This window comes from Nycticebus coucang, chromosome 23, assembly GCF_027406575.1.
Source record: "Nycticebus coucang isolate mNycCou1 chromosome 23, mNycCou1.pri, whole genome shotgun sequence".
NCBI lineage: Eukaryota > Metazoa > Chordata > Mammalia > Primates > Lorisidae > Nycticebus > Nycticebus coucang.
In genome coordinates, this window is record NC_069802.1 from 35,874,940 (window position 1) to 35,946,471 (window position 71,532).

A 71,532-nucleotide genomic window follows, 5' to 3' on the forward strand; every position below is an offset into this window, starting at 1 on the left:
TCCCTCAGGGATTTTTTTTCTTTATGGCTTTTCAAGGAACACCGGGGCTGCCTTGTCTGAGATGGAGTCTGGACGCTGTCATCAACTAATGGTATAAATTTACTCCAGGCATTCATTTAACCTTTCTGAGTTTCCATTTTTTGTCTGGGAAATTAAGGCTTTGTATTAGAGGCTAGTTCTGTCCTGTTTCTGACTTGTGCATTATCTGAGGGCCATCCCTGGGCAGGACTCATGTAGCTCACTGCCCATGTCATGCTTCAATGACAATGCTCACTGCACCTCCCCCTGCTGTGTCTCAGTGATGATGCTCACTGCACCTCCCCCTGCCGTGCCTCAGTGATGATGCTCACTGCACCTCCCCCTGCCGTGTCTCAGTTATGATGGTCACTGCACCTCCCCCTGCTGTGTCTCAGTGATGATGCTCACCGCACCTCCCCCTGCTGTGTCTCAGTGATGATGCTCACCGCACCTCCCCCTGCTGTGTCTCAGTGATGATGCTCACCGCACCTCCCCCTGCTGTGTCTCAGTGATGATGCTCACTGCACCTCCCCCTGCCGTGCCTCAGTGATGATGCTCACTGCACCTCCCCCTGCCGTGTCTCAGTGATGATGCTCACTGCACCTCCCCCTGCCGTGTCTCAGTGATGATGCTCACTGCACCTCCCCCTGCCGTGTCTCAGTGATGATGCTCACTGCACCTGCTGTTCCTCAGTGATGATGCCTTAAGGAAAGCCACCTGGGCCTGAAAGGTCACACCTGAGATGAGGGCTCACATCTCTAAGCTCAAAGAGCCTTTTGCTTTTAAAAGACAAACCCAGGTGAGCAGGAACTGAGCCTCTGGGTCTCCATCTCTCCCTGCATAGTGTCCACAGTGCATTAGGATTACACGATGCAGGAGACCTTTCCCTCCCTGGCAAGCTCAGCTGCAGCAGAAACAGCATTCTCAGACCAAGACAAAGGCTGAGTCATCGGCTTTGCTGTCAGACCCCATGTCCAGTCTCTGAGCCAGCAGAGATGACAGGATTTAAAGGAGATTCATGATATCTTCGGCGCTTTTCCAGAATCTAAAACCCTCACCCTGGGGCCGTCAGCACATGTTTGGGGGTGACTGTTAGCCAACTGTGGTAGTCGCAAGTTCCTTTTTATATATAATGTGTGCACAGAATTGTAATATGACAATGACAATAAAGGTCATACGCAAAGAGGAAAAGAACTAGAATGGAAATAACAAAATGGCTTGAGGCAACCTGCTGACATCACCAGTGTCTATTCTTGGGCTCAAGTTCATGGTGTTGGCTGGAGGCTCTTCCCTGTTACAGGGCAGAGAGCTTCAAATGCTCCTCCTGTAACAGCAGTCTGGGAGACAAGCTCTGATGATACAGATATCACAGAAGCAAGATGAAAACCATCCCAGTGAGAGGACAGGAGGGATCAGAACTGGGAGACCCTCCCACACTGAAGTGAGGAGGCCGGGGGGGAGGGGGCAGACATTTCCACCTGGTACAGAACTGGGTACGAGAGGGAGGGAAAGGTGAGAGCTGGGACCCTGGGAGAAGATGGGTGAGAAGATTGCTGGTCTCGGGAAATCTGGAAAACTTCTCTAATAATAGTAATTTAATAAATGGCTTTTGAACATCCTGGTAGGGCAGGGCTTGGGAATCAGCAAAGGCCCTAGAAGTTAGTCAGACCCTCCAGGAGGAAATGGTGAGCATGTTTTTCTGGGCTTCCAAAGGAATTTGGTTTCCACCACCCGAGTGCACAGGCATGTTGGTTACACATTGCTGAGTAACCATTCCCAACACGGTCCGTGGTTTTAAACACCACACATTGATTATTTGCCAGATCCTGCGGGTCTCCAGTCCAGGTCAGGCTTTCTCAGATCCTCTGCTTCAGAGTCTCATCCTGGAAGCTGCAATCCCCATGTCAGCCAGGGCTGCCGCCTCGCCTCAGGTTTGAGAAGGAAAGCATCTTCTTCCGGGCCCATAGGGTTGCTGGCGGCCTGAGGGTCTCAGTGTCTTGCTGGTTGTCAGCTAGAACTTGCCCCAGCTCCTTGCCACGTGGCCTCCTCCATAGGACAGCTTATGTCATAGCAGCTTCCTTCCTCCTGGCCAGCATGGGAGACCCTCTGAGGACAGGTGCAACCCATGTAATAAGTCATGCGTGTGCAATGGCACATCCCAGCTGCTCTGCCATGTCCTGCTGGTTAGAGGAGGTTGCAAGGCAGCCCACACTCAGGCAGAGGGGATAACATGAGGGCGTGATTATCAGAGTATGGTCGGTCACACATATTATAGCTGCCTGCTGGTGGCCAATACGGATGCTGCTTGCTCTTCTGTTCTTGAGAAATCAAGCAGACAGCACGGCCTCGGCAGCGAGCTCCATCACAGAGTCGCAGGTCCCTGGGCTGCTAATGTGCCGCCCCAGACAACTCTTCCAATGGAAGGCACAGAAGAAAAGAGATTGGACATGAGGGTAGCGACCTAACAGGGAAGATTCAGGGATTGACGCCCAGGCCGCCCAGAGCTACCGCCCCAGGTGTGGCAGAGCCTGGTGATAAGGGGCCTCAGGATGAGTCGGCAGCACAAGGTAGCTGTGCAGAGCAGAGGAGGCGCTGGCCGGCTGGTAGACCAGCGGGCCTGGGCAGAGGGGTCCTCCCATCAAGCTGCTCTGACCACGTGTGGACGAGGCTGTGAATTGATGATCCCGCATCCTAAGAGGACCCGGTCAGTCAGAGCACTGCCCTCCCAGAAACTGAGGAAGTCAAAACTATGCAGATAACAAAAGGGATAGGAACTGAGCCTGTTCACTCAATCCATCGGCAAAGACGGAATCCTGACGTGGAGAGTGGGACTGGTGTCAAGCTAGGGGCTGCCGTGTGGGTGTGGAAGTAGGTGGTTTTACAGGAACCCAAGGGATAGAACCAAAACCCACCAGTGGAAGTATCATTGTACTCAATTTCTGCTCAGGACCGGAAACACCTTCCCGTACCCATGGCCTCCACAGCGGAGAAAAGGAGCTTCCCGTTGGAGGCCTTCACCAGGTCACCCACGTCTCCTACAAACATTCATTAGTTCCCACTGACTTCCAAGTACCAGATTATGTGGCCTCCCAACAGAGAAGATGCACTCCCAGCTTCAAGGAATGCAGCTGTGCAAGACAAGTGAATGATCAGCTTCAGTGGAAGACGGGGAGTGCTAAGTGCTGGAGAGACCCGCCACCCCAAACGCTTGCCCGTGTCACACGTAAGAGGCCACAGCTCAGCTCCTGTGGTCCCAGGCGCCTGATCACTCGGGAAACCAGGCTGGAGGAACTTGGGACACAAGAACAAAAAACCTGGTGGAAACTTGTGATGCCTTGAAAGGTGCTCCTGAGACTGGGCTGATCTGCTCACCTTCCAAAAGTCAGGGGGCTAACCCTGGTGCCAGTCACAGAGACCCCCAGGGAGGAACAAGTCACACAGGGGTGGACAGTATGTCCAGTCCCCTGCTGGAGGCAGGCAGCAAGTGACTGGAGGAACACCATGGCCACCACAGCACCCTCAGAGGCACATGGTAGAAGTTGAGGCGACCCCAGAAGAAGTCAGAGCTTTTACCAAAAGAGGTGAGTCTTCAGAATGACCTCCAAAGATGGAGATCGTTCTCAGCAGTCTGGGACTGGTCACCTGCACTCTCAAAAGCCCACGCCCACCCCTGTATTTATTGCAGGGAATAACACATCTCAGTGGGAATGTCTATAAACCCGTGGGCTCTAGTCTGAGTGGAATAGTTTTTTTGACTTGGGAGAGATTGAAGAAAGCAAACAAACTTTCCACTCAGGGAGAGAGATCTACAGGAATTTAAATGAGGTAAATGAAATTTAACAGTTGAGAAATTATAACTATGAAAAACTAGGTTAATCTAGGAAGGAAAGGGAGTGAGTCAAGAGAAACATATAAGAAGCTGAATTTAATTAAGGAATCTGGAAGGCAGATATTAGGAGCGGTTCTCTGTGAGGAATAATCAATGAATAATTGTCTGTCATTTTTTTTTGTTTGTTTTGAAGGCCTAAATTATGTGCCCCTCATGCTTCCTTCCTCAAAAAAGAATTTATTTCATCTATGTGTGAAAATTTTACCAATGGAGGGAGAACAATCAGGCTGACTAAAGTCTGTACTTTCCTTGTTGTTGTTGTTTAAAAGAAATTTTTATTGTCTCACCACCAGCAACAAAGGGATAGGATAAAAGAGAAAAATCATCCTTTTCTTTACGTGTGGCCAGTGAACCAAGGGAATGTGGCTGGGGCAAGAATGGACCCTTAGCCTAAAACATGTCACTGCTCACATTTCGCTCCCTTTAATTTTCAAGACATTTTACTTCTGTGTTTCAGGAGTCATTTTGCTTTGTTTTTTTTCTTTCTTTATCCTGGTGCAAAATCACTCTTTTAACACTTTGCTACACACCAGCTGCGCCGTGCTGTGCCTGTGAGAATGAGAGCTCCTCTGTAATTTTCAGTTTGAAAACCATCTTATTCTTAAAACAGTACTTTAATGTTTTAAAAATAGCTTTGTGATCACAAGAAAATGACAACAGTATTTCCCTCTAAGACTAGTATTGGGGCGCAGGGTGAGCATGGTTCAGGGTCAATGTGCCGAGTTTCAGTTCTCCTGAATGGGCAAAGTTATCATTGGAAAAGGCAAAATCTGGTGAGTGGAAGTTAGAAGGTCTGGGTGGAGTTCTGCTTCCACAAGGGTGATCTTGGCTAATCATGATAATATTGAGCACGTGAATATGTGCCGTGTATACTCGTATGATTCTACATGTGTTAACTTGTAATCCTTACAGCACTATCATAGGAGGCAAGTATCATTATTCCCGTTTTACGGATTAAAAACCTGAGGCTCAGTAACTTGTTCCAAATGTGTAAAGATTTCCTAGAAATCAATGACAAAAAAGGCAAACAACCCAATAGAAACATGGACAAAAGATACACTAGGCACTTCATAAAAGAGGATATTAAAATAGCCAGTAAGCAGAGGAAAAAGTGTTCAACACAAAAATCCAAGTTACAACCCAAAGGGCACACACCTCACACTCAACGGAGTGGCTAACGCTGCAAAGACAACATTGCCAGGTTCTGGAAAAGGAGAAGAATCCTTGGAAAACGGTCCAGCGTTAACCACTCGAGTGGGGCATCCCAAGTTCTGTGATATAGCAAAGTCGCTCCCCAGTGTGCACCAGACGTGAATATTAGTAGTTGTGCACCAAAAGACAGACAGGTGTGTTCACAGAAGATGATGTGTGTGAGTCGTAAACTGGACACCACCAAAGTGCCATCAGCATGTTCATAAAGTATAATTCCGCAATGAAAGTACAATTCAGCCACATGTACCAACAGGGATGAATTTCATAATAATAATGTTGACGAAGGGGAGTGAGCAGCACAAGGGTCCGTGTGATGGTGTTTAGAACAGATTTCAAAGTTCTCAAAATTAAAGGCTAATTTTAAAACTAGGGGTAGCGGTGAATTGGGGGGAGAATGAAGGGCTGTCGATGAGGCAGAGGAAAACACTGGGGCGACCTGATCAGTGCTCCCCGCCTGCCCTGGAGGGTGGAGAAAGGCCTGTCTGCCCATCTCTGACCCACTTCTTCAATGCTGGTTCAAGAACTGGGTTAAAGCCAGGGCTGTTCTGCTGCATACCCTCCCCGCACAGGTGCACCTCTCAGTCTTGGTTACTGGGGCGACATGGCAGGCTGCTTGTTTTTCTGTGGAGACATGCTCTGTTTAATGCCACTACTTGAAATTAGTGGCAGGAGGAGCATTCCCAGTATTCAGTCTGCCCCTGTGAGGAATAATCAATGAATAATTGATTATTATTCATTGATTCATCCAAAATACACTGACCTACTGTGTGCCATGCACCATGCGGGGCTTTCAGCTGTCCCATCTTACTTTACATAAATCTCAAATATTCCATTATGAGTGAACATTATTGTATCTTTTTAAAGGAAGGAATGAGATTCAGAGAGGATTATGTGAGCAGATGTGAAGGACAGAGATACAAATTTAACTTTATCTGACCCCAAAGTCTTGCTCTTTGAGAGCATTCCTTTTGTACTAACGTTTTTAAGCAGCAGTGACTTTGGGAGCAGGCGCTGTCTGTTCATGAGAAGGACTGCTCCTCACAGGGTCAGCAGCACACGGGTCAGCAGCAGGGCTTGAGAGAGGCGAGGGGGCTTTTGTACTTCTCCCTCTCTAAGGAAGATGCAGCCATCTGATTGAGCACCTCTTTATAATAACGGCGCACATGCATTCGGGGCGTCCAATGTGCCTGGTACTTTGTGTGTAATCGTATGAGAAAAGTGCATTGTCGGTTGCCTTATTTTATAGAGGAAGAAACAGGTGAAGTAACGTAGGGGAAGTCCCACAGGTAAGAATGAAGAACCAGGACGTGAACCCAGCCAGCTCGCTCTGGAGCCTGCTGGCTTGGGGTCTACGGCATCTACCAGAGTTCACGCCCTGTTCTCTTTCTACTTAGCAAGGCCAAAAAGACCCAGAGCATGGATATAACAGACCTATCATAACCCAAGGAAAACTCTGTAGCCATGATGACAATGAAAAAGCAGGGCAGTGCAAATAAATGATGACTGAGGGAAAGGAAGAAGTGGATTAGGAGCCAGGAGAGAGGGGGACCCAGGAAGCTGGTCAGCTTTGTGGTTTCAAATTAGCCTCAATGATCAGCGCCCTCCCCACCATGCAACAAAGCCTGAGACAGATGAATACTGAGTGTTGTCTGATTTGCAGTCAACAGAGGCCAGACTGCAGGGGATGCACACCGCAGAGCTGAGGGGCCTGCTCCCCGAACCCCGTACTGGGCACATGTACCCAGGGAAAGGCAGCCACACAACAGGACGGACCCCTCTCCTCTGCCTGGAGGGGCAGCAGAGCAGCTTCAAGGGCTAGATGCTCCTTATGGGCAGCTCGCTCCCAAGAGGAGGAAAACCAGAGCTTATGGGAGCATTTGAAATTATTCTGCCCGAGTTTACCAATAAATAAATCCCTTCATTTCCTGAGGCTGGCAGGGAGTTCCTGCCAACTCTAGGCGGCTTCCAAGAAAAGCTGAACCCACAACGGCAGGCAGACTCCAGATAAGGAACAAGAGCCGGGCGGGCGCTAAATCCTCCCAGAATCCCTCGGCACCCCTGTCAGCTTCAGAGGTGCTCACGGACCTCCAGGGTCTACCCAGTGCTGGGCAGAGATTAGGACCTAAGGAATGAAGTGCTGCTGGAACAAGTCAGGGGCCGTGACACAGAAGCTGAACCCTAAAGCACCGCATGCCGTCAAGGGCCTCCGTGAGAGATGAGGTTTCCAGGAACTTTGTCTCCATAACAGCTTTTCTATCTACGTTGATAGATCATACGTGGGGAGAGAGAAACCATTACATCAAGAACTGAGATTTTAAGACTAGCACTTTCTTTGGTGATTAGCTTCCTCGATGCCATTATAATAATATCATGAATATTAGATTTTAACCCCATATGGAATGGATAGTTAAATTCCTGGAATGTAAAAACATCTTGAATTCATGCATAAGTGACATCTCATCACTGTTTGAACAAATAACCCAGGATGAGCTGGAGTCCTCCTTCTAGGGTTAGATGGTGAGAAGGTCAGGGTGGAGGGAGAGAATTATGTCAGGAGACAGGAAGAACACGAGGCAACTTGACGTTGACCTTTAAATCCATCACCGCAGGTGCCGGGCAGCCTCCAAGAACTTCCTTACCTTCTAAGTGTGTGCGTAAAACTGAGAATATACGCAGATCCTCCAGCATACAGCTACTCAGTAAATGCCACCAGCTTTATCCACTTCCACACACAGCTCCCATGATTCCCCACACCATCTCATGGATTTGTCTAACTCTGTAGAAGGTAACTATTTTTCTTGTTTACAGAACTTAGTTTACAATAAATATCATTGCATACGTATTGAGATATCTTAACTTGATCATTTTAAATATAAAATGCTATATTTTTTCCTTTGAGGAGCTAATTGCCTCCGGTTTGAGGCATTCTGTGTAATACTTAGCACCACCACTAGGAAGAATGGCACCCATTCTGGATTGCTCAGAAGCAACATCCAAAACACGTTCCAAGGAAAAGTCTGACATCTTTTAAGGGACTTCTCATGGATTTGGCTTTGACATTCGGAATTGAAACAAAGTGTAAGAATCAGCCAATACTGTCAGTTTTCAGGGCCAGCAGGTCACACTCTCCAGGACTCCACACCAGGAGGGAGTTCTCAGAATCACCACACAGGCTGAAGCTGAGAATTCAGGATGAGACGGAAAGCTCTGAGAGTCTCAGTCTCAACCCCCCTGCAAGGTTCAGGTGGAACCATAATTTTTCTGCCCTGGCACAGCTGTGAGTTCCCTTAAGTAAGGGACTGAATTTCATGCTTCTCCATAAATCTCCAGCACGGACACAGCAGAAAGTACCCAATAAATACTGGTTCAGGTGGCACCTGTGGCTCAAAGGAGCAGGGTGCCGGCCCCATATACCGGAGGTGGCGGGTTCAAAGCCAGCCCAGGGCCAAATCCTAGAAAAATAAATAAATAAATACTGGTTCAATGGAACTGATGGGGCTGTGGGGAGAGGGAAAGTCTTTTGAGCGTCTTGTTTTGTTTTGTTTTCATTTTTCCTGAGGGGTGTGAGCCTCCCAGGATCCTTAAACAAGGCCCATAAGAGAAAATCATCAAGACCGGCTCATCAAAGTATCAGTAAGCTTATGTCCCCGCAAACATAACATCAAAGAAAGTGACACAATTTTCCATTGCCCTAAAAGCATTCCAGCACTCAGCAGGCTCTAAGAACTTGAACAAGGGGACCACTTCAAGCCTGCAATATTGCAATTTTTGTAGCACTGATGTGTGTAATTTGGGCCAAAGTTTGACACAGGATCAGAAATAAAAGAAACATATTGTCCATCATTGTTTGTCCAACACAACAAATGGGCTATAAGATACTTTTATGGGATTGCATCCGCATACACACTTTACCTGACTCAACCAGGCAAGCGTCTTCTGGAATATCCCCATCCAGACAGGGCCAGATCTGCATTAGAAGTCATAGACGCAATGCCTGGAGCCTAAGGTGCTTGAGGCTCTCAGAATCAGAAGTAAATAAATTTTAGGTTAAGAAAGATATTTAAATAAGGAAGAAAATACATACATCTTTATACTAATGCAGCCATGGCATATAATTTTACTATATGTATGTGTGAAGAAAATGGACTGTAAAGGCAAAAATCGCAAATGTAACTCCACTGACACAGTTTGGATATTTGTTCCATCCAAATGTGGTGTTGCAATCTGACCCCAGGGTTGCAGGTAGGGGCTAATGGGGGGTGTTTGGATCATGGGGGCAGATCCCTCACGAATGTCTTGGTGACAGGCTCGTGGTGATGAGTGAGTTTTTGCTCTATTTGTTCCTAAGAAACTGATTATTAAGAAGAGCCTGGCACACCCTCCCTTGCTTCCTTCTGGCACTATGTGATTCTGGCACCCTCTTGCTTTCCTCCATGAGTAGAAGCTCCCTGAGGCTGTCCCCAGCAGCAGGTGCGGAGTCATGCTTCCATACAGCCTGCAGAACCAGGAGCCAAATACAGCTCTTTTCCTCATAAACTGCCCAGGTGTTCCCAAATAGGCTAAGATGTCTACCCTGTTACCACACCTCCCAAGAGTAAATCTGTTGTCGTAAAGGAGACAAAAATCCTGTTTTCAGAAAAATAAAATCAAATACTCCATTCATCATAGATGGGTGGATTGTTTTTGCACCCAGAGTCGGGGGTTGGGACCAGCTGGAAGGGGAGGCAGGTGGTGAGTGAGTTGAGTTGGAATCCATCAGGCTTCTTGGTGTTTTCTGCTCCTGACCCTGAATTCCCCTCTTGCTAACAGACTGCTCTGGCTAATTAGCAAATCAAAAGGAAGAGAACTGACTCTAGACCTCACACAATCAAATTAGAGGAGTTATTTGAGGATATTATTTTCACACAGTGCAATCAAGTTCTCTTTGTTTTGGTCAAAAGAGTGAAAATTATCTTTCAAACTCAACGCCCTTCCTTCCTTCTACCCAACTGGCTCTAAGGATACCACTGTTTCCTATCCGCGCTCATCAGCTTGGTACATGATCTTTTTCTAGAAGACGGGAACGCACAATTAAACAATACCCATCAAGCTTCCCATACAACAGGGACCTTTTCAAAATGCACTTGACTTTCCAGGTGATTCAGCAGAAAGAGCCATTAGTGAACTATCTAAATCAAGACTTGGAAGGTTTATTAAAATTGGATTTTTAACCTGATCCCAATTTCCTGTGCTTGTAAAGAATCCCGCTGGACTCCTTAATATTCATGCCATTAACCTGAAAGATTCAAATGGCCATTAAGGGAGGGGAGGCTGTATAGGGCGGCCCAACAGACAGGAGTTCAGATAAAAGCCCAGTGAGTCAGGCAGGTGAGATAGTGTGGACCCTGGGCATCTTCGGAAGCAACTCTCTTTCTTTCTCTTTCCTCCTCTTGCTTCTCCTTATTTCCCCTTTCCTATCACATATTTGATAGAAAAGAGAACAATAATATTAAAAAAAAAAAAAAACATCAAATGTAAGCCAACCATTCAGTCCCATAGCTCTGGACTAGGAGTCTGGTTTTTACTGGAAGGGCAGCTCCCCTGCACAGACCACTCCCGCCTCTGGTGCTCTAATGAATTCCTACACTTACCATCTCCCAGACTGGGTAAGAGCTTGGGAGTCATGATGGGAGACCTCATCCTCCCACTTACTAGAATGTCGCCCTGAGCTAGTTGCTTAGCTTCTCTAAACCTCAGTTAAAAACGAACAGAAGGTGAGGCTCGCGTACATCATTCTGCACAGAACCTGCCGTGTACGCCTTGGTTCTACCTTCCTTAGTTTTATTGCCTCATATCTGAATGTGGACCAGACTCACAGGTCAGTGGCTTTTGCCCACTCCTTGAGCCATTAACTTCTACAGAAAACAGTTACAATTTAACTGATGCCAGTGAGTTTCTGGACAGGTGAGCTACAGGTGGGAATCTCCTTTCTGCTTGAGCTAAGACTTAGTGCTCTCTTAGGGGACTGAAGATGTCTGAACTCTCCATCCCTCCCTCAGTAACTGGCACATTCTAGTTACTCCACAGAGACTCTGATCTCTCACAATATTAGCAGCACCGAGATCATCAACTAAAACTCTCTCATTTTCCAATGGTTGACACAGAGGAGGAGAGTCCTGGGCCACACACCTAGGAGTGACATCCGTGTTCCACTGTGTCTCCAGAGAGCCTCCATGTGTCTGCCTAGAGCAGCATTCCTTAACCTTTTTTATCTCACAGCACACTTGAATCTATAGTTAAACTTCCTTGGCACACTTAAATTATGTTGATTTAAAAAAAAGAGCAAAAGAATATGCTTACTGTGCTTTGAACTTCGTTAGAAAATAATTTAATTAATGATCTTCAAATTTTTTCTGGGAACACCTAAGACCATCTCATGGCACACAGGTTGAAAATCACTGGCCCATAGCTTAGAAAGGGCTGCATGTCTGGCCTAAACCCTGACTCCTTGAGTGAAGCTCAATTTACAAAGGTTTTTGTTTGTTTGTTTTTGAGAGCATAGTATGTTTCAGATACCGTGAAAAGTTCTGTGGAAAGGTAATTCAATGGCAGTACCCATGCTCAAGGCATTACTAACATAGCAGGGAGGCCCCTCCGTAGATATTTTCAAGGCAATGTTTGTGTCTGATAGACAAGCCGAGGGCTGGTGCTGCCAACGCATGTGAGCATCTGGGTAGGAAGGTTAACTCTCGATCAAGAGACTTCAGGAAGAGCCATTTAGAAAAGGTGGCGAATATCTAGGCAAACAAAATTTCCAGTTGATACTTTTATTTATCTGAGCATGGGAACATCAATTACTGATCAATGAATGATTCCTGGTATTTAAAAAGACACAAGAAAAACTAAAATGCCTGTTCTGGAATTCTTGTGTAGGCCTGTAGTCATCGCCTGCAAATGGAAGCTTCTAAGGGAGACTGAGGCTGGCGCCTGGGGCTCCAGTTTCTTTAGGGTCCCGTGCTGGGGGACTGAGCAGGTCAGGAACCTGAGTTAGCAGGCAGGCTGCAATAGAATGTTGCTAAGCCCCTGAGCTGTGAAATTCATACCATGGACACCAAACACTTTGAACTCTCTAGGAAAAGTAAGATACCAACTCAGAGCCTCCACATCTACTCCCTGTTCTGAAGGACTCGCGCTGGGCGCTACGCGAGATTGCTGGCAGAAGCTTAAAAACATCCCCAGTTGGCGGGGCTTTATCTGAGACTTCCATTAGACCCACAGCCTCATACAAGATCACACACAGCTTCATAAAATAAGAGGGAAAAGCACTTACATTAAGTGTAAAGTAAGTTTAAATGCTAAGGCTTTTCAAAGCAGGACTGTAAGAGACTCTTAAAAATTCATATTTTTCACCTAAAATAGGCATGCCAACTGTGGTCTGACTCAAAGAAGCTGAGGTCATTCAGCTCCTAAAATCTTATTTTCCATAAGCACATTGGGTTAGGTCTCAGCTTCCAAGATGCTTCTGACTTTAAAGCCAGAAAATACTGGACATTGCTTTCCTTTCTAAAAGGGTTGCGGGGAATCTTTGCGTTAAGGGCCCAACTTCTTACAGAAGCTTTCCCTTCGAATACTTTTAAATTTTAAAAAGTTAATGAAATTTTTTTTTTTTTTTTTTGTGGTTTTTGGCCGGGGCTGGGTTTGAACCCGCCACCTCCGGCATATGGGACCGGCGCCCTACTCCTTGAGCCACAGGTGCCACCCAATGAAATGTTTTTTAAACATAAATCACAAATTCCTGTAGGAGATGGTATTCTAATAGACCTTCCGTATCTTAAATAGAGAAGAGACTCCCATGGAAGAATTCGAATGAAATGTTTTTTGAACATAAATCACAAATTCGAATTCTTCATGTGAGTCTCTTCTCTATTTAAGATACGGAAGGTCTATTAGAATACCATCTCCTACAGGAAGTTAATTCCATGCGCTTTTGGCCTTTTTATTTTGGTGTGGTGTTTGTTGACCCGCCTTTGAGGGCAATTTGCTTCAGCGCAGGTAAGGAGAGAAACGCTTGCTCCTCGAAATCTGCAGTCTCCGGAGGGGGTCGGGGGGCGCACAAACCTCCCGGCTCCCGGCCGGGGCGCGCAGGGGGATGCCGCTGTGCTTCCGAGTTGACGTTTGCCGCCCGCGCACCCCGCGCAAGCAGAGCCGAGTCCCCGCGCACTCCAGCGACCCGCGTCCGCTCCCAGACGCGAAACCCAAGCAGAGGGCGTGTTCATGGCCACAGCGCTCTCTCGGCAGCCGGCTCCCGGCGCGGATCCCAGGCCAGGCCGCCGCTCGCATCCCAGCCCGGCTGCAGAGCGGGTTCCAGAGATGGCTCGGTCCGCTTCCCGGGCGGCACCGGGAGCGCGGGCTTCTAAGGTGGGCTTCTAAGCTGCCGGGAAGGGACGCACCTGGGAGGAGCGCAGGTCCCCCGGGCTGTGCGCAGATGAGGAGTGGAGCGGGGGGAGCGCAGGCTCCCCCCGAGCAGGGCTGGAAGAGCAGACGGTGCGGCCCTGATTTGCAGCGACGGCGGATTCAGCGACCCAACCGCCTGCCCTCCTGGCAGCTCTGGTTCCGCCCCTTGTACTGAAACCCGAGGAGCCGCCTCACCGGGTGGGCGGGACCGACTTCTCCAGCACCCGCCGCCGAAGCCTGGGCCAGGCCCGGCCGGCCTGCGCCAGGTGGTGGAGCGCAGGGAGGAGCGCGGGGAGGAGCGCAGGGAGGAGCGCGGGGAGGAGCGGCCAGCACCTGGCCGGCCGGACTCGGGCAGCACCGGGGCCACGCGGGCAGCAGTGGGCGCTCGCGATCCTCCTCTGCCTCGCGCGCTCTCCCTCAGGGCTCGGCCTCCCTGGTCCCCTCCTCCGGCTCCAGCTCCTCCCCCTGCTCCTCCCCTCCCCCGGACTGAGCACCCAGACGCCTGCCTGCAAGGTCCTCGGCGCGCTGGCATTCGCGAGCCGCCGCCGCCGCCGGGTCTAAGTGGGCTCGCGCCCCTTGCCGGCCTGTCCACCCCAAGGCGTCCTGAAACTCGTCCCACCCCCCGCGGGTGCTCGGCAGTGCTGCCCATGGCCCAGGCCGAGAACCTATTTAGGGCGCCCGACTGGCTGGACGGTGGCGAGGCTCAGGTGAGTTCGGCGTGTGCGGGGCCGGGGCGCAGGCTGGGGAGTGGCGGGGCGCCGCGCGGCTGCGGCGACTTCACCTGCTTCCCGGACCCGGAGCAAGTGCAGAGCCGAGGGTGAGTCGGGCTGGAGCAGGTGGCGCGGCTGCGAGGGAACCAGGAAGGAGAGACCGGGGTTTTCCCATCCTCCTCCCCTCCTGCTCTAGCACCTCGGATGTGGAAGTCTCCAGGGACTGCTTGGTCTCTGAGGACAGGGCCCTGGATTTCTGGCTCTTGATGGGTGACATTTCCCCCTCTAGCGGAGTCTGGAGGTTGGCAGCTCCTGCAGCGCCCGCAGCTTGGAGCCGGGACGGAGCGGGCAGCCGGAGCGCAGCGCGCTCTGCTCGGCGGAGCCCGGGTACCACCCGACCGGAACTGGGTCGGGGATGCAGCCCGCAAAAATTAACTTGGCCGAGGGAGTGTCCGGGCTGGAAAGCCTTGGTCCTGTTTGACTTTGCATTTGGTTGGAAGAGGGAGGAGATCGGACATTTCCCGAGGGGCGAGGGTGCTCTCAGGGAGAGATGGAGATGACAGCCCAGACACTAAGTAGCCTTCTTTCCAAATGCAGCGCCTGATTTTTCATATTACTTTTTACTTCATTATTTTTTCTTCTCGGTTTCTATTTCGGGCACCCTGGAGAGTGACACCCAATGGGGGTGAAGGGAGACGCGGGGCGCGAACCCGCGGCGGGAGCGCGTATCCCCCAGCTCTCAAAGAGGAGCTTCCTCGCTGGGCCCGCCCGCTCCAGGTGCGCTGTCCCGGCCCGGCGGCAGCCGGCGCGCTGCTGCCCTTCTGGCCGCATGCTGTCCCGGGAACCGCAGGGCCGGCTTTGAGAGCTGAACCTGGGGTGCGGCGGATGAGGAGGTGGAGACCCGGGAGCGAAAGCCGGGGAGCCGGCGCAGGGTGTGGGCTGTGCTGGGATGGGCAGTCATTCGCCCGCGCGGTGGGTCTGCCGTCTCGCCCCTCCACGGGGACGGCGTCCGCGCTTCCTCGTGCCCCTGAGGGGCGGGGGACCTCTTGGGGCCAGGGCTGCCCCTGCCTCTCTGCCCCCCACTTTGCAGAGCCAGTCGTATCCCCGCCTTGCCTTGCGCGAGTCTCGCCCCTCCCCTTCTCCCAGCGTTATCTCGGGCTATTTTTATCCATGACATGTGCCAAGACGCTTTTGGGGGGATTCTGGGGAGACGTCTTTGGGCTGAGCTCCCAGAAGCCGTCTCTTGCTAGCAGGCAGCAGCCCCCAGGAGAACAGAGTGGGCCAGAAATCAAGGCACCGCTCCTTCTCCCGCAGCCGAGCTCTGGGGGTAACCCTGCCACCACCGCCGGGCTGAGCCCCCCGGCACTCGCCCCCGGAACCGGTCCCCAGACGAAAGCCCACGCGCCCGGGGCTGGGCGCTCCGCGGATGCTTCTGTTTCATCCGCGCTTTCTCGCTTTGCAGCCAAATCTCACCTTGTTTTGTCGAAATGCAATTACCGGCTTCCACCCAAGGGTTAATCCCAGGAATTACATTTTAGGAAAAAAAAAAAAAAAGAGGAAGAGATAACCCAACTTCTGCCTCCTAGCATTTTTAAAGCTCATCCTTTGGCGTCCAGCATTTTTTTTTTCTTTCTGCTTTCCGGGTAAGGTGGGTTAAGATTGGGTGCAATTAGAATACGCCTCACCTACCGAAATTTCAGAAGATGAACGCTGCAGCTGCAAATCCCGCCTGCCCTTCCCTTTGCATTTCCAGGGCTTAGATTCTCCCCACAGAATTGCAGGAATAACATATTGAAATGGGCCATTGTGTTACATAAGGTTTCTCCAGGGCTAGGCAGAGAAAGATCAGCTTCTAAAGGAGCCTGCCCGCTTGGGTTCGTGCATCTCCCTGTCGGCCGAGTTTGACTGGGACGGACAACTTCATGACTAAGCACTCCTAAATGGAAGCGTTCATTACGACCCACCGTGCAGGGTGAAGCTCCCTTCGCAGGCTTGCTGGCTCTGTGGCTCCAGGCGCTGGTTCTGCCAGAAAGCTGCAGGGTTTGCACACTGTAGCTTTAAGATGGGAGATTTTTGTTCTGGGAAGCTAGTGGCAAAGTGGAACTCTGAACTCGCACATGGAAGCCTGGAAAAGCCAGGGCCTTTTGACTGTCCTGTTGGAATACCTAGTCTGAGGCCTCAAGTATCTGCCCCCACACGCGCTGAGCTGGGGCTTGTGTATTCACTGTCAAAAGAACACATTGTTTTATTCGAAAAGTCCGAGAGCTCTCTAAAGGGCAAAGCGTCACCGAAGTTTTTCTTGCCTTAAATTAACATTTGATGTTGACCGGGGAAGGGGCTAGAAAGATGGGCTAGCAGGTAATTGCTTAACGGGTGCACACTGGGACATGGCCCACTGTGAACAGTCCTCGCCTGGAGTCCTGAGTCAGGTGCCTTCTCCATAGGCTGGATTTGGAGCCAGGGGCCATCAGGGCTGGACGTTCTCATGCACCTGGCCTTGCACCTGAAGTGCTGAAATACCAGGTCCTGGATAGCTACACGGGGGTGGTCTATGCCAGGGTCACTGGGTGAGACACAGCTGGGGCAGAGAGTGGAAACTTCCTCCCCACTCCATGGGAAGTGGAGCAACTCCCTGCTATTGCTGAAGGCGGTAATGTGCTGGCTTTTTCCTTTCAGTGGGTTGTTACCTTCCTCCCTCAGCCCGGCTACTTGACCCGGCACTTTTGGTGGAGGCTTTTTCTTCCGGGGACGGCTGGAGAACGCTAGGTGGACGTGAAGCCAACTTCTTGCCTCACGACCTTAGGCAAACTGTTTATCCTTCCTGAGCCTCAGATTCTTCCTCGATAAACTCGTGATGGGAGGATTTTTATGAGAAAGTGATAAAAGCATATGAAAAGCATCCTGATGATTATAAAAAACACTTGTGGAATTGTGCAGAGTTATTTAATTTGCCCTTCTTGCATTTGTATGTCCATTTTGATGTTCTTTTTAAGAGTGGTTTCAGTATGTCAGAGTAAATTATATATACGGATGTTAAATGGGGGAGTGGATTCCACAAATTGTCCAGTCTCCTTACCACCACCCACCTGATTTCTAAGTACCAGGGCTCACTGCTTCTCAGAATGATTAATCAGAGCCTTAGGGATCAGAGTTAATTTTGGAGCATTTTTTTTTCTTTTTAACTTAATGCATGTTATATGTCTAAAGAAGATCTGTTTGGAGGTAGGGCCCTGATGTTGATTAATTTACAAAGGGAAAAAAGTCATAGATGGGTAAATCAGTTTGGGAAAAATAAACACAAGACCAATTTCACAAAATGACCTGACTCTCCCTCATCTAAATCCATCATTAGCACAAAGCACTGGGTCCTTGTTGCCTTTCAGGTGTTGTTTAGAATTTGTCCCCAGAACCTAGCTCAGTGTCTGGCACTAACAGACGGTCAACACTCGGTACCTCGGTACACTCAACAAGTGAGTGAAGAATAGGACTGATTCACAGCCTCCCTGGAGAGCAGACGGCATCATTTCTGTCTTAGAGATGTGGAATCTGCAGTTCAGAACACTTAACTACTTAGGTTTCTAAAAGCACAAAGGACGCGGGTTGGGGTTCAGGGGGCCTGTTCTCATTCCACTCTGCTGTCCTGTTTGTGGTACCCTCTTTCTCCACCTCCACTTAATTTCTCATTAAGTGGCTGGGAAGTATCCAGCAAGAAAATACCCTCTAATATAGAAAGCACCACCCTCCCCTGAGAGGGGGTGTGTATGTGTGTGTATGTCCTTAAACGTATCTCCCAATCTGCCAGCCCTGAACTAGGGCTTAGTGGAATGATCCCACCCAGACCTAGAGTCCTGTGGGGCTGGCTGCAGGGCCCAGGGTCAGTTGCATGTTTATTCACCATCTTGAGGCATGAATCAAACATCGACGTCCCAGGGTGTGGTCCCAGCACTGCCAAGATGTTCCCTGGCACCTAGTTTCCCTTCATTTCTTCTTTTTCAATACTGGTTTTTAAGCTTCTCACTGGTTCCTAGGGGCTACCCATCCTCTTCAAGCAAATCCCTTTTCTCCCTGAGTTAACCAGAACTGTAACCAGGGGCTCCCTGCCTCTCACAGGCCCAAGCATGAGGCCTTCTCAGCTTCCTGTGCCCAGGAGGAGTTAAGTCTGTAGCTTTTATGGGTTGTTAGAGTATTATCTTCTGGGCTGTAGTTTGTCAATAGTTATGTGCTACTACGGATGTCTAGAGAAATGAATGCACTATTCCTCCAAGGAGCAGTCTGAACGTAACAGAACGAGGATAGTGGGCACTTTTTTTTTTTTTCTGTATTATGTGCTTTTTGGTAGTTTTCCAGCAGGGGTCGCAAACTCAAAGGTCTTCAGCAGCTGAGAGAGTAACCGGCTGAGTGAAGCAAGCCTTGGGCCTGGGGCCTGAGTAAGGAAGGAGGTGGTTACAGGCCAGGCCCCCCGCAGGGCTACAGGTGGGACCTGAGCCCGGATCTTGCCAGGTCTCGTTTCTCATTTCAAGATAGACTGCATTCACAGTTTAACGTGGAATCTACTCTCTTACAGGCCAGCAGCGTTTGCAGTATTTCTGAACAGCCCCATGTGGGCCAAAGCGAACTCGTCTGTAGGCAGGCCTCACATGGGCGGTGCAGACCTCCCATTTATAGCCTTTGGTTTCCAGGGACAGAAGGGAGATTCGATTGGAGTATGAGGTTCAGGAAAATCAGTTACCCAGAACATCGAGGTGAGAGTGTGGCCGGCGTGTAGTATAGATGGTGCTCTAGTGACATACCCTTCCCACTTACAGCGAGCTGGGGATTTCCTTCTCCCTGTCTCTGTGGAAAGTGACAAGGGTCACATTTACTTCTTTAACACATGTTTACTGAGTTCCAACCTTGTACCAAGTATTGTTCTGCTCCCTGCTGACACTGAGGGGAGTAAAGCAGACGGAAAGAATGGTCCTTGAGCTTATCTTCCAGTGGAGGAGACAGACGATTTCAAGATAGATAATCAGAGTCTCTCTCAGTTAGATAGAAAGGACAAGCTGACACATCAGGGCCGGCGATAGGAAGTGTCGGGGACTGGGCTGGAGAGACTTAGGCCAGTAGCCAGAGGCCTGCACTTCTGCACTTTCGTCTCTGGCTCAACAAAACCAAAGTCAAGCATCTGTGTTTGACATTCAAGACTTTTCCACGTGGAAGTCTGGACCCTTGATTATATTCTGGGAATTGCATTCATCAGTGAATCTCTGATATCAGGCTATCCTCTCATTTTTAATGCAAATGACTCTTGACCACATCCCAGGACTTGCATTAGGGTTGGGATACATTGGTGAGCAAGACCATTCAAGAGCCAGTCCTCAAGGGAATTTCGCCAGCACAGAGGACACTGGTCCGAGACCACCAATGACTAGCTAGCAGCAGTGACAGGCAGTGTGTGGAGGCCTGTGACGCTCTGATGGTCAGAATGCCGACCTTCAGCACCTGTTAGCTGAGTATCGATTACAAGTAAAGACACAACTTTACTCCATGCCTTTCAATTCACATTAAATCTGACTCCTGTCATCAGTGGAGATTTTGGGGGGGTGAGAGGAGGGTGAGCTTTTAATATTTTTAAATCTGGCAATGGCTTTTCTTATTACAAAATTTCACTATGAAAATAAAATATAAACACTTTTTAAAAGTGTCTAGGATGGAATGTGCTGTGACCTTGGAGGCTAGGGTACGTCCTCTCCCAAATCTGACCCAGCCTTTGATGTTGCCTGCTGGGCTGGGCGGGCAGAAGATGAAGAAATAGTTCTTGTTCCTGGTGAACTTACAGGTTAGCGTGGGAGCCAGACAAGTTCGCAAGCCTCTGTCTCGTTAGGCAGACCATCCCGAGAATATTCCCCTCTCGGCATCCTATTCAAATGTCTTTCTTTCATTGCAGTAATTTTGTCAGTTACGTAATCGTGTAGAAAATACGAATCTCTGGAGTCATCTAGTTACTTCATTGGCTGACTCTCTCCCTCCCTCCACCTCCCACACCAGGATATTCGCTCCCCGAGCGCAGGGGCCTGGAGGTTTATGTTGCTCCAGTTTCCAGAACGGTGTGTCTAGTTCCAGAGAAGAACAGTCAGCATTTCTGTCTGAGGGAATTAGGGAAGGCTTCATAGAGAGAGAGAGAGAAATATTTCAGAGAAGAGAGAGACATGGAGAGAAAAGGCAGAGAATTGCAGGATGAAGTCTGCATGTGTGTCGCCCTCACACCCCCGCTGAGAACGCGTCTGTCAATTTGAGGGCTTCGCAGTGTGGCCAGTCTGGCCTGCGTGCCCGGCACCTTGACACAGCCCCTTTGCTGAGTGGGTCCTGGGCTGCTCCTGCAAAGGCTCTGTGGCATGAAGAGAGCAGTGGCCCTCGCTCCTTACTTCCACAAATGCAATACTATCCACCGTCTTCTTTATCTCCTGGCCCTGCTTCTGCAAGGGTAGGCAGGGTGGGGGGTGGGGGAGAGGCTCTCACTGCCCTCATTCTACATTTAAGAAACTGAGGTACAGAAGTGAAACAAACTTTTCTTAGACCCCGAGAGCAAAAGGGACAAACTCTGGTCATGATTCTCTCCCCGCAGCGAACAAATCATTCAAGGTGGAGATTTGTTAAATCCCTGGAGGACAGAGTTACCACATTTTCTATAAGTAAGGAAATACATGCAGATTTCAAACGCTCACATCTCTTTTTATCCCTCAAGAACTTCCATTTCAGCATTTTACCTCTTGTCAAATTTCCCCTGGAATCCCTGCAGATGAGGCACAGGCACCCTGTAATAGGTTGTTTTATGTAAATGTCTTCACTCTTTAGTTCAGAAGAGTAAATCAAAGTTCTCTATCAGCAGTTAAAATACAGCGGGAAAAAGGTGATTGCAGACGCAGCTGAAATGAAAGGCTTGCCTAGCTGTGCTCAGAAAAATAAATACTCGTGCGGCAGAGAGGGCCAGTGGGCTGAGAGCCTCCTCTAGAGATCGGCTTGCCTTTGCCTTAAATTACTTCTCCAGCCAGCTTTTTCCCAGTGTCCAGGTTGGGAAAGGGTGTGGGAGGGGGGGAGAACATCAGTTATAGATTTCTGGGATTAGATTTTGCAGTTATTCTTGTGCAGAAAGAACACAACTTAGGAATCACGTCTGTTGGAATTTCTGGCCTACTCCTTACTGATGGTGTCACCCAAAGAAAGAGACAATTTTTCTGGGCCTCTGTTTTCTCAATTCTAAATGAGGATTAAAGAAAATTGCCCATATAAAGTACCTGGCATGATATCAGTGAAAGTTATGGAGAGTTGCCAGATTGAGCAATAAAAACCCAGGGCACCCAGTTCAATTGAATTTCAGACAAGTGACAAGTAACGTCTTGGTATAGGTGTGTCCCAGACACTAAACACTGGGAAATTGGTTGTTGTTTATCTGACATTTAAAATTACCTGGGTATCCCTTATATTATTAAACATATATATTCTCCTGGTAATAGTTCTGAAAGGTTATTTTTCTCAAAATTCTAGACCTTAGGAAGTGAGAGAGAACAGAGTAACCTTGAAAGTGAAATGACTTATGACAGATTGTGGGGGGGAGGAGGGTGTGGCCCCAAGTGAAAGGGAAGGGGGTTGTTTTCCTTGGTGAGCTTAGCAAAAGGAGAGCTTATTTGTTGGCTCTAAGGAGCAAAAGAAACAGAAACCAAAACAGAAGTCTGTGCATTTAAGAAGTGAGCCTTATCCTCTCCCTGGTGAAGGCAGAGCCGTGTTATTCTCAACACCCTTCAGAAAGAAGGCGTTTCACCCATGTGGGCCACCAGGGCAGTGCCTGGCCACCAAGACAGTAAGTGCCTTATGAACACAAATATTGCTCCGAGCTTGGGCCTGCAGAGCTGGAACTAGAAAGGCCAGACTCACACAGAGCCACCCTGAGGGTGCTGAAGGGACACTTTGTGCCTTGAAAACTTACACCTGAAATGACTCCTGCGTCAGATGAATCCAAAGCTAATAAAACCTTTAGCCTTTCAGGCTCACCCCACCAAAGAGAGGATCTCGGGTTATACATTGAATCCTAGATCTGCCCTGAGACTGTGGGGGCACATGGTGCTCAGGAAGGCCGTGGACACATTGTGTTTCCATTTCAGGTAACAATCTGATGGGGAATTAAATTAACTAGAATTTTGTGGCATGTAAACCTTCCAAAGGAGAGTTTTACGCTTTCTTCAATAGTGAGGAATTGCTCATGCAGGAAGAACCACTTTCTGTTGGATATAATATTAATAACTCCTTATTAGCCTGAGCCACCACTGGCAGTGTGTTTGTGTGGATTATGGACCAGAAAAGAGGCTTGAGTGCATCACAGTTAGCTTGAACACTTAAGGATCCAGAGAGATCGGGCTAGAGTCCACCTGGCTACTTCTCCGCCAAGCCATAGGTGGTGAGTTACCCCATGTCTCTAAGCCTCAGTCTCCACATTTGCAAAATGGGCATAATTAAAATGATAGCAGAGGATTACTTCATGTGCCTTAAGTTAACATGTGATGTCAAGCATTATATGGTGCTGTGTACACATTATAAAACATGGTTCTCACAGCACAAGTCCATAAGGGTGAGGAATTCCACTTCACAGACAAGGTGACCAAAGTTCAATGAAGCAAAATCACTTCCCCACTATCCAATACTCACTTCTAAATCAGTGGACATTCTCTTGTGCCCACATCCTGTACCTGCCTCATAGTTAGCATTAAAAAAGTCTCTAACCTCTTAACAAGGGAACAGAAAGCCGGACGGCCTCTGACATGCCCGGTCAGCGTCATCTCGGAGACCAGGCCCAATCCCATGCATTGCACTCCTGGGGGTGTTTCTCAGTCTTTTGCCCCTTGTTTCTTTAGTCATAGTTTATATAATTTAAGCAAACTTTATTCAGGTTCTGGCCAACAGATGGGAAGCAGCAAAGTAGAAAAGATAAGGAGGGAGTGGTTAGAGGGAGACAGAAAGCGGAGGGTGAGGAGGGAGGAGAGCGAGGCCAGCCGGCCCGGCCCAGGGGGACAGCCCCGGAAACCAAGCATGGGTTGAGAACATGGACATGGCCATGGTCAGGGCAGGACAGTCTCCAGCAGCAATCCCAGGGCGGTCATTTTCATGAAGGCCACTCCCTCCCCCTCCCCTAAGGCTTCTTGGGACCCCAGCATCCCACCCCATGACCCGGAAAGGCGCAGAAATTGTAATGGTCAAACCAAAAGAATTTGGAGTGATAGAGAAGGCTGCACCTTGACAAAGTCAAGTCACAGATAAAAGTAGAAGACAAGGTGGCCTAGGGCCACCAATGGAGGGATCAGCCATGCTGCCTCTGGTGGTCCTCATATTGTGGGGGGTTTTGTGTGGTCTGGTTCCAGATTCCCATTAACTGGACTTCAGGCTGGTATCTCCTAGGCCCCCATTCCTCCTTGATAAAGGGTTTGGGGGCATCCTGGCCTCCCCCCTTCTCTAAGCCCTGTCTGTGTGCTCTGTGGGAACTGATCCTTTCTGGGGTGCCAGCTCCATCCTCAGCAGTCACGCCGCCCTTTAAGCTCCCCAGGCACTTTGGAGTTCATGTCACGGTGACTCTGGGCACCAGGAAATGTCTCCTGATTTAGTAGGACATGTACTATTTGGCATCCTGGACATTGGGGAAATGATCTTGCTCATTGAAGCTGGGCCGCCTTGTTGTGAAGTGGAGCTATACATCTCACAGTCTGCTGCTGTGGGAGGCACGTCCCATGATGCCTGCAAAGTGCCGTTAGGGAGCCCAGCACAGAGGTAAGCGTCTACACTGTGCACCTAAAATACACAGTAACAGTTTTTCTCGCTGGTGAGCCTGGTTTGGGTTGAAAAGCAGCCTAAAGATGTCACCAGGGATCTGGCTGCTTATTCCCTTCCTCCCCTCTTCCTCTGGCCTCAGGTGGGGAAAGGGTCACAGTGTCCCCAAGCAGCTGATCTCAGAACCCTGAGCAGGAAGACAGCCAGGTGGGAGGACTTTCCTTCTTTTAATCGGAGAGGGAAATCTTTCTCAGAAGCCTCCGGGAGATTTTTCCCTCGAGGTCCCATGAGCCCAAAACAAGGTTTCGTGCCCACAGGTAAAGAGCAGGAAACTGAGGCACAAAGACTTCTGAAGCAATGGAAGAGGCGAATTAATCGCAGGCGGAAACTCCCGACCGATCCTTCTCGCCTTAGAGCAATAGAGCAACGATTACACTACGCCTGTATTTTGCGAGTGGTGATTGAGCCTGCCCAGGTTTATGACTTTTATTGCTGAGTTCAGGCAAAATGCAAATCTGGTACCTTCCTGGTCTCCCTCTGTTTTTTCCCTCCCCAGCTCTGAAACTTTTAAAACCGTTTGCAATCTGCAGTATTTCTCTGTGCTAATCTCTCCCACTGACCAGCGATCTTTGTAAAACACACACAGTCCGGTCCCTGCCCCGCCCTGGTGCAGACCATCCCTGGATTCCCGTTGTTTACGGCATTAGTGCTCCTGTGCAGGCCTCAGAGCCGAGAAAACATCAAGTCTCAGCCAGGTGGCTTCCCTGCAGTGTCACCCTGGGACGGTGAACAACCTCTCTCAATCTCAAGTATTCTTTCATGATTTTTAATTATGTATTTTTCATTTCATTTATTTAACATGTAATTTGTTGCAATCGATTACATTGTAGGAGAACAGGACTTCATCTAGATCCCCCAAATCTGTATTCAGCCTGAGCCACTCCCCAGCAGACAGTTAGCAGCCCAGAAATAATTGCTGAGTGAAAAACCATGAGCCCTAATACCCTCCGATTCATAACGTCCCCAGGATTAAATATGATCATGCATTTCATTAACTTGCAGTGTTTAACTTCCTCTTTTACTATTGTTATTTATGATAAAATTACAGCCGAAATGCAGGTCCCTCGGGTGGCACCCCCTTCTAATTTCTCAGGCCACAGCCCCTGCCACTCTCCATCCTATACACACAGCCTCCTGATCTCAGGGCACCACTGCCCACTGTTGCGGGATGAACCAGGAATGTAGACATCCGCAGCCTTTGCTCGTGCTGTTCCCTCTGTCTGGACCCTTCCAGCCACTCCCTTTCTCACTGGGCTCATCTCATCTGCATGCTGCCGTGACCGTCTCACATCAGCCACTGCTCACAAGCTGGTCACGGGAATCTCTCTCCTTCGGGCACTTGGTAGGCCTGGGCTCTGCCTCCTGGGTGAAGTTCCGTGTGGCCCTGTGAAGGCAGGGGCTGCCGCATGGTCACGAGGCCTGAGCTTTCTGAGCCAGCCCTTTCTTTGTGCACCTTCTCCCCACCCCAGCCCGGGGACCTGCGGGACTCCAGGCAACAGCTGCTCTGTCTTTCTGGGTCTCTGCAAGACCTGAGTGAGCAGGGTCCTGCCACTAACCCTGGTGGAATAAGCCACTGATGCCAGGGAGTGCTGGGATGTGGGGTTTACCCAAACCCGACCTAGTGAGTCCTAAGTAAGGCTCCACCTCTCCAGGCCTCCCAGAGCTGTCCTTACCATGCAAGTGACATTGTTATAATCACATGCGTCTCCCAGGACACAGCTCCCGGAGGGCAGGGCAAACCCCTTCCCCATCGTGCCTGGTCCAGTATGGGCACTGGGTCCCTACCCAAAATGAGGATTGGTGTGGAGGGAACAGGTGGAGGGAGGGACCTTCAGTCCTACTGAAAGCAAAAGTCTGAGAGGAAGTGGGTCTTTAGATCAGATTTCCTGAGTGTAGACTGGCAGCTGTCCCGCGGCACCTCATGAAGGATATAAGGACCCACGAAGATGCTCCCTGGTGAGGCCGGTGTCCCCACGTCCTGCCCTTTCCTGATCTCCAGTTAGAGCCCAGGTGATGTCATCCCAGCTTTGCAGGTGCCTGGTCCGGGGACATCCTTACATTTACAGTCTTAGAAGTGGAGTCTGCTCCACCTACTCGGGCCTCTAGCCACATTTCTTTGGCCACAAAAATTCCAAAGAAAGCAGAAGGGAGCCAGGTTGTTATCGGGGCCATTTGGTGGAATTCTGGATATTCTGGGTGCAGAAGCCACCAGGCCCTGCTGACCTAAGGAAAACTTGAGTTTAAGATTGTCAACACCTGCTACTTTTCCTACTAGAATAATCATTAAGATTGTCCACTAAAGCCAGTACCAAGGCTGATTGCCCTAGAGTAGGTGACCTTTGCCAACCCCAGACTGGCCGTGCTGTCCCTCTGCGCCTGTCTCCACAGAGACACCAGCACACAGCATCCTGCACTCTCACCCAAGAAGGTTTTCTTCTCGTCAGTTTTTAGAACGTTGCAGTTTATTCTGCTACTCGTGACATTTAAGCAGACAAGACTAGTACAAAACCTAAATTAGTATTGACGTTCTTCCATTTTCCTGTTCAAGCTAATATCATCAAGCTATTATTTACTGGGTGGCTACCACTGAGCAACTATGTACTGGGAGTCTACCACGAGTCATGTGGGCTAGGAGAGTTTTTCTATATATTTGATTTAATTCTTATGGCCATGAAAAGGGTAGGCAATGTTCCCTTTCTTCAGCTGGAGAAAGGAGGCTCAGAGAGGAAAATAGGGCACCTAAGTAACCCAGGGTGATTTAGATCCAGTTGCTTTGGTCTCCCCACACACTCCACTGGTGTCTCTGTTTTCTTATTTGTACACTTCAGCCTGGACTTCAGTTACCTTTGTTTTGTCTGTACTCAAGTGTCTTCTCCAGGAACCACATCCCCCATTTCTTCCTCCCAGCCTCCTTCAAGCGGCGGAATCACGTCCGTTTCACGGTCCGCCTGATCTCGCTGGACTGGCGGTGCTTCTGCTACACGCCTTTCCCCTGTCCAGGGCGCTCTCGGGACGGGTCCCCTTCCTCATTTCACTTCCTACAGGCCTGGTTACCTGTGTCTTAAGAAAATGGCATGTCCGCTGGGCAGTGTCTGATTTCGCTAATTTTATATTGTGGAAGTGAGAAAGGAGAATGGCGATTGTAGGAAAAAGTCACTTCTTAATAGTAGTGACACATAGTATAAAAGTCCATCTCCCTATAAATTTAAGCATTAGAAGAAGAGTGACAGAAGCCCCCCCCCCACTCCAGACACCTCAGCATACTGTCCACAGCCTCCTTTCACTGAAACCTCCATTCTTTGGCCAAACCTACTTATGTTCCGTGGCATGTGGGAAACTGACCGTGCTGGTTAGTTTTGGTAACCAGGTGGAATACCAAGACAGGCAGAAGGCTCCTCGCAGCTTGGTGGGGAAGTAAATGGGTGGTTGGTAAAGTAGAAAAGCCACGTGACTCATGGCCTCAGGCAACCTCGCTAGTTCCATTGTTCAGACACTGCCGAGAACCATCCTCAGGGAAGCATCCTAGGGTCTGGAAAACTGCAGGGCCTCCAAGAGGCCTGTGCCAGCTTCCTTTCCACACTGATGGCCTTTCAGGAGGTGTGTTAGTAGCTGGAGGTCTTGAAAACTTAACTCACTATTGGAGCAATCACGCAGGCACACAGGCGTGTGCTCACGTGGGCACACATAGGTGTATACACACAGGCACCATTTACACAGACACACACACATGCAAGCATGCAAACATTTTATGGAGCAATTTCCTCTGGGAAGGAGCTAAAATCGAAACCTTTATGAGTGAACCCTACTAAGGTCCTGTCGAATCCAGGGGAGGCTGAAAGAAGCAGCAACAGAAAACAGCTCCCCACCTGCCGTCATCCCTCCCTGAACACACCGACCTCAGCTCAGCAGGGTTAGGCATGGCTAACCTGAGGATCCCGGTGCTGTAGGTGTTAAGAAAGAAAAAGGAGCAAAAAAGTCTCATGCAGCCTCCTACTTGCCCCCCATTTATTTTCTAAGAGTTACAGAAAGAAATAGAGTTACTAAGAAGTAACTCCTGTCTCTTTGATTTTGAAACGCAACACAAACCATTTCCAAATACAGCTTTCTTAGAGGTCTACTTAACTCATAACACATATTAATAAGGTCAACATGGGCTGGCATGGTGGCTCACATCTATAATCCTGGCTCTCTGGGAGGCAGAGCCAGGTGGATTCCTAAGCTCAGGAGTTCGAGACCAGCCTGACCAAGAGTGAGACTCCCGTCTCTAAAAAAATAGCCGAGCATTGTGTGGGGGGGTACCTGTAGCCCAGCTATTTGGGAGGCTGAGGCAAGAGGATCACTTAAGGTCAAGAGTTTGAGGTTACGGTAAGCTATGCCTTGGCACTCTACTGAGGGTGACAAAGTGACATTTGTCTCACAATAAATAAATAAATAAGGCCAACATGGTTCCTCGTGTGTAGCGTGCATACCCATTGTTACATTATCTACCAATCTCTCCTCCCACATCATGGGAAGCCTGACCCTGTCCTGTCGCAGCCCTAACTCAAACATGATCACAACTGAGTTTTTACCTACCCTGTCCATTGTCACCTCTCGACACCTTACACCCAGCACAGTCCCCAGGGACGGGATGGATGGCAACTCCAAGTGCTGGACACACCGCATGTCTGTTCTCCTCTGGCTCTGAATTGTGTGTTCTCTGGGGGAGCTGATAATTTGCTTCCTCTGCATATGGATACTCTTCAAAGGCTGTGTCTCCATGTCCTTCGCGAGAGGTTAACCGTTATCTGCACCAAAACTGGGAAGCTAGACTCCTGTGACAGCTCCAGCCATCCTCTGTTGTCCTGAATGATTCCTCTCACTCCAGAGTTACTCACATTACTCAAGCAGCACATAGCCTCCAGTGAAATGCTCCATGCAGCCTAGAAAGGGCCTTATGCAGCCCCCTTGGAGTGGGAATAAGAGAAGTTGCAGGAAGAAAGTGAGCCAGCTCCCTGGCCTCTTCCTAGAATGGCACAAATCTCATTCAAAAGGTCCTTACCCTTACGACCTAATGGCCTTCCAAGGGCCTCACATTTAATAGCATCATGCGAATTTTGGGGTGAACATAGTCCATAACACTGCAATCCTTTTTCCCTCTGTAGATTGTTCTCTAGTCTATCTGATCCACCTCTTAGTAAGGTCCGGGGTTCAGTTAATATTCACTGAATGAGTGCTAAATACGACCAGGACGGAATCACGGCCGCAAATGCAGGCCGAGAGACTCTGCCCAAGCAAACAGTTGTTCCTCTGAAGATTGTATTATTCTCCCCTCTACTTCCCTTACCAAGAAGATCTTAGCCATTTAGAAATTGATATATGTCACTGTCTTTAACCTCTGAAAGATTAAGCTGATTCTAACACAGGTGAAACACTTTGTGGTTAACTTCTAACAGTGACCGTTTGACTTGGAATTTTGCATAATAGTGTCTTGCTGTGACAAATATGTTTCTTAATTCTCTGAAACCTTCATATTTCACAGGGATATTAAAAGATCTTAGAATTTGGGCAGCGTCTGTGGCTCAAAGGAGTAGGGCACTGGCCCCATATGCCAGAGGTGGCGAGTTCAAACCCAGCCCTGGCCAAAAACTGCAAAAAAAAAAACAACAAAGATCTTAGAATTTATGATCCAATCATTTCCCTTTGTAAATGAGGCTTAGAGTATTTCTGTGACTTGTTCAAGGTCACACATAGGTCAGAACTGGATCCTCCCCCCACCCTCCCCCACCGCCGCAATCTGTCTCCCAGCTTGGCACCTGTTCAGCCTAGTGCCTTGACCCTTTCAAGCAAAGGAAATTTTGTGGAGGTACAATTGAGGTGCTAGAAAATATCTGTGCTAGCAGTGTTGATTATGGAATAGGGCCTTCAACACTTCCGAGGATGAAAGACAGAAACTGGACAGGGACATAAGTGACATTTGGTGAGGGCTTTCTGTGTGCCAAGTCCGGCCCCGAGCATTTCCTTCACACAGCCAAACCTCCTTTAATCCTCCGGACAGTCCTAGGAGGTCAGTACTGTCTTCAGGCCCACATTTCAGAAGGGAAAATGAGGCACACAGCAGTCACCTGAGCCAGGTCTGGAGGCAAAGCCAGGCTCTTAACTGTCAGCCTTCCCACACTCTGAGCTTCTTTAATTCATCTGGATAATTCCTGAATTTCTCCCAGAATGCCAGGTTTCACAGAATAACAGGTAACATTTTAAAAGTATAACTTGCAAATCATTTCACATCAACATTCAGAAAGAGTAAATGACCAAGAGTAAATGTTCCTGTCTTGTTTAACTAAACAGACAGCACTGATTTTAATGTAAAGACAAGCGAAATTCTCGACATAACGAGAGGTCACAGAGTGGGTGCAGAAGCGGGTGTTCCTCTGCATTGGTTATACGGCACTTAAATGTTTCAGGATTAGTGAGATAGTGAGACAGGCCTTACTGTTTACAGTGCATTCGTGATGGGCAAGTTTAGAGCTTGGATCTGAGGCAAATGAGGAACTGACTCATTCTGCAGAACCCAAAGCATCAGAATGAAGGATTCGACTTGAATAGTAGATATCAAAGCCTTTCAGGTAAGGGACAAGTGGAGGTCACAGTGGCGTGTGGATTCAAGGCAGAGAAAGAACCACGCTATCCCTCCGTTCTGTGCTCACCCATGAACAGCAATAATTCTGCTCAGAAAAAAGACAGAGATGTGACCAGCATCAAACCAAACCTGCCGTGGTGCTGTGCTGCCTGGTTTCCCTGCCAGTGTCCCCGAGCTCACACAGGCAGGGTGTGCAGAGTCCCGGCCCCAAGCCCACTGCGACTCACAGTGCCTGGCAATGCTGGTGTTCTCCTAGATATTTGTTTTTCCATGGTCGTGATAAATCATGAACATGTATATCCAAAAAGAAAGATAAAAACAAGATCCTAGACCAAACCCAAACAGAAGTTTCCAAGATTTTCCACTGACTTTGCTCAAGGCCAAGCCAGTACTTGGTGAACAGCGTTGCTGGGAGCCGAGCTCAGGGCCTTCTGCTGTGTCCCATTGCCAGGGCTCTTTTTCATCTACGCTGGCTCTAAATTCCTAGGCCGGGCACTGAGGCCTCCAGAGTCAGGTACTCTGCATCCCCATCACCCGCACCCCCATAGCAAACCCCAGCACGGACTGAGGACTCCCTTCCACCCCCCACCCCCACCCCACAACCTGCCCAGGACAAACGTCCCAGGGGAATTGCTGATGCCCGGCACTGCCCTTCCCATGGTCCACACCTGGCCCTCCCGTTCCTCTGCCGCCCCGTCTCTCTCCTCTGGGCCCTGGAGTTGCCATGGCCAGTCTGGGACGACGCTGGAGCCCAGCGATTAGCCCTTTCATGTGCATCTTCCGTGTTACCGGGGTGCTCCTCGAGGACAGGGACTGGGTTATTTCAGCATCCCCAGGAACAGCATACAATCTCAGAAACATCATATGCCTTGTAAAAGTTCAAAGGTTCAGCGACGGCACAGCCCCGACCTGGGCCCCATCTCTGCAGAGCTGGCATCCAATGGACTCACTTGCTCCTTCCTTCACTTTACTTGGGGCCAACTTTTCACACAAATATCTTTAGCTGCCTCCTGGAAATCTGAAGATCAGACCATCCTGGTCCCTAGTCTCTGATTGTATCTGCAGAGCTGACAGCAGCAGACCTGTGTGACTGTGAGCCGTGGTCCCCAACGGCTGGCGCTTTCTAAGTGTCTCTGACCTGCATCCAGAGTCACCCAAAGGCCACTCCTGGAAATACTTAAATGGGAAAGGGTCCTGGCAAACTCCTGTGGTCACTATCTTTTCTAAGGTCTGTGTGTCAGTCGGTTTGGGCAGCTACAACCAGATACCATGGACACTCACTTCTCACAGTTCCAGAGGCGCTAAGTCCAAGATGAAGGTGTCGGCAGAGCCGGCTCCTAAGGAGGCCACTCCAGCTTCCTTCCAGCCATGTCCTTACACCCGGGAGAAGGACAGAGTGCAGGCACATGGCACGTCCTGGTCTTGCTTCCTCTTCCGACAGGGTCACTGACCAGATCAGGTTAGGGCCCCACACTATCGACCTCATCTAAACCAAATTACCTCCCAAAGCCTAAAGACCCCACCTCCAAAACCCATCATTTTGGGGGTTAGGGCCTCCACATATGAATCCCGGGAAGACACATTCAGTCCATAACAGACTGACTCAAGAAATGAGACCAAGCTTCTCTGCACCTCTGCCCGTCCAGAAAAGGAATTTATTTTGATTTGCACAGATTTGTTTTCAGCTATGAGCTCTTCTACTTGGCCCAACACACAATGTGGGATCCCATGGATGAGAATCAGGAGATCACCAGGCGCACTTGACCTTGGGGTATACCTACCTCCGTTTTCTTTTCTGAAAAATGATAAAATGTAACAAGATGATGGCACATCTGATGCCTCCTGCCTCCTTCCTGGCCATTTCCGGGAAAACCCAGGGGACCCGTAGGTGCTCACCATCTGTGGCATGATGGGTGACTGTCCACCCAGGCCGGGAGGCTCCTGCAGTGGCTGAGTCACACCTGGAGCAGGGACAGAAGCCACGCACTGCCGAGTGGGCCGCGGCAGCCCAGCTCCTTCCTCCCGGCCACCAGGGCTCTCTTTTCCACTCAGCTGCCTTGAGCAGCGAGAGATGCCCGGCTGCCTCCTGTCACAGAGCTGGCCATTCCTGCATCTAATGAAGGATTTATTTAGGTCACTGCTGCCTTCTGTGCACAGCGTCATAGATCAGAGACAGTGAGGAGGACCCTCCCCTCTGCTGCACGGCAGCCTTCCCGCGCACACCGGCTCGGCTGTTCATCGCTCGTTCAGAAGGTGCTGGTGAAGCACCTACTGTGTGCCTTCCACAGAGAGCCGGACGTTTCTGTGGCACCCTGTCCTTCCTTCTGTGAGCCCCTGTCTAGCTGAGTCACTGCAGTACTTTGCATCTTGAACAAATGCATCTGACTAATTACTGTCCCAAAACCCCGTTTACATCACGCATTTTTTTTTTTAGGGACAAATATAGCTGCCGTGATTTGAGGGCTTGCCACAGGCCAGGCAGCCTGACAACATTCTAAGCACCCCACGTGTGCTGTTTCATTTTGTCCTCACAATAAACACAGAGGGTCAGTGTGGTCCTTCTCCAGCCCTGAGTTTCCGGGCTGTCTTGTAGATTTGGGGTTGCAGAGCCAACATGGGAGGCCAGGGTTGCGGCTCTGACTCCTCTGTTATTTCAGCAACTCCCCTCTCCCTCCTCCCGCGGAGCAGCCTCTGCAGGCTGACCCTTCTCTGCTTTGTCTACCGCACTTGTTTTCAGTCCTGGAGTTAAACTGGACTAACCCAACAGCCTTAGGAAACAAATAGAACAAAGGATACTGCCTGCCCCTGCCCTGGCCAAGATGGCCAGTATCTGACTGGGCAGCACCAGCTGCCAGGGCCTATCATCAGTTCCCAGGACTGTGGTGAGCAGACCAGCTCCCCCGGGAGCTTGCTGGGAATGCAGAGCCTCAGGCCTCCCAGGCCTCCTGCATTAAGGCTGCATCTGTGACTAGATCTCCTGATGACCCCGGGGCATGCTCATGTTTGGGAAGCACCTGCCTGGTGATTTTAACCTGCAGCTAGAAACCTGGGGAGGAAAGTTGCCTCTCATCTGAATTTCCTATCCAGACCCTGAGGCCCTAGTTTTTTTTTGTTGTTGTTGTTTGTTTATTTGTTTTTTTTATTGTTGGGGATTCATTGAAGGTACAAAAAACCAGGTTACATTGATTGCTTGTATCAGATAAAGACCCTCCCATAATACTGTTCCCCCCCCAAAAGGTGCACCACCACCCTGAGCCCCCACCCCCACCCCTTCCCATTCTCTGCTCTCCCCATCGCCCACCCCTACAGTGTGCTAGGTCATTAATTGTTTTCATATCAGAACTGAGTATACAGGATTCTGGTTTCTCCATCCTTGTGATGCTTTGCTAAGAATAATGTGTTCCATTTCCATCCAGGTTAGTATAAACTTAACCTGGGGAATGATGTGTAGGGCAACGTCAGACCACCTTATAGGACAGGTGACTGTGTCATCCTCACTGTGTCACAGAGCACTCGGAGGCTCAGAAATGACACTAAGATTAAAATCCCGTCTCCTGGTACTGCACCAGGCTGCTGTCTGTGGTCCTCCAAGGGGCCTCCTTCTTTCAGTCCTAAGAGTTATGTTCATTACCCACTTAAACTTTCGCAAATATGGAAACTCCAAGGTTTACCCAGGATTCAGGGGAATGTAGAAGGCTGAAGGGGGAAATGTTCAGAGCACTCCTCTTTTTCAAGAGAAAAGGGCTAATTGCACCCTCCCTAGACCGTGGATGAAGTCCAAGGAAACTGCTAATGTTATCTGCACTTGGACTTTTCCACCCCGAACTCTTCCCACGGCATCCCACCTCACAGCCGCGGCCATCAGTAAATCCAAATACAAGTGAATGTCAACGTTTGTTGAAGAGTTTCATGTATAGGCAGTTTCAAGAAAATAAATATTTATGCATGTCTTAAAATATCGCTGTCCTTTCACAGACTGACAGGCATAAACTAAACCTGTTTCCCGCGTCTGGGTCTCCAGGTGCTTCTGTGCCGTGGTGTGAAGATGAGAGTGACACGTTGGGGGGCTTCTCATGATGCCCAAATAATCTTACGCTTCTGATTGCCCAGAAGTTTGGGTGGATTTAAAACAAGGGACACTTTTGTTGTTCAAATTTCCCTTCTCAGGTCAGGCTTCAGAACATGCCAGAAAGTTAAAGTACTTGACTCTACAGGATGCTTGGGAAAGGGCAGATTTTACATAACAGTGTGATAGCTCTCAGCCTTCCAGCTAGCTTATCATGTGTTTGAGAAGTCCCTCCTCTGCCTGGTGAGGCACTCGGAAGGCTGGCAGAGCACGCCAGGGCTTCAGGGATGGGCCTTGGAATTGAAGTCTTGATAATTTCTGGTTCTGGGACCTTGAAGGGGTCATTGTACATTAACAGTATGTTTCCACACCTTGGGGAGAAGGGCAGCCGTTAACATTTGTTAAATGCCTACTGTATGCCAGAGACCTTGCATGTAGCAAGGGCAGCCTTACTTAATCACAGGGGCACCCTTATGAAGCTGGTTTAAGCTCGTTTTTCACAGAGCAGCATACTGAGCCCCAGAGAGTTGAGAAACTTCCCTGGGGCTGGTTAATGGATCTCTCGGACTGCAAAACCTTCTGTGCTCACCCACTGCTGCTCACCACCTTTTCATCGCTTAAAAGGTATAAAATTAAATGAGAACCAACACCTCTCTGTATTGTCACAGGTATTAAAAGAGATAATTTACACCCAAGCACTTACTGCTGGCCCCACAGTGGGTGCTCACAGGACACCTCTTCCTCTCCGACCGCATGCTGAATGCATTAACCTGCTGTGGTCCAGTGTTTTAATGTCCCGGTTGCCCTAGAAGGGATTCTTGCCTCGGACAGGTGTGTCAGCATCTCCTGTTGAGGGTTGGGCAAGTGTCCTGCAGACAGCATAATGGCAGCATCACTGTGTCTGATGCAACAAGTTTATCTTTGGTGAAATATTCTGGTTATTTCATTTCATCCATGAATGCATTCTAGCAGTAAGACCAAGACAAGATATCATGATAAATTACATTTGAAATCTAGGCCATGATGCAAATTACATAATAAGGAGACTTCTGGAGAAATTAAAATATTTTTGAAGGGTTATTTCATACCTTCCCCTTCATTTTTTAATTAAAATACGTTCTAGACTTTTGGGTGATCTTTTCCAGTCACCCTGAGAAATGTTTCTGCATGACTCCCCAGGGTCGGATTCACCACCTGAAAGTTTCTCTTTTTCCTAAGTTAAAAATCCTTTTCCCAGGAACTTCCAGCCATTTATCCCTCTGAGCACTGCCTCGGACAAGTTCATTCAGCAGACAAGTTCATTCGGTCTCTGACACCTGCGATGTTCCAGAAATCACACTGCACCCTGGGGGTGCCGCAGAGAAAGAAGGGCACTCTCAGGAGGCTCTGCAATCCACCCTGCTGGGAGGCCAGGCAGCTGTGAACAGCAAATACAATTGGGCAGCATATGAGGATGATAAAAGAGAGAGAGGGTGGACTCACTTTTTAGGGCAAGCTGGCAATTGAAATAAAATCAGACTGATGAGAAAGAGCCAGGCGCAGAAGCTGGAGCCCGAAGCTAGGTGAGCTCAGTGGGTGCAGAGGGACAGAAGGCGAGGGAGGCTGCAGCTTGGCCCACGAGCAGACGGAGCAGGAGAGGCCATTTCTAAGGGCCTCCCTCAGCCTGGAAAGGAGTGGAGAGCTAATTTCAAGGGAGGGCAGCCTCCATCTAGGAACTGCTGTGGACCTGTCAGGTTTCTCATGCCTGGCACACGGCTTTCACGTGGAGGTTCAAGGAAGCCTCGTGTCAGTGACGGGAATGGCTCTTGTCCTGTGCATTCTTGAGACCCAGAGCTTGGTGTTATCACTGCAGCCTCCCCGGCAAAGGGAAGTCCACGGCGAGGTGGCCTTGTCTCCTTTGGGACCTATTAACTCATCTACCAAAGGAAGGAAGGGATTTGTTTTGCCCACCCTTGCCAGTCTGTCCTTAACAAAAAATGTTATCCCTCGTGAAAGAATTGGTACCAGGCAGGGATGTTCAGCTGGACCAAAGGATCAAAACAGGAGGTTCGGGATGTGTCTGGACACTGCCAAGGAGTGAAAGGGACAGAACAGTCCCTGGCTTTGTCCTTGCAGACTGGCCTGGAATCCTTTCTAGACAAATCATTTCATTTCTCTGAGTCTCCCTTTTTAGTAATAATCTGAGTTCTCTTGAGGATGTGCAGTGAGGATTGCAGAGAGCCCCGGGTGCCGAGGCCTCCTCCGCAGCATGGCTGCAGAACTATGAGCGTCGCCCCTGCCCAGTGACACGGCCTCGGGTCCAGGCGCTGCGCGCGCGGAGTGTGCTCTGTCCCTGCACACAGTAGCTAAGTGCTCCAAACTTTCAAAAGCTTTTATTTGTTTGGTTTTATCTGGTTCATTGCTTGGAAAAGAATAAGGAATTTGTCTTGGTGCTGCCTGTAAGTTCAAACTTGCCTCCCTGGTCCTCCTCCTGTTTAGGAAGCTCCTCATTTGTGAGTGGGTTAGAAATCTTGTTATTCAGAAAGCAAGCGGTTCTACACCTGATGACTGTTCAGACACTGCCCTTGGTGCTCACCATGCTGCCCAGCTCAGCCTCCACTTGCTGTGCATTGTAAGGCTGGGTGCACACACTGGATTCTGAAGACTCCGTGAGACACTGCTAACCATCTCGTTCATTGTGCATAGCAGTTTCATGTTGGGATGACTTGGGATGTATCGGGATATGCAGTGTATGTTATTTCCTAAATGTCACTCCTGGAACATTTTAAAGGGCATGTGTGGCTCACCTGTTCCCACTGCACAGCTTAACCTACATTATCTCGTACCAGTCTCATGGTGGCCACTTGAGGCAGGCAGAATTATGACCGTTTTTCAGGTGAGGAAACTGACTATGAGAAAGGCTGAGTCACTGTGACTGAGGTCGAAGGAGAGACAGGCTTCCTGACTCCAAAGCCCGGGTGCTTCCTTTGCCCTCCTCCTGAGGAGGACAAATGCACAAGCTGGACGCCATGCTGGGCCCGGCCTGCGTGTCAGCACTGGACCCTGTGCTGGGCCCAGCCTGCGTGTCAGCACTGGACCCTGTGCTGTGCCCAGCCTGCGTGTCAGCTGTTTCTGGGGTTGGTTGCAAGAGTTCTCACTGCTTCGGTAGATTATCCTGGGTGTCTCTTCTTTGGAATCCCCAGAACAGTGTCGTCTTGTGTGTTACAACCTCCTCCTTACTGGCAATTGTTAACAATAACAGGAGCTAACCCGCAGATCTGGAATGCAGGAGCCGAAAGTTAGAGGCGCAGAGCGTCTGTGTGACTTTGGGGTGTGGGGATGGGCACTAAATAACTCCCTTCTGAGCTCATGTGTGTAGCGCCACTGTCAAGATCATGGTGGCCTAGAGGACTGGCTTACAGGTTCACCTGAGCCTGGGGATCCTTTCCTTTCTGAGAGTGTTACTAAAAGGCCCAGAAATCCTGTCTCTGCCAGTGGAAAGTGCAAATTATCAAACCATACAAGAGGAATCTGGTCTTGCTTTTGAAGGGGTAGGAAAAAAAATAAAAAGAGGAATTCAGCCTCAATTGCCCAGTGTGTGTGTGTTGCTACAATATATGTTACATGTGTTTATGTGTGTATACATCTGCATAAGAACACACATACATGCAGCCTTTATCCATGTGCATACAAAGCCTTCTACACAGACACGTGTGTGTGTGCTCGCTCCATAGGCCATACATAGCATGTGTGTATGTACATGCCGTGTGTGTATAGGACTGTAGCTATTTTTTTTTCCATATACATCAAATACTTTTGGAATGAAAAAAGTCTAGACTTAAGTAAATATATTTTTGGAAAGTATTAAAGTACAAACAAGGAGCTTTTAAACTACTAGCTGCCCCCCCCCCCCTTTTTATCATAAAGGACAAACTATATTTAGTTTCTTCCCTGCTGTCGACCAGTAATTCCCCTTTAGGAAAAAAATCCCAGCTGTGCATGGTGCTAACCCGGACAGCTCATGCTGGAGTGGAAGGGGCGCTGTGGTCAGACAATGTCAATGTCACGTCCGACCCCTGATTTGATCACTTGGTGTTGACAACCTGGGCCGGTTGCTGTGTCTGGAGATGGGATGTCCCAGTGGTACAGAGTATCCCCTCCAGTCTCTTCCCGGCTCACCCATTCTCCTCCACCTTACTTGGGCAGTTGAGAAGGAAATGAAATTTGACTAAAAAACAGTGCAACTTTGAGTTGACTGAAGCAAATGGTCCATTAAATTGAGCTCATCTAATCAGAAGGACCAACCTGAAACCATGTCTTGTTTGGCCATCCAGCGGAAGCATTTGTTTGTTCCTAAGACTTTCATTGCAGCCTCTCAAGTCCCTTCTCCACGGCACCGTGGTTCCCGTGAGACTTCTATTCGTTTAATTTTTACTCTTTAATATATGATTTTCAATGCAGATTACACAATGTCAGGGGCGAATCAACTGGTTGGTCATATAGTTGCAAGTTTGAGAATTCATTCTTCATTTATTCATTCTGGAAAAGTTTTTAACTAATGAATTAAATGGTAAAATTTCTATAAAGACGACAACAGGTCCTTTTGATGGAGAACATTGTTCCTGGATTTGTAAATCCCACCGTCTCCAGGCTAGACTGGTTTTTAACCTTTTCTCTAATGTGTTTCAACAGGGGTGACTTACATGAGAGTTTTTAACCTCCTCTTTGGGGAGATTGTCAAACACAGGCTACTATTGTGTATCAGCTCTCTAAAAACAGGAACCCTTGACTCGCCCATGTTTTGGTACTGGCAGGGTGTAGGGAGAGAGTTTCTGCTACCTCAAGGGACTTTCCAACCTGAATGTCATAAACCTGAGATAGGTAAAGAGGAGAAGTTTGATAGTAGGTTTGTGGTTAAAAAAAAAAAGCCCAGCATTGAGAATTTTGAATTTGGGTTGTGAATTTGGAATAGATTATACATTTGTGTGCTTAGACAAGACTATCACCCGTGAAATGGTGGTGATGCCCTTCCCGCCTCCCGGCTGGCCCTGTAGGGCTGTGGTGACCATCAATGGAGCTGACTGCGAGACTGTATCAATCGTGAAGCTTTGTGCACCTGAAAGCTCTTTGCTCTTTCTAGTCATTTCACCTGTTTATTCCTCTAGGCTGGTGTTTTTCAACCTTCTTTATCTCACGGCACACTTGAACCTATAGTTAGCAGCACACTTCAATTATGCTGATCAAAAAAAAAAAGAGGAAGAAAAAGAATATATTTACTATGTTTTGAACTTCTTCCGAAAATTAGTTAATTAATGATCCATAAACTTTTTGAGGCACACCTAAGATCCTCTCACGGCGCACCAGTGTGCTGCGGCACCCGGGCTGAGAATCAACTGCTCTGGGCCCACTTAAACACGTCTTCCATGGCCAGTTGTTATAGGCAACATTACGGTGCCTAAGTTACAGGCGTAACACACATCACCTTGACACAGTCCCTCAGTTACAGGCATAACACACATCACCTTGACACCGTCCCTCAGTTACAGGCATAACACACCTCACCTTGACACAGTCCCTCAGTTACAGGAGTAACATACATCACCTTGACACAGTCCCTCAGTTACAGGTGTAATATATATCATCTTGACATCTGTCCTCAGGTTGCACCCATGAACCTTCCCAAACTCGGGCTGGATGCAAACTACACCAAAATGCGTGGGCTGGGATGGCTGAGCTGCACGCAGTGGACTCATGGGGCAGCCTGCTATACCGGCCTCTTGTCCTCCCCGGGGCCCACAGGCTGACCAGGGTGTGTTTTTCTCCTGGCAGGGCCTGGTAGAAACACACAAGGCCTCTGAGGCCAGGCCAACCTGGTGACCTTGGCCAAGCCCAGACCCAGTTGCGGAAGCACACTCCTCACAGTGAGTTATGGTCAAGGGCAGACGGAGAGTAAAGAGCTGAGACTGAACAGTGAACCTCCCTACTGACCGCCTTGCTTTGACTAATATTAGATGAAGAGCCCTCGGGGGTCGCAGGATGCAGAGACAAAGCTGGCCTCTGTGTCACCTGCCCCTCGGACAGGGGCTGGTACTTGGCAGGTGTTTCACTGGTGTTTGCTGAGGTGTGAAGGACCCTCCCCACCATCTCCTCTACAGAGGAGCTGGCAAACTCTCATGGGTCAGCCAAGCCTGGCCTGACTTTTGTGCAGCCAACTAGTTAAACGTACAAATGATTCCAAAAATAAATAAGTACAGCAAGAATAATAATAATATGATAATAATAATGAGATATGAAATTCAAATTTTGGTGTTTACAAATGAAGTTTCCTTGGAACACGACCACGCCCCTCTTTGTGTGTGTTGCCAGTGGCCGCCAGTGGCCGCGTTGGGTCTATGCCAGCAGCGTCGCAGGGAGGTTGCCATAGAGACACTTATGTCCCCCAAAGCCCAGAATACTTATTTCTGGGCCTGTGCAGCGAATGTGTGCCACGGGTGCTTTGGCGATCGAATAAAGCAGCTCAGAGTCCCAAAGAGGGGAACGTAGTGTCCGCTGCAGAGTGGCCACTGTGGTCAATCTGATCACCCCACATTTATTTTGGCCTAACCTGTGCCCTCTTTGTTCCCCAGTAACTGGCGGCCTGCGGCACCCATGCGCCCCTGACCGGAGGCGTCCGTCCCCGCTGCACCTTCATGACCCCGCGGCGCGAGGCCCAGTGAAGCCACCTGGTGTCGGGCATGGCTGCGCTGCTCCTGGGCGCGGTGCTGCTGGTGGCCCAGCCCCAGCTGGTGCCTTCCCGCCCCGCCGCCGCCGCCCCTGGGGCCGAGCCGGGCCAGCCCGAGCTCGCGCGGAAAGCGGGGACCCTCCAGGACGACGGCCGGGGCGGCGGAGCCGGCAACGGGTCGGTGCAGCAGCTGCCCCAGACCATCATCATCGGGGTGCGCAAGGGCGGCACGCGCGCGCTGCTGGAGATGCTCAGCCTGCACCCCGGCGTGGCGGCCGCCGAGAACGAGGTGCACTTCTTTGACTGGGAGGAGCACTACAGCCAGGGCCTGAGCTGGTACCTCAGCCAGATGCCCTTCTCGTCCCCGCGCCAGCTCACGGTGGAGAAGACCCCCGCGTACTTCACATCGCCCAAAGTGCCTGAGCGGGTGCACCGCATGAACCCGGCCGTGCGCCTGCTGCTCATCCTGCGGGATCCGGCGGAGCGTGTGCTGTCCGACTACACGCAGGTGCTGTACAACCACGTGCAGAAGCGCAAGCCCTACCCGGCCATCGAGCAGGTCCTGCTGCGCGGCGGCCGCCTCAACGCCGACTACAAGGCGCTGAACCGCAGCCTCTATCACGAGCACCTGCGCCGCTGGCTGCGCTTCTTCCCGCTGCGCCGCATCCACATCGTGGACGGCGACCGCCTCATCAGGGACCCCTTCCCCGAGATCCAGAGGGTCGAGCGGTTCCTGAAGCTGTCCCCGCAGATCAACGCCTCCAACTTCTACTTCAACAAAACCAAGGGCTTTTACTGCCTGCGGGACAGCGGCCGGGACCGCTGCTTGCACGAGTCCAAAGGCCGGGCGCACCCCCACGTCGACCCCCAACTGCTCAACAAACTGCACGAATATTTCCACGAGCCAAATAAAAAATTCTTCGAGCTGGTCGGGAGGACATTCGACTGGCACTGACTGGCGGTAACCTAGGCCCAGAAACGTTGCTATTGTACTAAGTAAGTTCTGCTGTACAGCTGGGGGAGGGCGGGGAAAGGATTTTCAAAAGGCATTTAAGCTATAATTTATTTGTAAAATCCATAAATTACTTCTGTACAGTATTAGATTCACAATTGCCATATATACTAGTTATATTTTTCTACTTGTTAAATGGAGGGCATTTTGTATTGTTTTTCATGGTTGTTAACATTGTGTAATAGGTCTCTATATGAAGGAACTAAAATATTGCACTGCAACCAAAAAAAGAAAAAAAAAAAAGATTTTTCTGGAGACAGTATCTTTTTTTGAATATAATTAACTTGCCCCCAACTCAAAACAGCTTCCTGTGTTGCACTTTTTGAAAAATCTAGATTCTTTTACTACTTTAAAAAAAAATAATAATAACTGTGTTTCTTAGCCCGTTATGTTCCCTGCTCTTCCCTCTCCATTCTGCGTTGTTCTTTTTAAGTTGTCATGTCTCAGTGTGGCCATCAGATTTATATTTTTTCTTGCATCGTAAGATTTATCTTCACTGGGATTCTTGGATGTGATAGTTCCAGCCATTCCCGACTTCAGCAAGTCTCTGAATGTGGATTTTAACCCACTGTCAACTCAAAGTGAGCAAAGCAATATTAAGGACGGGAACAACTGGCTAGAGGTGCCTTGTGACTCATCTTTGCCTCAAAGAATATTTGCATACACTTCTGATTTTAGCAAAGGGCCAAAGCAACCATAAAGGGGATTAAACACATGGCCTTCCTAGGGCTGCGTTCTTTAGCCCAGGGGGCAAATGGCTTCTCGAAAGCCACTTAGAATAGAAAGCAGAAATTGCAAAATCTTCTCATGTCTTTATCCTGTAGACTCTAGGAAAAGCTGACTGATAGGGCGGCCTTTGCTTAGTCTGGGAGCCTGTTTTAATCTATTTCCTGAAAGATCAATGTGCACTGAGACATAAATATTCTATCTGTTTCAAAACCAACTCTATGTTGGGAGTCCTGAGTGTGAAAGAAAATTTAAACCCCCAGAAGTTTAAGTTAGAAAGAGCTGAGCTTAGCACACAGGAAACCCCTGCTTCTGGGCCCAGGAGGAGAGGCCAGGCTGGGGTCTCACTTCTGTCCCCAACAGCCGGGTTTAGGAGATAGCCACGTAATCCCCTCTGAACCTCGGTTTCCTTGTGCACTTCATTTAATTTCTCTTTTACAGAATAAAATAGCTTTGTTTTTTATGAAAATAGAACATTCATTACAGTAAAAGTGAAAAAACAAACAAGCAAAGAAAACCCATTTCCTGATATGGTTTATGCTTAAGGAACAGGACAGAAATAGACATTATCAATCATCTACACATAAGAAGTCAATGAAATTTCCCCCAAGAACCCCCAAGATCCAGAAATTATGACAAGTTTAAAGAGGAGGAAGTGGGCCCAGAGAACCCGAGGAATGTGCCCAAGGTCACACTGCAAGCAGCCAGGGCTTGGAGTCCACTTGAAGGCAAAGTGCAAGTTAGTTATTTATTGCCCAACTCTTTCTGAACTCAAAAAGAAAAGCTTAGACTCAGAGCCAGGTCTTCCTGGCTTGACTTGACATTTCTTTCCTGGTGCCAAACGTCTTTTGTCCTAAGAGGTGTGGCCCAGCGAGAGGAAGGGCAAGAAGCTGCCTGTAGTTTTCTCCGCAGGTTATCAGGGAAGTGAGTCACCTTGGGTATGTTTCAGCTGCCCCAGCCTGGCCTGACCTCAGCGTGGCCCAGCCTCCCCCACCTGCCCCCCAGGTCATGCATGGACAAAAGAGAGGGTGCCTCCACTTCAGAAGCCATCAGGGTCGTCAAGAAGCCACCATCTCCCCCAGGGAAGTAGCAGAAATATTTATAGCAGGCTCCCTGTGGACACGGCTCTTTGCCATACACCGAGCACTTCCTCTGTAGCTTGTCTATGGATCTGACTTTCATCAAAGTCATTTAAGAATAAAGAATAGATAAGTGGGCCCTGGGCCCAGAGAGATTAAGTCAAGTTTCCAAGCCTATTCAGGAATTGGGCGACTGAGAGCAAACTCCATTGAGAGTGTCTGACTCCCAAGGGGACAAGACTTGCAAACTGCCTGTACCTGCCCTGATGGGGTGGTCTGGTTGAAGCCTGCACTGTGACAGGGTGGGGAGGAGGGGAGGGTGGGAAGGCGGTAGGGGGTGAGCAGGAGGAAGACAAGAGCAGCCCTTGGTGTGATCCCCCTGCCTGGCTGGCGTAGTAGATGGGAAGGGACGGACCAATGTAAAATGATTGGTGGATGTAAATTCAATATTTTTATTTTAAATTTCGGGATGCATCTTGACTAGGGAGTATTCATATGGGTCTGCCAAGGGCAAAGGGTCAGAGGCCCTATTGGCGGTGTTCATTCACTTGTGTTACAACCCCAGCCAGTCATTGGGAAGGTGTACAAGTGAAAAGCCACCCCTGTAGACCTGGCCAGGTGTCTAGGTGTCACCAAGCACGGTCAAATTCAGAGGAGCCCTGCAGTAGACAGACCCAGGCCTGTCCTGATAAAGGCCGAATGATCTAGTGAGCACCTGGTATCTCCCAAACATCCTACCAACAGAAACAGGTGCCAGCAGGAGGGAGTGAGGCTTCTGCCCCAACCAGCCCAAGTGCAGGACGGCCTGAGGGCCCTTCTGGAAAGGCCCTGAGAGCAGCTGAGTAAAGCCTCAGCTACTGGATTTGGAATATTCCTGAGTTGGAATAGCCCTGCCCCCTCCCTTTTTTCAGGAAAGTGATGTCATCCTGTTCACACTATTTGCTCATCAGGCTCAGCCTACAAATTTGTGAGTTTAGCAAAACTAAGGATGTGTTTCTGAGCACAGCGTGCTTTCACGTCTATGCTGCTCAGCTGAAGGGAGAGGGACACAGAGGGCGCAGAGGCCGGTAGCCGGCACCTGCTGTTTGTAGGCATGGGGTCAGAGGTCACCATCATTGATCAAAATTAGACTTTTCTTCTTGGCTTCTGCAATGCGCTCAGTATTAAGCCTTCAAGAAAATGAAAAGAGAATGTGACTGGAACTAACAATCATTCACTATTTACCCTGGATCCTTAGAGGGCTTAGGGGTCCTGGAACGTGGCATTAGCCATGTGCAGGGATGGCAGAGCAGCGTGTGCTGTAGTTTGGCATTTAATTCAGCCACATTCCTGGGAGAAATCAATGAGCTACGTTACGGAAAGGAGGAAACGGAGGTTTAAGAAATGGTCCTGCCGGAAGTCACCTTTTTAGAAGGAAGAGAGGATTGTTGCTCATTTAGGGTAGAGTTGTCTGGAAATGGGGAGTCTGTCCTTGAGGATCACGCACAGACTGCCTCCAGAATGTCATTTCTCTGAAATGACAAGAGATGAAAACTCTTCCCAAAGGTGGTGAGATGGAGCTGGGCCCCGGGCCCCTTAAGGTGTAGCTCACAGGGACCCTGCTCTTCCCCAAGAAGACTTCCTGGCAGAATCACCGTGGAGCTGGAGAGTGAATGGCAATGGGGTCACCAGAGCAGGACCTTCCCGAGAAGGGAAGCTCGAGACATCACCGCAGTGGCACAGGGAGGGGAGGAAGTGGGACTGAGGAGGCAAGAGACCCACCTAGGTGGCATACTGAGAGGGTAATCCCTGGAGAAGCCACCACTTACTGCAGTGGAAGGGCGCCACACACTCAGCAAGCACCCGGATGTCTTGGTCTCCTGGGCAGGTGTGTCTGTCACATAAAAATAACTATCTTTTAGCGCACACCTGCGATGTTGCTGCTTCTAACCTACATACCAACTCTGAGAAGCAGAAAAGGGAGCTCTGATTTTGCAGAAGAGGAAACTCAAACTCAAGAGATTGAAGGGTCTGCCCAGAACATCAGAGCCTTTGCTTGTTACAGCCAAATTTTTGTCTCCAATGTCCTTGCTCTGCGCCTTTTCAGCCCATCCAATTGTGGGTAAGTGGAGGAAGAGGCACGGTATGAGCGTCTGTCTAGTAGGCAGAGCCAGCAATGGAAATTATGGGCCTCTAGGACATGAGCTGGGTCAGATGGAGGAGCCAAGATCACCGCAGGCAAAACAGTGGCTGGGAGTTGATGCGAGAGAGACATGGTAAAACGCACTCCCCACTGACAGAAGTTCGTTCAGGGAGACTGAGCACCGGCTCCAGGCCAGAGCAGCCCCCGGAGCTCTCCAGGCGGTGAGCGAGGAGCCGGAGACCACAGCATGGGGTGCAGAAAGTGGCCTTGGTGCTTCCATTCTCTCCGATACAAGACCTTTACGCCATTTGCCCAGATTTCTCAGTTAAGAGAGAAAGCCGGTTAGAGCCAGGAGCCCTGCTGTGAATCCTGCCTCCACCAGTTGTTAGCATGCGACCTTAGAGGCAGATTTCAAAGCCCCAATTCCTAGTTTCCTTCATGGTAAAAAATGAGCTGATATTTACAGCTCACTTATTTTTTTCCAAAAGAGTGAACTCTTGTTTTGGAGAAAAATTCGATCAGATAAAGTCTGTAAAAACCACAAACTCAGGGCACGTGGGGCTCAGTGGTCCGCAGTTAGGACTCTGGCAGACAGACCAGAATGGGGTTTGAACCAATTAGCGGACACCCACTGAGACGTCCTCATTTACTTCCCGGCTACGTGACTCATGCTCCGTCCAGAAGCCGCTCACCAGGGCAGTGCCCTCAAGCCAGCTACCACAGGGCTGGGGGCGAATGGCCCTCCCTGGGCTCTGGAGCTGCGTGACCAGGGCACACCTGGGGAGTGCTGTCCACCCCATGCCGTGTGCCCCCGAGCAGGTGTGGGGTGAGGGGAGGGGAGATAAGACGGTGGGGGGGGGGGCTCCTCCATCCGCGCCTCTGGGCAGAACAAGTCCAGAATCAGGCTGAGGCCAGACTTCTCCAGAAACTACTTTCGTTTGCTTTCTCTCAAACTTTATCCTTGTCCTTCCTTGGCTGGGCCGTTTCTCCCGGACTCTCACGCTCAGTTTGCTTGAGAACACAGGACTCCCGGCTCAGGGCCTCTGATGTGCGGCCGCCATCCCCAGGGCCTGTCTTATTCTTTGGTTTTTCATGTGGGTGATATTACCAACCTACAGGGCTGCTGTACTTTGGCAGAGAATGAGTCTGTTTTATTGGCTGGCCCATAAACGTGTTTAGTACAATAGAAGATAGGATTATTACTAAGTAGTAGGGGCTCTTTTTCGGCTTATTAAATTATCAGGTAGCATTAATACATCATTATCAAACTTGAGCTCCCCTTCCATGAAATCTTTCTGGGCCGCGTGAGTCTGGATCCGATGAAGTCTTCGTCGTCCCCCGTGGAGCCGGACGTGGACAGATGGCTGTCTCTTCCTCTTCACGGCAAGCCTCTCCGTACCCAGCACTGTGCCCGGCACAGGGCAGTGAGGGAGTTCTTGTCTGTGGACCAAATGGTAGTTCCTCTGTCTCATCCTTGGCCTGATGTGAGGGCCCGCTGCCACACGCAGCCTCCCGATGTGGCCTGCCCTCTGGGACGACCTTCTCTGGTGCAGGCACTTACAGGAATTTTACGATATGATGTTTTATTTAATCCTTACAAGCCCCTGGAAAAATAATCAATCCAAGCTTCATGTGTTTGCTTCCCATCATATCTCCTGAAAATAATATAATACTCCACATACAGGGCACAAATGTTTATTAACTGAATAAATCACCCCAATACCCACGGCACACAAACTTTGGTTGAAGAGTGAACACGTGCACCTGTCCACATTCTCTGAAGCATCCCCTCACACTCCTGATCTGCCTGTTGAAATTCCTCCTTCCTGCCCCTAAACTAAATCCCCCCAGCTTCCTCTCCTGGACCTCAGCTCTCCACACCGGGTCACCAGGAATGAATCTAATACTGCTTCCTCGTGCTGGCCTGCTGGGAAGCGCATGGCCACAGAGCCTGAAGACAAAACGTAGAGGTTTATCTCAGCCTTGTTCATAGCTGTGTGACCCTGGCTAAGTTTCTTGACTTCTCTGAACTTCGGTATTTTTGGTAAATAGGAGTAAAGATGCTACTGTGACCATTACGTAAATAATGAACAGTGGACGAGCACGTGCGTCTGAGAACTCAGAACTCCACAAACACTCTCCTAATGCTGCGAGGTAACCCCTTCTGGTTCCTAGTTCTGCTCACAACTGGGATCATCCTCTACAGGAGGTAAGTAAATAATGCTAGAGTGTTTATGGAAATCTAAATGACTCCTCCCTCAATTAAACTTCCATCAGCCTATGAGGTAGGGGCTGCTGTTAACCCTGCCCCAGGTTTGGAGGGAGAACCAAGCACAGAGGTAACATGTGCTCTGCCCAATGTCACACACCCACTAAAAGGTGGAGCCAGCCTTGCCCCAGGGGCAGTCTCTTCATGGCTCTAAAATGTGACACCTCTGGGTAGATGTGGCCGGACATCTAAGTTCAGGTCTTGGCAACCTCAGGCCAGTGCCCTTGACAGCCCACAGCAGGAGAAGGTGGTATTAGCCTTGATTCTCTGTGACACGGTGTGGCGGAACTCAGATCCTTCATTACCAGAATGCTACACTGCATTTCAATGCAAAACAGAATCTCTTCTCCAAGATGACGACTCACAGAAAGAGCTGGAACACATAGGAGGTGGAGGTAGAGATTGGGAAATTAATGGAACGAGCAAGAGAAAGGCTGTGCCAGGCAGAACTGTAGAATGTGCCCGGAGAGTCCCACCTGCTGACGCAGGAACCCAGCACAGCCCCCTCTCCTTGCACATGAGCAGAAATTGTGAATGAGATGAAATACCTACTCTCTGGCTAGATTACTGTGTGTGACAGGATGATGGGATATAACCACATTACATCCTACATGGAGAGGGCGTTTCTCCTACTGGCCTCAGAGACATCGCCTGCCACATGGTAAGAGGGCAGGGCAGCAGAAGGCTGCAGTGGTGTCCCCAGTCAACATCCAGCAAGACAACAAAGACCTCAGTCCTACAGGTGCAAAGAACAAAATTGTTCCAACTTGTCACCTCGGGAGAGGGCTGCAGACTTCGGCTGAGAAAGTGATCTGGCTGAAACCTTGACCGCTGCCTATAGGGCCTTCGGCAAAAGCTGGGCAAGATTAGTAAGCTGTGGTCACAACTGTGCCCCGGTGGAGCCTGCTAGGACTGCAGCTCCTTGTTAGGCCAATAGGCAGCTAATTCAAAGACTCAAGTATTTTCTAGACTGTTCTCATGCCTTACACTCTTTTCTGTACACTCTCCCGAGAATGAACAAAATGTGTGGTCTTTTGTTACCGCCCTGGAATATGTGGAATCGTGTCATGACCACTTGTGACCAGAGCCCGCAAGTAAGGTTACTCAAAGATAATAGTTGTCAACATTTCAACATTTCGGTTTGTATCTTTCCAGATTTAAAAGTGAAACAATACAAAGCAAACAAGCAAAAAAATAGCAGCTTCCTCTACTGATAGAGTTGAAAGGTGTCTTAGGGGCCTAGTAAGCCAAACTTTCTGATTCATGGAAGAAGGACCGAGCCCCAGGGGAGTAAGGTCACCACCCATGTTCACACAGGGAGTGGCATCGTCCAAGCGAGAATGCAGAGCCACTTCCCTGCACCCAGCATGCCAAGGGTCTCTTGTCCAGCCACCTGCTCCCCCAGGAAGGCCTGTTACTTCCACTGGAATCCAGCGCCTCACACTGCTCTCGGCACATAGCAGATGCCGACCTGAGAGCTGATGAGTAGAGTTATGCCCCTTATTGAGTAACATTTTGGTGAGGTGGGAAAAATGATAAAAGCTCAGTAGATATGATGTTGCAGTTGCGTGTGGCTATGTAACAAACTGCCCCAACATGTAGTGGTTTAAAGAAACTCTCCAGCATCTCTTACAGTTCTGGGGGTAAGCTGGGCACAGCGGTGGGTCTCCCATGGGGCTCACGCCCTCATCGTCAGATGGTGGGTAGATCTGAAGTCACCTGACAGCCCAGCTGAGCACGGTGTCCAACATGCTTCTTAATCATGTGTTTGGTGCCTACGTTAGGAGGGCTGCAACCAACACCTCCACGTGGCCAACTGGTTTCCTAAAAAGCGAAGCAGATTTAGGGGTATTGGTGGGAATCTTTATAAGGTAGTTGGCTTTCCCTGGAATGTTCCAAAAGGCCAAAGAAAAATTGCAAGTATTTCATAGGGAAATTATTGCTGCATTTTATTATTTCGACAAAGCCAGCTCAGATTCCATGTGGGAAAGGACCACTTAAGTGGCTGAATAGTAGGAGGCAGGTTCACAGAGGGGCTGTCTTTAGAGACGAGGCACCCCCCAGTTGTTCCTTGATAATGAAATTGACACAACTCCTGCCTAATGGATCTTTGGCCACACTTAAAAATAGAGACTAACACAAAGGTGAGCTTTCATGGTATTAGAATCTATTATACAAACGCAAGTTCTCATTACTCTAATATAAGTCCATGAGCCTGCTATATAATTTCAACCATTTTGACCTAAGGCATTTGACTGTTTTCGCTCCAATCTTTTGATCATGTGTGATGGTGATTAAGTGATTTTGCATAAATCAATTTGTTCCACAAGTAGAAAGCAGGCATGAGCATTGTGTCGCTCCCTCTGGATTTTAGGAAGGCTCCACCTGACCCTCAGAGGAAACACACACTTAGAATTAATCATGGGCTGGGCAGGGTCAGCTTGGAGAACTGTTTGTCCCCTGGGAACCCAAGGTCTACAGACCTACAGACCTACACGCCCTCTTGGACAATTTGTCAAATATGAAAGAATGTTGCCAAGGCTGCAACACAGGATATTAACAGCTGTGCAGCACTCGGAAGAGAATGCTCTGTAGACTTAATTTCCCCTTTCTTTAATCTGGAAGTTCTATCTTTAGTAGCAATTTACATTTCCCACACAATTAAATACTGTACCTAGTTCTGATTTGCACTTGAAGTATCCAATTCAGCTGTGATTTACATTTTTTTTTCTATTTATCTGTTTATCTTCTTCTCAGAAAGAAAACGAGGTTTTAAATCTTGGCATCATCGTTTAAATTCTGAGGAAAGCAGGCAAATTTGATTAAACATTTCAGAGGGTCAGTTTGCTGGAATGTTAACTAGAAATAAGATTTCATTTAAGAAATTATTGTGAATCTTAAAGGCTGTGAGCACAGCCAGGCAAAACTGTAGACTTTTTGCTCTTTTAATACAATTTTGGGGAGCCCATAAAGGATCTATAAGTAGGAATTCTGGGCGGCACCTGTGGCTCAGAGGAGTAGAGCGCCAGCCCCATATACCAGAGGTGGTGGGTTCAAACCCGGCCCTGACCAAAAACTGTAGGACTTCTGTATCCCTTTAATGACCATCTCAGTATCATGACCGCCCAGGCCAGTACCTCTGAAATGAACAGCAGTCATTTGCATAAATCCAAGCCATGTGCAGGTGGGACACAGTGACATAATAAGAAATAGGTGCCAATTCCCTCAGCTTACAATAGAGCTATGTCCCAACAAACCTAAGTTGAAATATCCCAATAGGTTGAAAATATCATAAGTCCAAAACACATCTAATTCACCTGACCTTCTGAACATCATCAGAGCTCTTCCTCACCTCCCTCAATCTCATGTAGAACTCTTAGAGTTCACCTGCCCTTGGGCAGGACCATCTAACATAAAGCCTATTTCATAGTAAAGCATTGAATATCTTGAAGAATTCAATGAATGCTTTACTGAACGTGAACTACAAAATGGCTGTATAGGCGCTCGCCACTTACATCCGCAGCTCAAAGCACATGGAGCCTGAGAACCTTTGAAGCATTGAAGTAAAACTAATCTCTTAGCTTGTGGATTCCACCCTGGCAGGGTCATCAGTTTCTCTCTTGCAACAAGGCCCAAGAACCACTGGTAGGAGGCACCTGCTATGGGGTAACAAGAAAGCCTCCTGCAGGAAGGTGTCAGGCAGAGGTTGTCCATCCCAGAGACCACTCGGCTGACCAGAAAAACAGCCCGCTGCATCTGCCCAGCATAACAAAGACATAGCAAAGATACCAAGCCATGTATCTCACTCACCCAGAAAAAGATGAAAATTTGGAGGCTGACATGCGCTTGCTGATGAATCTGTATGACTTTCACACAGTCGTAAAGTCAAAAAACTGTAAGTCAAATTGTTGTGAGTCAGGCACCATCTGTACAATGACCTTTGTCCCTATTCCCAGCACAGAGCTCCTGAAACCCCCGGAATCTCCTAAGTGATAAAAACAGTGAAACTGGGCCAGGGCTTTCCTGGGTCCTGTGAGCCATCGCAGCTGGTTACCGACTTGAGAAGGGAGTGTTGGGAACCCTGGAATTCATGCCTGGCCACGTCGGAAGGGCTGGTGACCAACCGGGACTCATTCTGGGCATCTGGAGTAGGAACAGTCTATGGAAAGGGGATCTGCAGCTGTGAGGTATGACACCAGCTTAGGACACCTTCAGAACCAAGTTAAGTCATAGATTCAACTCGGTTGGTATCTGCTAAGATTGAACAATTGCCTGGGGAGGGAAGCACATTTGGAGATCAGAAGTGAAGTGATGGGACAGGGATGAGAGGACAGAGAAAAAGTGTATTGTTTCCGGTACAAAAATAATAATAATAATCTTTTTTTTTTTTTCAGATAATTACCAGAACAATGAAATGGCAAATGAATAGTATATTCTATTTACTATGTATGCGCACACACAGACAGATTTGGACCAGGGGAAAAATTACTCTTAGCTCTGTATGAACTTTGTGTTTAATTGCAAGCAAGTTGACCATGTCCTTGATCCATTTCAAATATATGCATAAACCCCGTGGAGGCCCTAACTCTGTGCATCATGGCTGCATGACAATTTCAGCTCCAGTTGCTGCATTATTTATCAGTGTATAGGTGGGAAATAAGCACGGCACTTAATGTGAAGCAGGCATAATTACACCCACTTTTCATGTGCCTACCTGTGACTTAGCTTCAAACCAAATAAATCATTGACACTTACAATTTAAACCACTATAATCAGAGTTCTCAAACTCTCCCATCCTGAGAAGGACATTATTGCCTCCCTAAACAACATTCCGAATCTACCTGTGAAATTTCAACATTGCAACCTTGGTGTGACCACATCATCAATCAGCTGTTTCCAGAGTGGCGAAAATTAACCCATTGCCCTTATAGTTCTGTTTGACAACAATTCCCTATTACAGGTTGAGCATAGCTGACCAAACTGAAAGAAACACTAAAAATGTGTTCTCCTTTACAGCCAAAAGCAGGCGATATATACGATTTCTATTAATAGTTATCAAGAGAATAAATCACTGGGGTGGGCACCATATTCCATGTTTTCATTTTGTTTTCTCCATCATGCACATAGGGCGTTGAACGAGTGGGTATCCCAGGGTTTGATATAGAAGCCTCCACTAGAGACCAAGTGAAAAAGGATGCATAATTGGAAGGCTGAGTTTCTGTATTTAACTTTACACATAGAGTTAATTGTAGAAATACACATAACTTTGTATAGAGAGAATTCGATACCCTGCAGAGGTCCTCAAACATTTTAAACAGGGAGCCAGTTCACTGTCCCTCAGACCATTGGAGGGCTGGACTATAGTTTTAAAAAAAACTATGAACAAATTCCTATGCACACTGCACATATCTTATTTTGAAGTAAAAAAACAAAACAGGAACAAATACAATCACACCGCCTCATGTGGAGTTTGAGGACCCCTGCCTTAGAGTTTTGTTTGATTCCTTGAATAATAGTTCAGTTGTTTAAAAGAAGGTTGGGGCAAGTAGCCCATTTCCCCTAATAGAGGCGTCTAAGTATAGGAATTCTAATGGGGTTTTGAGGCTGCTCAAGAAATAAAATAGGAGCTTGAGCAGCTAGAACATGCACTGAGCCTTCTCTGCTGGTCACTGGACAGGTCCTCTCCCAGCAGGAGACCATCCAGGTGCACAGGGCTTGGAGCAGGATGATCCCCGCCCAGTGGTCAAAGGCAAGGGAACTCCTGAGAGAGGGGGTCAGAGGGGGATCTGAGAGAGGCCTGCGTGTCCAGATGATGCTCCCCAGTAAGGCGAGGCATTTCTGGGTCAGTCATCTCCCAAAGGGAGCAGCTGCTTTCTCTGGATTTGTAGTTACAAAGCTTTACTTCCCCAAACAGTGACAGTTGTCTGGTTGTCTGCGTGGGTTTCCCAGGGCAAACAAAGCAGCCAGGCTCTCACTGGGTTATTTGGGTCACATTTAAGACATGTCACTGGAAATGCAAAAACTTAAGTTTGGGGTTGGTGGGCTTTTGAGCTAAGGGGTCTCTACCACACCACCTTGAGACGATATTCAGCTCATTTGTATAACCACAGGAAACAAGAGTGTATCTGCCTTGTGTAAAAATAGTGTGTTCAATATTTGATAGCACAACCAAGTGCCTCAAATCAACAATAAGTTAGGGTGTACTTTAAAATTGCTGGAGTGGAACTGGAGAGTTCCTCACACAAAGAAAGGAGAAACACCTGAGGTGCTGGGCATCTCGATTGCCCTGATCTGATTAATTCACACTGCACGCCTGTGTCAAAACATCGCACGGACCCTGTAAGTACCTATGACTATTATGTACCCACAGTAATTTTTAAAAAGAAAAACAGGTTGTTCATCTTTGGATGGGCTTCTGTCAACAAGAAGACCCACCGAGTGGCAGACACATGTTAGAACGCACCTGTTCCCACTGTAACGCGTCACCACAATCTTGCGGCTGATGCAGTGCAAATCTGTTATCTCCACGTGGAAAGTAAGACTCAGAGACAGCCAAGAATATCCTCAAAGACACAACAGCTGGGGGGGCACAGTTAGATTCTAATCCCCGTGGATTTGGCCACAGTTCCACGTTCCATCTGGGCAGAAGGGCGCAGAATTACAGGTCAGTGACAAGTGCAGGACCAGGAAGACCTCCGTCACACAGCAGTCCTCTGCCCTCCCAGCATCGCCACCTGCTCCACCCAAAATGTGAGGATTTAAAGCATCCAGGGTTTAGATACTTGAAAACATAAATCACTTTAGTGGTTTATAAAACTACTATCTCCTCTTATAAAAAGAGGAGAGGAACGAGGAGAAGGGAGAGGAGGAGGAACAGTGGCAGGTGGGACATTTGTTTGGCAGATACACTCTTGTTTCCCGTAGTTATACAATAACTACATCAGTATTTCATCCTTGGCCGCGGGTCGCACACTTGAAGTTGGTTACCACCTTGGAGGAATCTCCCAGTCGTCTCTCCTGCAGGATTCCTGGGCAACCAGGGCCTAGAGCCTCCTCCCAGGGAAGGGCCTCCCTCCCTCCCCTGTGCACTGATGTCTCCCAGAACAGCCTCCAGGGCCAGGGGCTCGAGCAAACGCGGCTCGCTCAGCACACACACGAGAGGCTTGTGCACGAGATGGTGAATCCTCTGCCGGGGCTGGAGAGATCTCCTCCGCCCCGAGAGGCCATCCTCTCACATCCCCACCCAGTGGTCAAGGGATGGGTGGTGTTCCTTTGGGGGATGGAAGAAAGAGCTGGAAGGTGCTGGTGAGAAGAACGGAGACCCTGCAGTCAAGCCTGCGGGCCACAGTGTCACCACCACTTTGAATTAAATGTAAGTTTGACCTTGGCAGAGAATTCATCGTTTGGTGTATTCTGTCTCCTCAAACCTCGAGCAGGAAAGTGTGGCTGGGGCTGAGCCCAGGGCCGCCCCACACGAACTCCGACGTCCTTCCTCACAGCACACGGAGCCTGCTCTGTCCGTCCTGAGCTCACACGCCCATCATTCACCAACGCGTCTACTCAGACCATGCTGTGTCACTGCACTGGGGAAAATGAGCTTTTCCTACCAAAGACCTTGACACATCCATTGTTTAAAACAACAACGACAACTAGTATCTGAAATACATCACCGTTACCTCCTCTTCCCATGAAGCAAGCTTTGGGGTTTGAGAACCCATGAGCCCTTCTTCCCCAGCTACGGGTGAGGCAGGAGTGAAAGAGTTTCAAATGCAGAGGGATTTTTGTTTCCTTGGCAATCTCATATTTCAAACAGCTTCGAGTCTCTAAATGTCACACTTGAGATGTGCTACAGGTAGTCATTAATAAACATGAATGGGTTTCTGAGGTTCAGAAAACTGGCAGTAAATAAAAGGGTAGAAACATCGATGTGGAAAACAGGTGCGAGGCGGAGGAGCCCCCTTCTTAACCGGGGCAGCCCAGAGTGCGGGCAGCCACGCTGCCTCTGAGCCCCACACCCGGGGGGTGCCCAGAGCACACGGGGCTCGCCCTGCCCTTCTGCCTTCACACACCCCAGTGGCCTCGTACTGATGGAAGGTCCTTGTCCTTTGTTGTTTCTTGGGGTTTATTTCCAATGTGGCAGCCAAAGCTGGCTGCGTGCCCAGCCCACCTTGACCTTCCTGTCCTCTTTCCCTGCTCTTCCAGAAGAGTGCTGGACACACTACCCTGTGTCCCCACACAGGCCATATCTTTCCATGTCTCTAAGCGTTGCTCACATTTTCCTCCCCTTGTCACCCAGAGTGGCTTGTGTGGCTCTGGAGCCCACATGGCACATTACATCTTGGATTTCACGTCCCAGGTGCCCAAAGGTGGCCGGTAGATGCCCTCGGCATTTCAATGGGATCCGCAAGCACTTGAGTCCCACCTCTGGGGAACACCTGACCCTTCAGCGCCCTCCTGGGTCTGATCTTCGAGCAGGTGCAGATCCCAGGAGCTGCTTGTCACCTGTGTCCCTCACACGTCACACACCACTGGCTTGTAATAGGTACTCAACAAATGTTTGTTGAAACAATATTTAAATATTTGGTAGAGAGCTAATATCATCTATATTTAAATATTTGGTAGAGAGCTAATACTATCTATATTTCAATATTCAATAGAGAGCTAACATTATAACTGAGGTTCCTCTACCTTCCTTGATTTAATATTTTCTTGGTCCATCTTGAGCAGAGGGTTCACCTATAAACCCAGTAGTGTGCCAAGGGCAGGGGGAGAGTTTGAGTGTAGACAATGAGGGGTCCGAGTATAAAAGCAGTGATGAAGCAATGGAAAGCCTTTCTTTTAGTCTTGCCATGCGGGGGCAATGAGAACCAATGGTGGGGATAAAGTAGCTTCCCCCTCCCCCACCCCCAGCCATGCCCAGAACCACCCCCTATACATCAGGCAGTGCCAGGAGCCCTCGTGAGCCTCTACTTGGCACAGAATGCTCGGTCTTGCACCCCGTTTCTGCAGGGATTTCTCCTGGGACTTACGCACCCATCCACTCACTTGACAAATATTTATATAGCTATTGACACAGATCAGGCATCTGCACACAGGGCGCAGAGGAAGCCATGCCTTCTCTCCCGCTGCTTCAATTGCAGTTGAGGGAGACAGAAGATGAAATTAGTACCCATTGCACAGCCGCGTGCACACGCGCCTCGGGGTAGTACCCACTGCACAGCCGCGTGCACACGCGCCTCGGGGTAGTACCCACTGCACAGCCGCGTGCACACGCACCTCGGGGTGAGGGCCGCGTGGGCAGAGCAGCCTGGGAAGATGGGTGGTGATGGACGATGGCGTCTCCACACAGGGCCTTCCATGCCAGGGATGGTGTCAGGGTGAGGGAGCAGGAGGAGCTGAGGTCTGGGAAAAGAGAAAGGGCAGAGATGTGAGGGGCAGGAAGAAGGTTGCCAGCAGGGAGGAGTGTGAAGCTCTCGGCTGGGGGAAGCTGACACCCTGTAAGGCGTCGGGTCCCAGTTCCTGTTGTCCTTTGATCCTGCACTTAGGCTCTCTCTCCACTTGGCCATGCTCCGCATCCACCTGGCTCTTCATCTGGACACAGGGCAAAGCCAGGCAGAGCAGTGGGGTGAGTGTTGTTCTGGTGCCCACGTCTCATGGCTGACTCTCACAGGCATTGGAATTCAGACGGCAGGTTCACACCTCTCGTCCCAGTCATCACCTCCTGCTCTCCCTCTCATGGTCCAGATAATGGTCCATGGGCAGATAATGGGGGTCCAGTGAGCACTGTGTTCCTGGAGTGTGGCGCATCTCATCCGGCACCTTGATTCATTAGATAAAGCTCAGAGAGGGTGTGTGGCTTACTCGGCCTCACACAGCCCCTCAGACCCTTCCCTAAATACCAAGCATATGTTGAACAGTGACAACAGTCATGGATATTAGAGAAAGGAAGATGAGGTCAGGGATCCAATAAAGTGGCTTTTATCCGTGATTTTCAAGAGAAAAATGTCTCTCCCCTTTCTGCATCTCACATTGTCTCCAGATGAATATGCCTTTCAAAATATATAGGTCCATTTTTATAGGCACTTTTTTTAGAGGCAAAATCTTGCTCTGTTACTCAAGCTAGAGTACAGTGGTGTCATCATAGCTCACTGCAGCCTCCAACACCTGGGCTTAAGCAATCCTCCTGCCTCAGCCTCCTGAGTAGCTGGGACTACAGACACATTTCATTGTGCTCAGCTAATTTTTAAAATTTTTTTTAGAGATCATGGTCTCGCTATATAGCTCAGGCTGCTACTGAACTCCTGGCCTCAGTGACCCTCCCACCCAGGCCTCCCCAAATGCTGGAAACATATGTGTGAGCAGCCCAGCCCACAGCCTGCCAGTCTCTCTGCCGTGATGTCTGATAGCCCTTGAGTTTCTGCAAGATCTGTGTTAGGAAACCCTTTACCAGCACCTCCCCTGTAGCAATGTCTGTAATCTCGTTCATCATTTCCTTGACTGGATGTGCCATAAATCCTGTCAAGTCATGCATGCCACCTCCACACAGTTTTCTTCTGTGGAAATTTATGATTTCAGGTTTGATGATTTTCACGACTCTTTTTCTACAACCATGAGGACATCGTCCATGGCGTGGCCCTTCCAGACTGTCACCACGTTCTGTCTGCCATGCTCCCTTCCACAGCCTTGATAATCTTTTCCAGGGACACACCTTGCAGGATTTGCATTGATGACAATATTTTGCTGGCCTAAGGTACGGTTATACAGAAATTTTTTGTACATTTCGTGGTACTAGAGATTGGTAATTGTCTGTTTTGATACATAGGGTTAATTCTGAGAATAATGCCTAACGCAGCGGTTCTCAACCTGTGGGTCGTGACCCACAGGAACTGTATTAAAGGGCCGCAGCACAAGAAAGGTTGAGAACCACTGACCTAAAGGAAGAAATTGAAGACAAAGGGCAACAACAGAAAGTCTTGCTTCAAAAGATACACATTGTAACATTCAGAATAGTCAAAGCTTATGAACAGGTTAAAGAGTAACAACTCATTGATCCAACGATAAGCTCGGTGTGGAAATACAATGGTCTATCCCATGATCTTTACGACTACATAAAGTTTCTTTTTCAGAAAGCTTCATAAAAATATCTGCACATGTTTCTAATGCTGTTGGAAAATGCAGAACAAAAAGGAGATATAATTACAACACGTAGAATTATTCTTCTGTGCACTAAGAGAATACGTTGTTCCAAACGCAGTTAAGCGGGTGGCTGGTGTGGTGAGGCTGCGAGTTTATTCCCTTCTTTTTCTCCCTGCCTTCTCTTTTATTTCCCCAGTTTCTTTTTCCAGTCACTCAAAATGAGAATATGATGGCATTATAGCTGTGTAGAGAGTCCCTGGAGGAACCTGAGGGCAGATGGAAAGTATCAATACTTTATTCAACACAGTTCCGGAGAGCACCTGCCGGACAGAGGACCGTGCGACGATGGTGTTTCCTAAGAGGTGCTGGAGACTGAGAATCTGAGTATTAAAAGACTTAGAAAAGTCTGTGAATGGAAGGAACACAAAGATTGTTCAGCTCAGCTGGATGGTTAGAAATATTTAACTTTTGAATTTGATTTTTCACAAAATGCCTCTTAAAACCTTAGTCACAAAAGCCTCCGTGTTGAAAGCGGCACCGTCTGTACTTTCGGGCTTTTAATTTCCATTGAGTTCTGCCTTGTGGACTTGAACGGTTACCTGAAAAGATGGGAATGGGTGGGTGTGACCGCAAGGGGGCTCATCACCTCTCTGTGGAAGACTTTTTAATAAGTTTAAAACAGTCTGTGGCAGCGAGGATGCCAATAAGAAAGCGACGGCAAACTTAAACTGCGAAGGTGCAGAGGAGCTGGAGGGGCCACAGAATGGAATGTGAAAACCAGGGTAATAATACAAAACAAAAAAAAAGAGGAGACACAGTTAAGCCACACCCAGGAGCTTGAGAGGAGTGATGACCTCCATCGGGGAACCACGAGGCCCCGGGAAATCGGGGCCTGCCTTCCCTCGCCCCACCTGCCACATCCTGCCGCCTGGCGACTACATGTGTTGGCCAAATCCAACTGGAAGCAAGGGGCAGCCGGTGGAGATGAGCTTTCCAGAGAAAAGCAGAGGGCGGTGGAGAGGCATGGAGAGAGACAGGCAGAAGGCAGCCTGAACACAGCCCAAAACAGTATGCTTCTCATCATAGCTGCTGGTGGAAAGAGGCTGAAGTACCATTTCTTTGGGAAAACTAAGCAGTGCACAGCACTGGGACCAGATGGCTTAAAATTTTCCATTTGATTCTGAGACTCTGTAATTCTAAGGTTCCTCCAACCGAACCCGAGACAAATAAATAACGAAGGCACTTACAATTGCACGTTATGGTCACACACCTCAGGTCAGGAAAATCGAGCCCTTTCTCCCTTTTATAGAGCAGTAACCTTTCCTGGCACCCACACCGATTACCTCTGGGAGCTTTTACAAAGCAGGAAAGCCAGTGGTGTATTTAATGGAACTGTGGGGGTTGGTAATCAACAGGCACAGCCTGAGATGAATATTTAATGACAGCTCTCTTCATCTGCCACCCACCAAAGACCAGGGGGTACGAGACGTGCGTTCTAACTAGAGCGCTCACCCTGTGCGAGGCGCAGAGCCACACACTTCACATCAACTCTGTCAGTCCTGCCCAGAGCTCGCTGAACCCCACACTTTGCTGCCATCTCATCCTTGTTCACTCAGAGAAGCAGCCAAGCAAATGCACTGGCCAGAGGTCCTGCTGCCCGAGGCTCACTGGACTCACAGCGGCGCCTGCTGCCACTGACCCTGTCACCCTGCTGTGGGAACCACGACTCCTGCCGTCCTCCTGTCCTGGAGCCTGACCATGCCAGATGCCCCACTCCCACCCAGCGAGAGGCTCCTCTGGTGGGTCACTTTGGCTCCAGAACAGCCTGAGCCTGGCCAGACCTTTCTGCAGACCGTGCTGCAGTCAAAGATCCTTCTACTCAGACTTCCCTCCCTCTCTCACTTCACAGACGTCAGCCTTTCTGTTAGAGACTGAGGCTTCCCTCCTGTGGCCCTTCCCACCTGCAGTCTTATTCCTGGGGTGAAGGCCTAACCCTAAGGCACTTGTGTTTGGAAATAGGATCTTTAGGAGGTAATTAAGGTTAAATGAGATAATGAGTGTTGATCTCTAATCTGATAGAAAGTGGCCTTATAAGGAAGAATATATTCTCTCTCTCTCTCTCTCCCCTCCTCGCCGCCATATGAGGACACAGTGAGAAGGTGGGTGTCTACAAGCCAGGAAGAGAGCCCTCACCAGCAAGTAAATTGGCTGGCACCTTGATTTTGGATTTCCCAGCCTCCAGAAGTGTGAAAAAATAAATTACTGTTGTTTAGGCCACCTGGTCGACGGTATCTGGCACAGCAGCCGAAGCTGACTGAAGCGCACCTCCCATGAATGTCAGGCCTGTCTGAGACCATCTTGGTGCCGCTGCTCATCAGGAATTCCAGGTGTCTGCCTAAGTCCACTGACCTTGACCTTGAAAGTGGTAGAGCTGATGTCCACACGCAGGACGTGGGACACCAGGGTCTCCATCTGCTTCCTCCTAGGCCACGTTGCCTGGACGGTCACTGAGCAGCCTGCCTTGCCTCACAGCAACTCTCCCGGAATACCCGTGATCCTCGTTGGACCAGAGAATTTCTGCTTGTATGCATTTTGCCTGGCTTGAAGTCAGCGCCTGTTGTATTTTCACCCCAGCAGAACACCTCTGGTCCTCCCTCCCTCATCATGGCACAGGGCTCAGGTGCCCCTCAGTCCCTGGACGGGCAAGTCAGAGAGATGTGATGTAAATGGATTCCTCCTTTCTCGGCCAGGAGGCCTCAGGCACATTGTTGCTGGGAGCCTTTGTACCCACTCTCAACTCCGGGGTCCCCTGGAGGACTGAGTCCACGTTTGAGAGCCGAGGACATCAGCAGACACATTTGACATCACAAGTAAGACGCCCACCCTGCTGGGTGTGTCTTTTCATTTACTTGAATGGGTTGCGCATAAGTGAACAAAATATTCTCCCTTGCAATGATAAATGTTTCTGCTCCTTCCCTGTCTGCTGTGAGATTTCCAATGGACAGACCTGGGAAATTCCATTCAGAAGCTCTGTCTGGGCCATTAGCTGCTTTAAAAATTCTAATTTCCTAGCTTGGTTGTCTTCTTATCAAAATTTCTCATGAACTTGATCGTTTGGTCCTGACTGGCCTGAACCCATTTTCTCCATGGGCGGGGGAAACAAGTTTAAAAAATCCTTCTCCCTCACGACAATTTGATCTTTGACAAAACATCTTCCTTTTTTTGAAACTATTTCTAATTGGTCTTCATTTTTATCTATCTCATAAAGTTAAAAAAAAAATTATTGTTGGCCAGGTGCAGTGGTTCCTACAATTAATCCCAGCACTCTGAGAGCTCAAGGTAGGTGGACTGATTGAGCTCAGGAGTTGAAGACCAGCCTGAGCAAGACTGAGACACCATCTCTCCTAAAAATAAAAAAGTTAACTGGGTATTGGGTGCCTATAGTCTCAGATACTTGGATGCTGAAGCAGGAGGATCCCTTGGGCCTTGGAGTCTGAGGTTGCTGTGCATTGCAATGACACCAGGGTACTCTACCCAGGCTGATGGAGTGAGACTCTGTCTCAAAAAAAAGTTATTGTTGTTGCTATTTTTTTCACCTTTAAAATTAGATACTAGAGGTTTGCTCTATCCTTGGAGCAGATGGCCTTTACAGGGAAGGGGTAAAAAGTTGGTTCTGCTGCTAGTAGCTGTGTCATCTTAGACAACTTCCTTAACTTCTCTGAGTTCGATTTCTGAAACCAAACAAGAAGGGTGATTTTACCTTTCCTGGGATTTCTCACAAGGTTTAAATGAACAGAACATAAATCTGTGGCTGAAGACACACAGAAGGGCCTACACAGAGGGCCACAGGTCAGCCGACGTTTTAACCAGGTCGCTACCTACGCTATCTGTTCTCTGTCCCACATCTCAAGTCCTCAAGGCTCTCCAGGGTTTTTAAAAGTCTTCCAGTAGAGAATTTTCACCATTTTATCCCACGTTGAACGTTGCAGTCCCACACAGGGTCAGTATCATTAGTCTGCACTGTTATTTGGGTCTAGGGTTGTTTTATTGTTTTTGTTTTGTTTAAACTAAAGAGCTTTAATTATGTCCATTAAATCGTGCTCTGTTGAGAAATCAAATTTGAGGCCACAGGCAGCCCTCTGGGCTGTGTGTCCTTGCCTGTCTGATCTTTGAGTGACTCCTTTGAAATATGCTATTGCAGAACCCTTGGAAAGTCCCCCGGAGCTGTCCCTGGGCTATCACCTGCATGGGGAAATACACGCAGTGGGAATGTTCCTGTTGCTGTGAGTTCTGAGAGTGTGATGCTGTTCTCTTAAGAACAATAAGCCTCGTTGAATCATTTCCTTAAAAGTGATTTTTTTGAATAATTTTTTATTCCTGAAAATTCTTATTTTGCTATTGTTCTCCAGCCCACTTCTTCAAGTGTCCCTAGGAATGATGGACTCGGATGTCAAGACATGCACCACGGTTCCTTGACAATGCTAAGCTTCTTGAGGGTGGATGCCCAGGTGACTATCGCAGCAAGACAGCCGGGTGGCAGTGGGGGAGGGCACTGTGCTGCGACAGCACTCGGTGGCTCTCTGAAGCATCTGTTTGTGCTAAGGGCCTTTCTGGATACCACAGTATCCCACTCTAGCCTTCCTCTCCACAGCTGTCTCCCACTGAAAAATAAACTAAAGAGTAAATCCGATCTTAATCTTAGGGTCCCAAGAAAAGTCCACAAGTGTCAGCTCCTGCCTGAACCTTCCTCATATCCTCACTCCTGAATGGACCCCAGGTCTTCATTTTTTAGAACAATACTTGTCCCCACATCTGAGCTATTTCTGCCCAAGGCAGGAAAACTATCAGTCTCCTGCTCAAGTGGAAGTCCAGTGTGGTGGTGACCATCCCAGGATTCTGGCTTTATTCACTTGTTAACGATTTGAATTTCACTTCTGCTATAGACCGTGTTTCTAGCAAATGTATATGTTGAAACTTAGTTTTAAATGTGGTGGTATTGGGAGGTGGGGACTTTGGGAGGTAATTAGGTCATGAAGGTGGAGACCTTCTGACTGGGATTAGTGCCCCTACTGAAGAGGCCCATAGAGGCTTCCACCCCTTCTGCCATATGAGGACACAGTGTGAGACACCTGTCTACGAACCAGAAAGCAGATCCTCAGCAGACTCCAAATCTGGGGCACCTTGACCTTGGACTCCCTGTCCTCAATAACTGTGAGGAAAACAATTCCGTCGTTTGAGCCACTCAGGATTATATTTTGTTATAGCAGCTGGAATGGACCAAGATAACCTGCATCTCAGTTACCTCTCCCTCACCAGTTACCTTTCCCTACTATTTCAATGGCTTAATTTGAAGACTAACCATCATGTAAAGTCCCTGTTACGTAATAAGCCCTCAATAAATGTAGGCTATCATTATGATAACTTTCTTCTCTTTATCCAGAGGGCTCCTGCTCCTGGACAAGCCAGGGCAGCTCCTGTTCTCGTACAAAGCATTTTAACTGATGTCTGGGCTCAGACTTCGTGGGGTCACGCTCGGTCTCACAACCTCTTTGTGACTGAGGAAACTTATTTCACCTTCTCATACAAAGCATTTTAACTGACATCTGGGCTCAGACTTCGTGGGGTCACACTCAGTCTCACAACCTCTTTGTGACTGAGGAAACTTATTTCACCCGCAACCTATTTTTCTCCATCTGTAAAATGGGGGCTCTATCATCTGCAGAGGGGTCGTCAGGGTTACATGGGCAAATAAATTCATTCTCAATGTTGAGTGCCGTCCCTGGCACTTACCACAACACAGCTGGAACCGAGGACACGTAGTTAGAGCTCCTGAAACAACAGTGTCCTGGGTCTGCTCTTTTAAGGGTCCACGCTTTGTCTCCGCCAGCTGATGTTAATTCCTTCACTTCTGTAACAACCCACTTGCTAATTCACTCACTCGCCCTGTTCTGTGTTCGTATTTTTGCTTTTGGCCATTGCTCTGAGAAGCTGGTCCCTTCTGTTTTCTTTTGACAGGGGAGAGAGTGTGGGGTTTTTTAATTTTTGTTTATTTACTTATTTATTATTTCATTATTATTATTTTTGAGACAAAGGCTAACACAGGCATCACTGCTTCTGTTCTTTTGCTTTCCACAGAGCATCAAAATTCATCTAAGGGCACTAAATCCATTTAAATGTGGAAAAGTGAGACTCTTCTAAATACATATTCATAAAGTGCAATTCACTAAATGAAAATCTGTACTAACTGAATATTCATGACATAAAACCTCACTGAACAGGTACAGCATTTAACCAACTTATAAAATTCATTAACCGGTGAACACACTCATCCATTAACCAATTAATCATCTTTCCCTACTTTGAAAATGAATTCATATGAATGGTTTATTGTACTGATTTTTTTCTCACTTAAAACTATTAATATAAGAATGTTGAATGCAGAGGGAAGGAAGGTGACACTTTTATACATGTTTTTTCTCCTGCTTTTTAACTGCCCTAATGGGTGTTCAAGTCTCCTGTAAAGATCCCTATATAAATTAAGCAATAGGACACACGTTCTGTCTTGTATTTGCGGGTTTCTTTATTATTATTATTTATTTATTTATTTATTTGGTTTTTCACGTTTTCTAAAAGTCACTGAATATATTTAATTTTTGTAACAATCCTAGTGGTAGTAGGAATTATTAACCCATTTCACAGATGAGAAAACTGAGGCTTAGAGAGATGTTATTGGTGTGAATAGGGCTGTCTACCACAAGCAGGTCTCAGAGCAGAGACTTGCTCCGGGGGCTGATTCAGAAGTGTGTGTTTCCTTCATGTACAGCCTGCCCAGAAGCAACACTGACCCGGGTAACAGCCATGACTATTGGACGTTAGCCAAACTGCAAAAACAAATTCCTCCTCCGAGTGTCTGCTAGATTCACAGACTTGCTGCCCACACCTGTCACCTTGACGTGTCCTCAGCAGTTTTTCTATCTTCATAGCAAGGGCAAGAACACTGCTATATACAGCCCTCAAATTTGAAAATGGTTTCATCACACTAGTATCTCTCTAAGTGAAGGGAAAACTAGAGGCCCTTTTCTGGCATAGTAGATAGAATCAATTGAGTTCATTTTCTTGAAGAAAAGCAGTGCACTTATCAAGGAAACAACAGGAGATGGTGGATCCCAGATACTCAGACCTCGGGGTCCCCCCACACACACACCCTCACTTCCTCAGAGGTGAGGACACCGAAACCCTCTTTCTGAGGATGTGTATTGGCCACTTTGAGTAGCTTGAAAAAAGAACAGACAGTGTTTAAAGCTGAAGTAACCACTGTTAGGAGTTAAATTATTTACCTCCCCCCCAAATTCACACTTTGAAGGCCTAATAGCCTAAATACCTTAAAATATGAGCTTATTGAGGGGTAGAATTTTTACAGGGGTCATCGGGTTAAAGTGAGGGGTGGGCCCTGATGCAGGATAACTGGCGTCTTCATCAGAAGAGGACATCTGGACACAAACGCAGCTGGAGGACGGACAACCAGGAGAGATGTGGGGAGGTCTCCAGGCTGGGAGGGAGGACGTCCTTCTTGGGAAGCCCAAGTAGGGACAACACTGCCCACATCTCGGTCTCAGAATTCTGTTCTCCAGAACCACCAGAGCATTTTTGTTGCTGAAGCCACTCGGCGTGGTCCTTTGCTGTGGTGGCCCAGAGTAACCCCCATGAAAAGGTTTAGGATCTTGCCCTGTCTGCCCTTACCTGCCCCAGTCCAGGCTCCTTCTCCACTCCACAAACACCAGGGTTCAGGGACTGCTGCTCTGTCTTCTGCCTTCCACCGCCAGCTACCCCAGCTGCATTTGCCCTGGAGAAAACTCACAGATGCTTGTGGGTGGATTTAACTGGCAAGGAATACAGAGCAAGGCCCTCAGGAAGCACACTGAAAGTCTGCTGGCCTGCCCGCTGTCACACGCCAAACTGTGGGCTTGCTAAATAGGGGCATAAAAGCAGGTCACCCTGCATCCTAAAAACAGAATCCAGAAACAATTTTAGGAGAAGCGATTACCCTGGTCTTTGTTGTTTTGTTTCTCATTTGCTGTAGGTTCCTGACAACTCATCAAACAGGCTGGGTGTGTAAAAGATGATTATCGGGACATGTCTTGGTTTCTGATACTGGAGTAGGCAGGAGGGATGATATAGGAAGACCGGGGCTCATGATTGCAGTAAGGGCTCCATCCAACTCACACGGCTCAGTCCATGCAGGGCGGGGCCGCCCTCAGCTCCCTGCGCCACCCTTGCGTTTTGACACTGACCCCACAGTTGTTTCCAGCAGCTTTTGACCTTACCCACCACACCCTGGGTTTGGAATGCTTCCTTCCTAGGCATCCATGTCGCCCCATCCCAGGAGTGGCTCCTCCATCAGGTCAGCAGGGAGGATGTCTGCTCTATCTGCGTTGCAGATTCAGATACCGCATGCTGTCTGAATCAAAGTGTGAGCCCTTGGGGGCTGGAGTTAGGGAGCATTTGCATGTCTCCTGCTGAGAGGCCTGGGTTGCATTCCCTAGGACATCTTAGATCGTTACTGCGGAAATGTCTGATTTCAAATCAGAAATTTGGACTCCTCAAACCAAATGCAGTATGATTAATCAAAGTACACACCTAAATATAGGCACAGCTTTGCCATCTTAACGGTTGCCCCTGTGTTCCAGCATCAAAGAACCCCAGAGAGCGAGTGGCAATGAAATTGCAAGAGGTGTTTCCCACAGTTTGTTGAGAGTTGAATATTTTTCATGGCACAAAGTGGTCCAGCGCCTGGAAGAAGTGGCCGTCAGCTGGTTCCAGGCATGGTGAACACAGTGGATGACAGAGAATTTCCAAGTCCATCCTCTGTAGGCTGAGCAGCGTTGTTTATGTGGTAACTTTGTCTTGCAAGAGGATCGGCCCATCTCTGTTGACCAATCTTGGCTGCTTAATCACACACATTCTCCCCATCTCATCCAGCTGGGCACAGTGGACATCTGCTGTCATCGAAAACCAAGTTTCACGTAACTGTAGTGGGTAACACCAGTGCTGGACCACCAAACACACACCATTAGATTTTTTGATGAATATTCAGTTTTGAGCTGTGTTTTAGCACTTCATCTTTTTACAACCATTATGCTGAACATTTGTGACTGCCAAAAAGACTCCGTTTTTCATTCCATATAATAATAGAAATGTTATGTGTAGAAATGGTTCACTTTTATATTGTGACAGCAAAGAAAGGCAAACTTTGAGACCGTGTTTCTTCTGATGCTTGTTTAATTCATTTGGAACCCACCTATCCAGCTTGTTGACCTTGCTGGTTGGTTTCAAATGGTCCAGTACTGTTGGGACAGTCATGTCAAACCTTGCTGTAGGTTGAGATGGATTTGTTTCCACTACAGCTTCCAACTTGTCATGATCCACCTTGGTCAGGTTAAAATCACCAGAAAGGAACTTATCAAACCATCAGTGTGCCTTGCACTCACTGGCCACGTCCTCCCAAACGCTTTGTTGATATTTTGAGCTGACTGTGACGGAACTCATATTCAAAAATAACACAAATGTTTGACTTGTCACAAAAATTGCTCTTAAAATAAATCGAAAGATAATCACAAGCCAAAACAGGCATCTGAAAGAATGAGGTTGTACTTTTATAATAAAAAAAAGAGATGCCAAAGAGAAATGTCAGGGATCTCACCTGCCAAACTTAGTACTGAAGGAAATCTAACTGTTCACACTTAACAACCTGATGCCAACTGTTAAAGAGAAGCAGTGGGCTGCATCACACATTAAATCCCCCCGGATAGCACCTGAGCCCTGAAAATGTTGGTTGGAAATCTCCAAATGCTCCGTGAAAATTTGGTCCTAACTCTGCGACTCTCCTGAGTATCAGGGAAGTATATTTCTTCCATTCACAAAGCACCACAGCTAATAGCTGCACTTGGAATCATCCTGACCGAGATTTTTATTCCACTCCACCCTGAGGGGTCGGCGACCTGGGTACAGCTGAGCCTCGGTTCCTGTGTTTGTAAACTGGAAAACATAACACCACATAATAAATCCTGACACAATACCCACCTGCCTTAATTAAGTTAAATCAAATGGGATATGTACAATCAAGTTTGCTGTAATGGGACATATGAGTTCCTAAAAATTCTTCTGCTACGTATAATCACACAGTAGAAACCACAGGGCTTATAGTGAAAAAAAACAAAAACTGGGGTGGGAGGCACAACACTCACAGGCTGTAGGACTGACAATTTTTCACAAAAGTGGTAGGAACCTGATAAAAATGGTAGTAAGTTTGCACACAAACTAGGAGAGGGGATACTACAATAAATACGGCCCTTGACCTTGAAAATGACCTGACATTTGCAGCTTGCAAGCAACTGTGGAGAGTTGTCACACGGGATGTGACAGGCATGTGGCTCAGCACACGGGCCATGGCAGGGTGCTTGGAAGACGTCTGGGGCCCTCACGCATCTACGGCGTGCATATTCTACACAGGTGGGCTCCTTGTTCTCCTGGCATTTCTTATGAACAAAATCCTGCTAGGCAAACATGAAATTTTCATTATCTTTAAATTGTTCCCTGAGATCAGTCTTGCTGAAGACATTTTATGTTATAAAAGCTGGTGACCAGAACTGGTTTTAAGTCAAGTACTAGAAGAATCCCTAACTAGAAGACAGTCAGTAAACGGTTGTTTGGGGAGTTCCCTTCCTTTTATTTCCCTCCTTTAAATACTGACCTTCTGAAGGCGGGTGCTGTGTTTTATGCACTTTGTGGCCAGAGTGACTTACACCCTGTAGTCACTTCCATCAATGAATACTATTAGGCTGTTAGGACCAAGGCAGGGCTGCAGCCCCTGGGCAGTGCCGGCTGAGACAGGGACTTCAGACAAGGCTGCTGCTGGAATCCTGGCCCCCACTGGCCCCAGGTGAGAGCAGGTCCAGCGTCCAGCCGACCCAATGCTGGAGCCCTGCATGCTGACCAAGGCCCGTGTCTTGCGGCAGGGAGTGGAGAGCTCTCTACAGGCGATAACAGGCCATGGCATAGCACCCCTGGGGCCAGTGGAAAGTCTTAGGAAGCCACGAGTCTGGTAAGTGGCAGAGTCAGAAGTGGCCTCAGGCAGAGCTGGCCCCACGCCTGTGTCTTTCCTGTGCATTCCTACTTAGGAGCCTACGACAGGATGAGCCCAACTCCATGGTGTGTGCCGCCCCCACAGGGCGCATTCCCTACTCGCTGTCTTATCGGCCATCCTGTTCCATCCTGAAAGCCTCTCATTGTTATTCGTATTTTCCAAATGAGGAAAGTGGGCTCAGAGAAGGAAAGGGGCTTGTCCAAAGATGCAGGCATCACAGCTCAGAGTGTCTGGCTCCAGTTGCTGGCTCCATCCTCCTCTTTCTGGTCTGGACAAAGATGGCACAGGCCAGCTGTTCTGCACCAGGTGGGGAGAAAGATGGGTAGGGGGTGAATAACAAGCACCCGGAGCTGTCTGCGGCTGGCAGAGGGCACTAGACATCTCAGAACAGAACATCATTCTGCTCTCTCCCTAATAGAAGCATAAATACGGCCCTTCTTGGCAATGAGCAATTTCCTGGGCTCTACTGACACAATGGGAAATATCCTCGGTGAGAATATTAAATATTGGTGTCACAGGACTATTAGAGAAATGAACGGCCCACAC

The 71,532-nt window shown here is 48.6% G+C and overlaps 1 protein-coding gene and 1 pseudogene across 2 annotated transcripts; both read left to right on the forward strand.

The window, feature by feature from the left end:
- The first annotated feature begins 14,118 nt into the window (after positions 1-14,118).
- On the forward strand, positions 14,119-42,949 carry HS3ST1 (heparan sulfate-glucosamine 3-sulfotransferase 1). 2 transcript variants are annotated; one of them, XM_053578096.1, is made up of 2 exons: positions 14,119-14,259; positions 41,405-42,947. In XM_053578096.1, the coding sequence occupies exon 2, from the start codon at positions 41,513-41,515 to the stop codon at positions 42,452-42,454; it is 942 nt and encodes a 313-aa protein (XP_053434071.1). In that variant the 5' UTR covers positions 14,119-14,259; positions 41,405-41,512; the 3' UTR covers positions 42,455-42,947. The 2 variants fall into 2 exon arrangements, with proteins under 2 accessions (XP_053434071.1, XP_053434072.1); XM_053578097.1 differs by lacking the exon at positions 14,119-14,259 and adding an exon at positions 14,260-14,369 and having other exon boundaries at positions 41,405-42,949.
- Positions 14,377-16,358, forward strand: LOC128576084 (uncharacterized; annotated as a pseudogene).
- Positions 42,950-71,532: the final 28,583 nt, after the last annotated feature.

Bases quoted from the DNA above. Each gene is read 5' to 3' on its own strand.
- HS3ST1 (XM_053578096.1), top strand. From the start codon at position 41,513: ATGGCTGCGCTGCTCCTGGGCGCGGTGCTGCTGGTGGCCCAGCCCCAG.